This window comes from Henckelia pumila, chromosome 4 (genome assembly GCF_033568475.1).
Source record: "Henckelia pumila isolate YLH828 chromosome 4, ASM3356847v2, whole genome shotgun sequence".
Taxonomy (NCBI): domain Eukaryota; kingdom Viridiplantae; phylum Streptophyta; class Magnoliopsida; order Lamiales; family Gesneriaceae; genus Henckelia; species Henckelia pumila.
This window is the reverse complement of record NC_133123.1, coordinates 56,407,351-56,479,439: the sequence shown is the minus strand read 5'-3', so window position 1 is coordinate 56,479,439 and position 72,089 is coordinate 56,407,351. Positions and strand designations below refer to the sequence as shown.

General features: G+C 38.9%; 1 long non-coding RNA gene across 1 annotated transcript; it reads left to right on the top strand.

Annotated features, from left to right (window-relative positions):
• Nucleotides 1-48,620: 48,620 nt before the first annotated feature.
• LOC140867481 (uncharacterized) lies at nucleotides 48,621-50,958 on the top strand. Its single transcript, XR_012145159.1, has 2 exons — nucleotides 48,621-48,814; nucleotides 50,723-50,958. It is a non-coding gene; the product is annotated as an uncharacterized lncRNA (long non-coding RNA).
• The last annotated feature ends 21,131 nt before the right edge of the window (nucleotides 50,959-72,089 follow it).

Here is a 72,089-nt window from a genome sequence, read left to right as displayed (position 1 = left end):
ACATACGATAAATCTCGATCCACCTTTACCTCGGTCGGATGCAAAATATGCGACTCGTCTGCCACATACTGCCTTAACAAGGATACGTGGAACACATCGTGGATCTCCGAAAGATCGGGTGGCAAGGCCAGACAATAGGCAACATCCCCAACCTTCTCGAGAATCTCGAAAGGACCAATAAATCTAGGTGTCAGCTTACCCTTGCGACCAAACCTCATCACCTTCCGAAAAGGTGACACACACAAGAAAACATATTCCCCTACCTCAAAATGAAGTGGCCTGCGGTGAGTGTTCGCGTAGCTAGCCTGTCGATCCTGGGCTGCCTTAACCTTGCGTCGGATCAATTCTACTGCATCAGTCATCTGCTGAATCATCTGAGGACCCTCCACCTACCGCTCACCAACCTCGTCCCAAAACAAAGGTGTACGACAACGACGTCCATAAAGAGCCTCAAATGGTGCCATGACAATGCTGCGATGAAAACTATTGTTGTAGGCGAACTCCACCAAGGGTAAATGATCATGCCACGCTGGACCAAAATCCATCATCGCCGCGCGAAGCATATCCTCTAGAGTACGGATAGTCCTCTCCGATTGTCCGTCCGTCTCTGGATGATAAGCCGTACTCAAGCTCAAAGTAGTACCAAGGGATCGCTGGAAACTACCCCAAAATCTCGAGGTGAATCTCGGATCTCTATCGCTGACAATTCTCAACGGAATCCCATGCAATCGCACAATCTCTCGCACATACAATTGCGCCATCCTATCAAAGGTGTAATCGCGGTTATAGGGAAGAAAATGCGCTGACTTCGACAACCGATCCACGACAACCCAAATAGCATCACAATTCCTGGAAGACATAGGTAAGTGGGTGAAAAAGTCCATCATCACATACTCCCACTTCCATTCAGGAATCTCTAAGCTGTGAAGTAACCCTCCGGATCGTCTAAACTCTGCCTTGAATTGTTGACACACAAGGCATCGGGATACGAACTGATAAACGCTGCGCTTCATCCCTTTCCACCAAAATCGAGTGCGAAGATCCTTATACATCTTCATGCTGCCGGGATGTACAGAGAATCGACTGCGGTGAGCTTGCGATAAGATCTCATCCCTCAAAGTAGAATCCTCGGGTACCACAACTCGACCAGAAAGACACAACAGACCATCTCCTTGCAGATGAAAACCAGAAGTATTATCACCTTCAGCCAGCCGGGCCAACTTCTGAGTCTTCTGATCAGAATTCTGAGCTTCCCGGATTCGTCTGTATAGCGCTGGCTCTGCAAGCACAGAATAGACACGAATCCCTTGTTGTTCTTTCTTATGATGGAATGTGAATCCTAAAGAACAACACTCCTCCACTGCCTTCGAAATCGAACTGGTACGAAGGGAACTCACATAAACTTTGCGACTAAGCGCATCAGCAACAGGATTTGAAGAACCTGGATGGTAATTGATCTCACAGTCATAATCCTTCAACAGATCCATCCAACAATGCTGCCGCATGTTCAACTCAGCCTGAGTGAACAGATACTTCAAACTCTTATGATCGGTGAAGATCTCAAATCGTTCTTCGTACAAATAGTGACGCCGTATCTTAAGAGAAAAGACAATGGCTGCAAGCTCTAAATCATGTACGGGATAGTTCTCCTCGTGAGTCTTCAGCTGTCTGGAAGCATACGCAATCACGTGGCCATTCTGAGTCAACACACAACCCAAACCCTAGAGAGAAGCATCAGTGAAGACTACAAAACCACCTGATCCAGACGGTAAAGAAAGAACTGGAGCTGTCGTCAGACGACGTCTTAACTCACAAAAACTATCTTCACAAGCATCAGACCAAACGAAAGAAACGTCTTTCTTCGTCAACTGAGTCAAAGGCTTAGCTATCTGAGAGAAATTCTCCACAAAACGACGATAGTATCCTGCTAAACCAAGGAAACTACGAATATCAGAAGCTGTAGTCGGTCGTGACCAATTCAAAATAGTTTCTGTCTTGCTAGGATCAACAGATATGCCATCTTGAGAAATGACATGACCAAGGAACACAACTCGGTCAATCCAGAAGTCACACTTACTCAGCTTCGCGTACAACTGTCTCTCCCTCAAGACCTGCAATACAGTATAGAGATGGTAGGCATGCTCATCCATGCTGCGAGAATACACCAAAATGTCATCGATGAACACCACCACGAACCTATCCAGAAAGTCGCGGAAAACTCTGTTCATCAGATCCATAAAAATAGCTGGAGCATTCGTCAAACCAAACGGCATCACTAGAAACTCATAGTGTCCATACCGCGTACGAAATGCCGTCTTAGGAACGTCCTCTTGTCGAACTCGCAACTGATGATACCCAGACCAAAGATCAATCTTCGAATAGACAGATGTACCCTGCAACTGATCAAAGAGATCATCTATTCGCGGAAGAGGATACTTATTCTTCACTGTCGCTTGATTCAATTGATGGTAGTCGATACACAACCGCATCGAACCATCCTTCTTCTTGACAAACAGTACTGGGGCTCCCCATGGCGAAACACTAGGTCGAATATAACCCTTATCAAGAAGATCTTGCAATTGCTTCTGCAGCTCTTTCATTTCTGACGGTGCCAATCGGTAAGGAGTTCTGGAAATCGGTGCAGTCCCTGGCACTAACTCAATGCCAAACTCAATCTCCCTTACTGGTGGCAAGCCTGGAATCTCCTCCGAAAATACATCTGGAAAGTCTCGAACCACTGGTATCTCTTGGATATCTGGCTCTCCTAAGGATGCGTCAATGGCGTAGATAAGGTAGCCTTCCCCGCCAAACTCTAACGCACGCCGGGCCTTCAAAGCTGAAACCACTGGAATCGGGGGTCACGCTCCCTCACCATAGAAATACCATGACACGTCATCCTCTGGACGAAACTGAACAAACCTCTGATAGCAATCCACTATCGCTCGGTAGGTAGTCAATAGATCTATCCCAATGATGCAATCGAAATCCTCCATCGCTAGAATCATTAGGTTAGCACTAAGCTGATGTCCCTCAAAATCCAAAACACAACCCACAACTAGACGCTTGGATAAAACCTCGCTACCCATAGGAGTAGAAACCATTAATAACACGTCTAGAGGAATATATGGCAACTTATACTTCTTAGCAAAACATGCTGAGACAAAAGAATGCAATGCACCGGTATCAATTAAAACATATGCAGGAAAACCACATAAACTACAAATACCTGCAATCATCCGATCGCTGTCAGCCTCTGCCTGCTCCTGGTTAAGCGCAAAGACCTGACCCTGGGCACGTGGCCTCAAAGAAGAATGACCCCGAGAAGGAGTCCGAGTAGGCTGTCTCTAAGACTGCTGTGGATGCTGGCGCTGCTGCGAAAACTGCTGCTGAAAAGGTGGCTGCTGGTACTGAGGTAGCTGAACAGATGCCTGAGAACCTACAAAACCACTCGCTGCCCCAATCAGCATAGGACAATCTCTCTTCATGTGACCTTCCTGGCCACACTGGAAACATGCAGTGGACGATCGACCACACTGCCTTGGCGGATGTCTGCGTCGACACTGAATACACCGGTTCGATCTCTGTCCACCAAAACGATGCACTCCACCAGATCCAGAGGAAGAAGAAGAAGTACCTCCTGGCTTCTTGAAGGACTGTCCTCTCGGACCCAAAGGACTAGAGCTCGCTGGCCTGGAAGAAGAAGAATAAAGTCCCCTGTTCCTCCGAATACTGTCCTCGGCCTGGCGACAATGGTCCACCAAATCCTCGTAAGTCCCATCTCCCCACACAGCAACCATACGATGAATGTCAGGGTTCAAACCCTGAAGGAAATTATCAAACTTTGCCATAGAACTATCAGCAATATGAGGACAAAAGGGTAGCAGATCAAAGAACTTCTGCTAGTATTCCTCGATCTTCATCGTCCCCTGTCGCAGACTCAACAACTCACTGGCTTTCGCCTGACGAAGAGCTGGAGGAAAATAAAATCTCTGATAAGCAGTACGGAACTCAACCCAAGTAGCTGCACCTCTAGCTGCTATGAACGGTGCGGAAGTTGATCTCCACCACTTCCTCGCTCTGCCCTCAAGCATAAAGGCAAGAATCTCCATCCTATCCTCAGCCGTGCAACGGAACTCCTGGAAGCACTGCTCCATCCTCTCCATCCAATCCTCCGCCTCTTCGGCTGTCTCACCACCCGTCAAAGGCTTCGGGCTAACTTCCTTAAACCTACGCATGCTAACTCGCCTGCGCTCCTCGGGCTGTCCCCGACGTCTACGATCATATGAATCGCCCCAACGACCGCCGTCTACGCTACCGTGACTTTCGTCGTAATCTGCCATCTGTTACATAAGAACAGATAATTACTTAATCCGCTTTACGATATTCCCAGTGCAATGCGTCGCTCTGATACCAAAAATGTAGTGACCCAACCCGGAACCCACTAACGAATCAGAGTTATAGTGAAAGCGCACGCAATAAAAGCTTAAAGCGTAAAGTGCGGATAATTAAAATACAACAAATCCAATCGGCAGAATACAACCGACGTTATCACAATTGTATAAATACTGTTATACAACCAAATCGAAGGTTCAGGGTAAATAAATCCCTACCCTCTACAACCTCGCACTCCCCAAGCTCAATCCTGCTGAGAGCCGCCTGGACCGTCCAGCCTCAAACCTGCCCCGCCACAAGGTACACAATACCCAACCATAGGGGCGTGAGCTAGAACGCTCAATACAAAGCAATGATATAAATACAAATATGCGCACACAGATGATTTAAAACTCAAGTGAAAACACTTGCTCATGGTGCCGAGAATATACAGTACCGGCTAGAGAGCTACTCCGTGGGGTACTCGTATATTCCATATCAGGGCTGAGCCAACCCCATCCTGACCCGAATCCAAAACAGGATACAAGTCCCATATGGAAACTGTCATACCTGACTCGAGTCCAAAATGAGATCATCATTCCCTATGGAGACTGTCAATGACTCACATCTCTCCGGATGCAGTCACACGTAAAATCATGTATGTGCTAAGGCGGTAAAACATGCTAAAATATGATAAAACATATAGCACATACTCATGCAACATATAAGCAAATATATCATGCCGGCTATCTCGGTCAGTACTTACGTACCTCTAACACTGCTGGTCAAACCTAGCTCTGCTGGTCTAGACTCCAAGCCTACTAGTCCAGTCTACTAGCTACTACAATGCAAATATCCATGCATCAACAATTAAGCTCTAAAAGCCTTAACTAAGCTATTGCATACTCCTAAATATTTTTAGGAAGCCAAATTATACCTTCGTCCGTCGTCTGCCCACTGGTGTAGAATCGCCTCAAAACTTTAGGCACACCTCCGCTACGACGCCGGGATCGCTAGGCAACTTCCGGATTCCCAATAGGATGCCTAGAACTCCGTAGATCTAAGTAAGAAGGTTCGAAAACCAGAGAAAAGGAGGGGAAATCGGTGCACAGAATGAGGGCTCTGACCCCTTATTTATAGACGGCGATCGGAGCCTCCGAACCTGGTTCGAAATGTCCGAACTCGATCAGAACTTCCGATCGCCCCTTCGGAACTTCCGATCGCCCGATATTACGTCAGCCATGATGTCACCTTGCTGATGTAATCGATGACATGTACACTGAGTCCGATCGGAGCTTCCGATCTTGCCGACGGAGCTTCCGATCTCGATCGGAGCCTCCGATCCTGGCACGGAGCTTCCGATCCACTTCGGATCGTCCGAACTCCTCATCGGACCGTCTGGTCCTGCTGAACCAATTTCAACTAGTTCGAGTGCTCTGAATCCATTTCTGAAGTCCGTTATCCCAACAGGAACTTACTTAATCATGTTTTACTTAATCTAAACATGATCACGTGATTAATTACTCATTTAATCACTAATCAGAAATGCGGGTTACTACATAGCTCCTCTTGGATCCAACCCGCCTCATCCAATCGCAAACCTGCCCCATGGAATAGGGTGTCCAGATACAAAAAGTACGAGACGTGAGCATAAAACGCTCAGCACGAGAGTATGAGTATACATGAATGCAAGTGTACCGCCTACTGACTAGTGGTCAAGAATCAGATAACAAAGACAGACCGGGCCCTGGTATGTAGCATGCTATTCCGTCGCTTCAGGAGGTGGCTCACATACCGAAATACCAGTGGATATGCCGGACCCAATTCGATAGAAGTCCATCCACTAACAGGATAGGGTAAAACCCTACTAACAGACATCTCAAAAGAGATAGCTCAAGATGCAAATGTATGCAACATAAAATCATGTCATATAAATCATGCAGTCACATAATACATGCATACTCAGTCAGGATATCTCGAACAGTACTTTTGTACCTCACACCAAAGTCTGAACTAAGCTGGAAAAAGATAACCCCTAGCTGCCTTAGGTCCAAGCCCAACCCAACCTGGTATCAAGCCTGACCCGACCTGGCTTCTCCTGTCAAGCCCGACCTGAACTGCTCCTGGTCAAGCCCCAAGCTGAACTGCTCCTTGTCAAGCCCGACCTGAACTGCTCTTTTTCAAGCCCGACCTGAACTGCTCCTGGTCAAGCCCGACCTGAACTGCTCTTGGTCAAGTCCCAAGCTGAACTACTCCTTGTCAAGCCCGACCTGAACTGCTCTTTGTCAAGCCCGACCTCTTCCTTCCCGAACTCCCGAACTACTCCTCGGTCCGAGTAGAACCATGAAGTGAGATGAAATGGTGTGAAAATATCCGAAAACTCGACTCCTATTTATAGAATATGATCCGGGACAGGTGTCAACCGAATGCATGACATCTGGCAGGACACTAATCATGCCTTAGCTCCAGACACGTGTTCATTCCCGACCTGAACACCATGTGCTCTTTCCATGACCGAACACTACCTTGGTTTCCATCATGACCGACCCGAGCTATTCATGACCGACCAGAGCTACTCATGACTGACCCGAGCTACTCATGACTGACCCGAGCTACTCATGGTCAAATCCATCAACCCTTGCTCATTCTCATGCCATGTATTCTTTGATCTTGACTTGTTCTCTTGCTAATAAAATATTTATTAGATCTAAACATAATTAATCATTTAATCTTGTAAAATGGAACTGGGCTACTACAAGATCAATTTCTCAAATTAAACGATTGAACATGAGAGCTAGTGCTTTAGCAGATAGACTGAGTTGTGCATCATTAAATCAGTTGTTTTTGGTGCCAAGTAGTCTCGGGTAAGTAAGAATTATGTACAATACCGTTTTCTATTGAATTTTTGAAAATTACTGAATTTTTTGCAGTACTAATTATGTGTTTGCGCATAGTTGTCATTGGATTCTCACTGTCATTGAACCTTACAAAGACATTATCTATTTGTTGGATTATCTTAGTCATCGCAGCATGACGAGGATAGTAAATATGTGGTGGAAATCTGAGTCCATTTTCCGTTTTTAAGCATTTAATTTAATTGAGATTGTTGGTTCCTTAAGCCATCTCATACATCAATCAACTCTTATCGATGTTTATATTATGGGCGATGAGATTGTTTAATTCAAATAAGGGAAGAAAAGGAAGAAAAAATGTGCAATGGGATGTGATACATGTATGTATATTTCTGTACGAAGTTGATTTTCTAGTATTGATATATTTTCGTTAACAATTTTACATTTTTAATGTAGGTTCGTTGACAACCAGATGCGAAATAATGTGGCTATTATGTAATGAGATTTATGAAACAGATTACTGAAAAAGTTTCAAATATCGAAAGGGATTTACTAAGATCGATAGTATTATTTTCTCTCTTACTTAAATAATTTGAAGTTATCTATATGTTTTAAAAATTTATTAATGTTTTGTTTTTAACAATATAATGTATTTGTGTGTTCCCAGTTCACGAAAGTAGAGTACACTATGGAAGAAATTGATGAGGTGCGCTCGGAGGTGGCTGAATGCATACAAGATCATATCTACATTTAGGTATATGCATGGTTTTGATTGATGTGTTGAAGTTTTGATGTTTCTTGCGTGATCAAATATTGTTGATTACATTTATTGGCTGGGTGTTTAGATATTTTTGTCAATGTCTTATATTATTGGAATATTCCGTCTTTAATTAACTTCATAGTTTTGATGCCGTTATAAATTTATTAATAGCGGCCTATATTTGTTTCTTTTATGTTGTAGACGTGTAATCACTCTTCAAAGGCTCAATCTTTAACCATTTCCTTTGTTGATTTTGGCGGCATATATCCTTTTGTCTGTTTATACGTTCGAAAAAAATGCCTCTGTGCGTGTTCCAATAATTTTTGTTCACATTAATGATTAGTTTTCATCCATCTTTCTGCATTGATAATATTTAATTGATGTACACCCTTGGTAATGCATTAATATTTTGTACACTATCTTCCGTTTGTTTCAATTCCAAATTCTTGAAAAAAAGGAAATACATGGCATAATTTGATGCTCTTGTCTGTGGTGTCTGGGATGCAGGGTTTTAGGTCTGCCATTAGTTGGGTGGAGGGACAGGTTCTGGAATGGGGACCCTTTTTGATTTCAAAGCCACAAGAGGAGTATCCAGATAGGATAGTGCTCACCTTTTCGGTGTTCCCTTCTCCTAAGGTATCAGATACTGTCGTGAAACCTTACAACGCCACATTATCTGTGAGACCTCGGTTTAGTAATCTCAGTCTTAGAGCAATTGATGAATAATCATCATTAAACATGAAAGGGGAAAGATCAAAAGAATATTTTTTTTTATAAGGGGGGGGGGGGGGGGTGCGCCCGGGCGGCACTATTCAGCCGCTTGGGCGCCCACCCTCGGGTTTGAGCACCAAAGGGTGCGCTCGAGCTGCAGTTTTCGGCAGCTCGGGCTCATCCTGAACATCCCCGAGCCCTGTTTTCAGCAGCCAAATAAATGATCTTTCAACCTCTTCAATTCATGTCTTTTCAACCTAGAACATGCACCAACATGTATATCAACTTCTAAGCATGTGTACAAACATTCATAATATTAAACCATGAGTTTAAAGTACATCCAAAACTAGAGTAAACCAATGGTTTCAACATGTACTTTGAAACTAATAATAAGCACAAGTTCTCTAATGCGTTTGATCATGATCTAAGTTCATCACTTCAGCTACAAACTGAGTTCCCACATGTACTCTGATCAACTCCTGCCCCACCTGTTTCCATGCATACATACAAAACAAGACAACAGCCGGATAAACTTCGGTGAGAAATCATCTCAGTATAAGCAACATATAAAGCGTTAAATACATCATATCGACTCTATTTAAACTCGACTCAACAATAGAATAAATAACGCATCTCAAATCTATCCTTCGAATTTCTATAGCGCGCTATCTCAAGAATTGATTCTTATCACTTCGTTGCCATCAAGATTCGTATTCGATCTTGACATGAATATTCATCTATCGAAATCATTCCCGATTCAAAAATAAAGTCGTCCTCCCACCTTGGCATAGAATCAATTCGTATCATTCTCATATCATAATCACATCGACTCAAAATCAAAGATCCACTACCTGGAATGGATCAACAACATCATAATCAAATCAAAACAATAAATACGTATGTGATTTTGGCGGGATAACTCAAGAATAGCCGTTCTTGAGTTTCAAAGTCTCTGACTCGCGATGTCGTCATTATACCTTCGTATTTCTTCTGTTTTGAACGCTTCAAATCTGAAACATAGCATCAAAACATTAATATCAATCGTCATTCTAGTCAATCATTTTAGAAATGAATCAAAACCATCAATAGATCGTCAATCATCTTGCTTCAAACCTCAATGTCTTCGTCTTCGGTTCGGATTCAAAGTTCTTGAGTTGCAGCCTTCAAAACTAATCTGAAATTGAAGAATAAAATTGCTACAACATTAACATCATCCTCAAGAACATCTTGTCTCAATCATAGGCTATCAAAACGGTCCAAAAACATGAATCGACGTCGTAGCGACTAAAAATCGGTAACCGACTTAATATCAAATTCGAACTCAACTTCATATCAGCATGTATCTATCGAAACCAGCCAAACACCATTATATTCAAATGCTAAATAAGTCGACATACATGCTGGAATTCATGAATAAGTTCATATAACATCAAATCGTCGATTCGATTTCAATCTCGGAACACATAAAAGATCAAGAACATGAAACTATACCAAAGTACTGATCTCTGCCAAATTTTGTTCATAAAATCATGCCGAGATGATTAAATACTTACATCAAATCGAATGCCTCGTCGCAAGGATTCCAAAACATTTTTCGGAATCGAAATCGGATAACCGGCGCAAAAGATACGGAGTTTTGAAAATCAAAAAGCAAAAGGAATAAGAAGGGTTCGGCTTCCTCTGTTCCAAATTTCTGATAAGGTGAAGAATTCTGATGATTTCCATGTTTCATACACGTATAACAAACCACTTGCAAGGAAATTGCACTTTAGTCCCTCAAGTCTTTATTAATTGCAATTCAGTCCTCAGCCTTCTTTTTAATTCAATTTTAATCCTAAATAATTTAAGAATATTAGAATTTAAATCGAAACTCTAAATATTTCCAAATTAAATATACTCGGATTAAAATTAAATAAATTCGGATTAGTTAATTAGTCCTGGCCTTTTGCATGTTAACCCTTCAAACCTCGATATTTGCAAATCAGTCCATGATCGAGTTGTATCTTCAAAATTAATCGTCTTTAATTCCCGAAACATGGAATTTAAATCTCAAATTCCATAAATATTCAAATCGAATATATATTCTTTTAATTTAAGAATTCTCGGAATTTAATTCTCAAAATCCGTAAATTCTCAAATTAAATATTTTCGACTCGGAAATGGAATCTATCATTTCCATTACTTCTCAAATCAATATTAGCCCATAATATGGAATTTAATTCTCAAATCCCATAATTAATAATTTAATATTTCTGGGCCTTACAATTCCTCCCTCTAAGAAATGATTTCGTCCTCGAAATCGTATTCAATCGAGCTATTCAATATGATAGAATGAATGATAATCTGAAGTAATTCTCACTTCAATCATTCCACTCTGATCTTCGTATCTTATATCTTCAGTTCTTATCAGATTCTTTCTTCGAATCTGCTTCTATTCTCTTGTATTCGATATCTATTCAGTTGTACTTTAAGTCATTGAAAAGAAATCATTCTGAGCTGTTTCTTTCTTTAATAAAAGAATTTTCGATTAATCGACTTCACTCAGAATCTTTTCGATATCTATCTCATCTATTTACACTACATAGGAAGAATCGACTGCTACTTCCTTTGCAAAAATACGTGAAACAAATCAGATCCATCATATCAAGCTGAAAAGAATAAATCATTTAATCAAATCATCAATTCTATCTGACATCTTAGTCAGTGAAATTCAGCTTCAGTGAAAACTTGTTTCTTTCTCTATATTATTTCCTGCTCTGCACCATTCAGTTCATCGCTTTGAAATCCAGTATTCTCATTCATATTCTGAATCTGTAAAACAACTCTGTTCTTTCTCAATTCTGAATTGAATGATGTTTGAAGAATAACCCTTTCGCTTAACTAATTAGTTTCAGCTTCAAAAGTTATATCTATCCTTCAATTACTAATTCTGTTTCTTCTTCTCTGCTTTCATTTCGTACAGATTTATCTTCAAAATCTTGGTGTGTCTCAAATAAAATCTGATCTGATATAGACAAGTCATGTCCGATTTGATGTCATTTACATCGGTAGTAACATTTCAACACAAAAAAATCGGATTTCTTTTCTTTATATCATCATAGAATTATCTTAAAATTGAATCAATAGCTGTTATAGGAATTATACTCATCAAGTGGCAACAATTCAAGTCAAGTAATACCGATTAGGTATTAAAGTTCAGAGAATATTCTCAACATTTGGAAAATCAACTCAGATAATCCATCAATCGAAGAATAATATAATGCAATCACATATAACCCACTCTCAGAACATCATTCAATCAATCGATGCCACATTCTGTCAAATAAATCTAAAGTCTTAATCCTGACAAGAGATTTTAATTATTCCTATAATTTCATCATATCTCTATCTTCTTCACAGATCTGAATAGATAACTGTTATTCATATCTCATACAGTGTATTCTAAACTTCTGATTAGTCTATTCGGACTATCCATTAATCAGAGTATAATATACTATACTCACAGATTTTAAAGTATTCAGAGCTGTTGATAATCGGTATCATGTCAGGTAAAATTCATTCTCGAAATTCGATTCATCGTCTCTAACTATTCTTCTAATTCAAGGATAACATGTTGTACCTTTACCTCAAAAAGTACTCAAAGTCTTCTGATTATCTGTATTAAAATTGAATAGTAAACTCAATGTTTCAATCTGAAACATTATTTCTTGACTTACTGGTCATCTTGCAATGAATCTAATCACAATTCAGTGATTTGATCATACAGACAGACCATTGTATACAGTAATTGAAAGAGTGGGTGCCCGGTGAGCCAACTTGTGGCTAAGGGCTTTTATGACTCTATGTATAAACAATCTTTTGTTTAATATAATTTACACTTTTATGATGACATTTACTTTATCTTTTATCATATTATTATGTTGTGACATACTATAAGATGTTTAGATGAAGACCTTGAATATACTATAGTGTATGTAAAATGTGGTGGCACATGGGGATGGCTATCATGAAACACATCTTATAGTCACTGTATATTCTAAACAGTTCCTAGTCGATTGAGCCTTCCGTTAATAAGGATAAGGATCGCTCGAGATTGAGACTAGCATTTGCGATGCCGAGTACCACGTTTCATTGGTATGGAACATAGAGATGTTCAAAGCATGCAAATGGATATTCATACAATGAATGATCGAACTACCCTATCCGGACTTTCCAAGTGGTTATCACTTATCGAGTGGATAAAGTCCGCGGTTTTGGTTGTACACCATTAGTCCTTAATACTTGAAATATCATTGAGACTCTATATGCTAGTACTGTACTTTGACTCGTTTACCGACTCTATTGGGGTCATCAGGTGTCGGGATTGGGTACAGTTACGACACATATAGGAGTCGATGCTTTGTTGTCAAGGATTCACCACATACTTGCTAGTGTGGATATCTTATGCAATCTGAGGAGATATTAGTGTGACGAATCTCTGGCCAGAGTACATGATGTGTTTTAAGAAATGGTTTCTTAGTAGCACATGCGATGTCACTATTTGATCTTCAAGATGTATTGCATAGTTATCGAATCTCGAACGACTCTCGATTTACCAATGGTTGTTGATTCGATCGGGATATATGGATAAAAGGACCGTACTGTACGCTAACCAAAATCTATTGGTTCTTGCAGGCACTATCAGTGATACCTAGGGAATCATGGGGCGATGTTGCTAGGCGCTCTTACCATGATTCGATGGGCAAGTCGGAAATTGTTGTTCCGAGTCACAAGGAGTTGTGAGCCCACGGCTAGCTGTATCCCTGAACCATTGAGGGTCACACAAGTAATGGATTTTTAATCCCCGTTGAGATAATTAAATTTAAAGAGTTAAATTTAGTGAATAAAGAAGTGGGACTTCTTATATCAGAGTAGAAGAGTAAGATTTCCTAAAATGACATAGGGATGGGCATTTTTGGAAATCACTGAATTCGGATTCAGAAAATTTATCTTGACTTTAAAAGATGCAGAAATGGTTTCTGTGCACAATGGTGAAATTGGTTTATCAATCTGAGTCACTATGAATTTTATATTAATTTCTAAATATGCAGGCTTTGCTTGTCAGGCTTGAACTTATGACTAATGGGCCCTAAGCTGTTAGCAGCCCACATTATAAATAAATTATTGCAGTACAGAAATTACACAACATAGGTCACAAAATTTTCGAAAACCCTAGTTGTTCTCTCTAGGTGTGGCCGCCCCCTCTCCTCTCTCTGTTCGAAAATTCCAGCCTGTGAATTTCGAATTTGCAGTCTGGTTTAACGGATCAAATTCGTTAATTCTCTTCGTAGAAACTTCTGATAGATTTTCTAGTGCAATCTATCAGAGATATTCGAATTCTGTTCATGGACCTGATTGAAGAATTGTTCGTCCATCAGTTCCTGGGATATACAACAAGAGCAGAGTTATCTGTTGGTGTCCATAATCTCGTTTCGAGATTCAAGGTAAAAATTTAATTGTTATTTAATTTTTACACGCATAATTTAATCGTAAAGTTTTGATACCCGTGATATGGAATCGTTCCATATAAAATTTTAAAACTTCCGCTGCACCGGGTATCAATTCTGATTGATCTGAACACCATTTTCCAACAGTGGTATCAGAGCCAGGTTGCTCAGATCAAGCGATTAAATTAATCGATTGTATAAAAATTTTTAAGCCTCGGTTTTTGAAACAAAACAAATTTTTAAAATTAAATTTTTGACGGGCAAAAACACGGGCAGCGATCGTCGCTGCCCGGCCCGAGCCCCTTTTGGGGCGCGGGCTGCCCGGGAAAATTAATTTTTATTTTTAATTAAAATTCTATTTTTGGTCCGATCGAAAATTATTTTTGATTGGTCCACGAGGCGTCGGATCGAATTGTTCGAGTCCGAAAATTTTAAAATTGATTTTTCGATAAATTTGAATTTTTGGAAAATTTATAGATTTTATCCGTTAAATCAGATTTTATGAAATTAATTATTTTTGGTAAAATTGATGATAAAATATGATCTTATGGAAATATTGAGTAAAATATGATTTTATGTATAAAATTGGATTTTATATGTAAAATATGATTTTATTTGATAAAAAGGTAAAATATGATTTTGTACGTAAAATAAGATTTTATATATGGAATATGATTTTATCCTTTTTAATTTAATTGCCATTGCATGTTATCCAATAAATTAATTTTGAATTAAATATTATTGGATAAGGATGATCGATTACCATGACCAATTTTGTAGGTGTATGTTAGGGAATTTACATTTGTTTTTATTGTTGTTGGATTTATTAATGGGCCTGGTTTATGGCCCAATATGAATTGTCATATGTAATAAAAGTGGGCCTGGTTTATGGCCCGTTCCCACCCCTTAAAATGTATCCCCTACTTGTCATAGTTATTTATTGTAAATACATTATACTTAGTGGGAGATAAAGATTTGAAGACGAAGGTGGGCCCAGCAGACAATAAAGACAGAAGAAATGTAAATTGGAAGCACAATGTAATAGGATTGCATTGCATACTTGCATATAACCTAGGATTGGACTTAGACTCGTGATTGGAAACCACGGGTCGATTAGTAATGGAATCGATCATCCTAAAATATAATATATGATATTATCGTTGTACGCATGTGTAGACTAAATTGTATGAATTCCGCAAGCATACAAATTTTAAATGATGAGACAAATTTTCAAAATTAAAATCCCTCATTTTAAATATGATTTAAAATTGATATCAAGATAAATAAAGGAAATTTAAATATTGTTTAAATGTTCCTACCTTCCATCAACGATCAATGTATGAGATGCTACCCGCGGATACGGTCCGGCTCATATTATTGGGGGGGGGCCATTCGTCGGAAAGCTGTACATTGGATCGACACATGTTGTAAGTTGGGTGAAACTCCCATGAGATTTGCTCATATTATTGGGGATCCACATGGCGACCGTCCATCACAACTTAATATTGATGGGTCATCTTGACATGTCACAATAAACGGCGTCATATTATTGGGCCCTTATTGGACATGAGGTAAAAACATGGAGGTTGCTTTGGAAGCAATTGGGCTCTACCTTTTGAAAATTATGGTTGGCTGATATTATTCGGGACCATAGTTTGTCAATTGGACTCCATGTTCCCACTAAGGAAAACAGTTTTCCGTTTTCACTAGAGGGTAGTGAAATCGTTAAAATAGTGGGAGTGAGATTCATAAAATAAATTTCGCCTATTTTATGTCTTAGTAAATTAATTAAACAATCACTGATTATTGTCTTTTTCATCTCAGTATTTCATTACAATGAATTCGTAATCCACATGTTTCAATTCTCGAACAAAACAAATTTTCTGGCGCAATCTATACAGGATGGTTCCATAAGTTAAGATTGTCCTGAGTTCGGAAACGATTTTCTAAGTGTTAGAAAAGGCTTCTCCGAAAACAGCCTCGGCTGATGTAACTGCCGAAATGTTGGCCGAACTAGAGAAATGGTTGGACCATGATCTCAAGGCCAAATGTTACATGCAAAATTCGACAAGTCTAAACAAGTTTGCCATTACTGCAAGAAACCCGGTCATTGGAAACGTAACTGCAAGGAATACCTCGAACAGTTGAGAACTGCAAAGGGTATGTTTTACATTGAAATAAATGTTTTACTTAATACTACTTCTTGGGTATGGGATACCAGATATAGATCTCACATTTACAATGAGTTGCAAATGATGACAAGAAGTAATAAGCTAAGGATGAGTGAGACCCAGCTAAGGCTCGGGAATGGTTCTAGATTCGAAGCCAAAGCTATAGGAGACATTTATTTAGTTTTGCAGAACAATTTTAAGTTATTTTTGAGAGATGTTTTATTTGTTCCAGACTTGATTAAAAACATTATTTCTGTTTCTATGCTTGATAGAGATGGTTTTTCTTGCAATTTTGTGAATGGGATTTGCAATATTTACAAGAATGAATGTTTGATTGGAAATGGACAACTTGAAAACGATCTATATAACTTAAAATTAAAAGACGTTCCAATAAATTATGTTGATAAACCGGTAACAACGAATAAAAGGAAAATCGATAGTCAAAACCCGGCAAACCTTTGGCATGCTAGGCAAGGTCATATTTCCTCAAGGAGGATGAACAAGCTAGTGGGAGAGGGCATGTATATGTCTGATATTAATTCTCTACCTACTTGTGAGTCCTGCCTGAAAGGAAAAATGACTAAATCTCCTTTCAAAGGAAAACCTGAGCGTAGTCAAAATCTATTGGATTTGATCCATACGGATGTTTGCGGACCATTTAGTATTGGTACAAAATTTGATCACACCTACTTCATTTCCTTTACTGATGATTATTCTAGGTATGGGTACTTATATTTGATGAAATATAAGTCTGAATCATTTTAAAAGTTCAAAGAATTCAAGGCTGAAGTAGAAAACAAACTAGGTAAGAAGATTAAAGCACTTCGATCAGATCGAGGTGGAGAATACTTGAGTACCGAGTTTTTGAGCTATCTAAAAGAGAATGGGATTCTCTCTCAGTAGACTCCTCCTATGACACCTCATCTTAATGGTGTTTCGGAGCATCGCAATCGAACTTTGTTGGACATGGTTCGATCCATGATGAGCTTCACTGAGCTCCCACCTTCGTTTTGAGGCTATGCTCTTGAAACGGCGGTATTGTTGTTGAACAACGTTCACACTAAAGCAGTGAACAAAGCACCATACGAGTTATGGAATGGCAAAGCTCCTAAGTATTCGTACTTGAGGATTTGGGGATGTCCTGCTTACGTGAAGCAGACAGTGGGAGATAAGTTGGATAGTCAATCCACCTTATGTTATTTTTTAGGGTATCCGAAGAATTCAATCGGATATTAAGTGTTTTTTTTCAAGGAATGCCACCTTCTTGGAGAAGGAATTCTTATTGGATAAGAAAGGCAAGATGATGGAACTCGAAGAAATTCGAGAAGAACCCGAGATACAAAATAATGATCCTACACCTCAGGAACCATTGATTGACATGCCTATTACTAGAAGATCCGAGAGGACTTCTAGACCTCCTATTCGATATGGTCTTCTTCTTGAAGGGGATCAAAGTGAACCCGACATTGGATGTTATCCAAGAAACTTCAAGGAAGCAATTTCTGATGCAGATTCAAATTTATGGCTTGAAGCTATGCAGTCGGAAATAGATTCGATGCATACAAACCAAGTTTGGACTTTAGTAGATCCTCCCGATGGAATTGTTCCAATAGGGTGTAAATGGATCTATAAGAGAAAACTTGGGCCTGATGGAAAGGTACTGACCTACAAGGAACGATTGGTGGCAAAAGGTTATCTCAAAGACAAGGAGTTGACTATGATGAAACTTTTTCACCAGTCGCAATGTTCAAGTCCATAAGAATTCTTATTGCCATAGCAGCATGGTATGACTATGAGATATGGCAAATGGATGTGAAGACTGCATTTCTTAATGGAAACATTAAGGAAGAAATCTATATGATGCAGCCCGAGGGATTCACATCCATGGGAAGCGAGCATAAGGTATGCAAGCTTCAGAGATCGATCTATGGTCTCAAACAAGCATCAAGAAGTTGGAACCAGAAATTTGATGAAACAATAAAGGATTTTGGTTTCATCAAGAACCCGGAGGAACCATGCAAGAAAGTAGTTAAGGATGCGGTAGCATTCTTAGTACTTTATGTTGATGACATCCTACTCATTGGGAATGACGTAAGGATGTTGCAGTCAACAAAGATATGGTTATCAGGTAGATTCTCGATGAAGGATTTGGGTGAGGCATCCTATATTCTAGGGATACAGATCTATAGAGATAGATCTAAGAGAATGATAGGACTCACTCAAGCAACCTACATCGACACTATATTGAAAAGCTTTTCAATGGATGAGTCCAAGAGAGGACATCTACCTATGTGTCATGGAGTTTCTCTATCCAAGTCTATGTGTCCCAAGACTGACGAAGAGAAAGAGAAAATGACGCATATACCATATGCGTCAGCCATAGGTAGTATCATGTATGGGATGATATCTACTAGACCGGATGTGGCCTATGCTCTGAGCGTCACGAGCAGATATCAAGCCAATCCAGGTCAAATGCATTGGAAAGCCGTGAAGGATATTCTTAAGTATTTGAGAAGAACTAAGAATATATTCATGGTTTATGGTGGAAGAGAATTGAAGTTGGAAGGCTACACCGACTCTAGCTTCCAAAGTGACGTGGATGACTCGAATTCAACCTCTGTGGCGGTGCTGTCTCTTGGAAGAGTTCCAAGCAGGACACCACAGCGGATTTCACCACTGAGGCAGAATACATTGCGGCATCAGCTGCTGCTAAAGAGGCCGTTTGGATGAGGAATTTTGTCCAAGAGTTGGGCGTTATTCCTGAAGTTGTTGGTCCAGTCCCGATGTACTGTGACAACACGGGTGCCGTTGCTCAGGCAAAGGAACCAAGGTCTCATCAAAGATCCAAACACGTACTGAGGAAATACCACATCATCCGGGAGATCGTGGAAAGAGGAGACATCACTGTCGAGAGAGTGGCCTCTGCAGACAATATCACTGATCCACTTACTAAGCCCTTGCCAGGACCATTATTTGACAAATATCGCGAAGCAATGGGACTACGTAGTATGACTAGTTGGCTTTAGGGCAAGTGGGAGATTGAAAGAGTGGGTGCCCGGTGAGCCAACTTGTGGCTAAGGGCTTTTATGACTCTATGTATAAACAATCTTTTGTTTAATATAATTTACACTTTTATGATGGCATTTACTTTATCTTTTATCATATTATTATGTTGTGACATACTATAAGATGTTTAGATGAAGACCTTGAATATACTATAGTGTATGTAAGATGTGGTGGCACATGGGGATGGCTATCATGAAACACATCTTATATTCACTGTATATTCTAAATAATTCCTAGTCGATTGAGCCGTCCGTTAATAAGGATAAGGATCGCTCGAGATTGAGACTAGCATTTGCGATGCCGAGTACCACGTTTCATTGGTATGGAACATAGAGATGTTCAAAGCATGCAAATGGATATTCATACGATGAATGATCGAACTACCCTATCCGGACTTTCCAAGTGGTTATCACTTATCGAGTGGATAAAGTCCGCGGTTTTGGTTGTACACCATTAGTCCTTACTACTTGAAACATCATTGAGACTCTATATGCTAGTACTGTACTTTGACTTATTTACCGACTCTATTGGGGTCATCAGGTGTCGGGATTGGGTACAGTTACGACACATATAGGAGTCGATGCTTTGTTGTCAAGGATTCACCACATACTTGCTAGTGTGGATATCCTATGCAATCTGAGGAGATATTAGTGTGACAAATCTCTGGCCAGAGTACATGATGTGTTTTAAAAAATGGTTTCTTAGTAGCACATGCGATGTCACTATTTGATCTTCAAGATGTATTGCATAGTTATCGAATCTCGAACAACTCTCGATTTACCAATGGTTGTTGATTCGATTGGGATATATGGATGAAGGGATCGTACTGTACGCTAACCAAAATATATTGGTTCTTGCAGGCACTATCAGTGATACCTAGGGAATCATGGGGCGATGTTGCTAGCCGCTCTTACCATGATTCGATGGGCAAGTCGGAAATTAATGTTCCGAGTCACAAGGAGTTGTGAGCCCACGGCTAGCTGTATCTCTGAACCATTGAGGGTCACACAAGTAATGGATTTTTAATCCCCGTTGAGATAATTAAATTTAAAGAGTTAAATTTAGTGAATAAAGAAGTGGAACTTCTTATATCAGAGTAGAAGAGTAAGATTTCCTAAAATGACATAGGGATGAGCATTTTTGGAAATCACTGAATTCGGATTCAGAAAATTTATCTTGACTTTAAAAGATGCAGAAATGGTTTCTGTGCACAATGGTGAAATTGGTTTATCAATCTGAGTCACGATGAATTTTATATTAATTTCTGAATATGCAGGCTTTGCTTGTCAGGCTTGAACTTATGACTAATGGGCCCTAAGCTGTTAGCAGCCCACATTATAAATAAGTTATTGCAGTACAGAAATTACACAACATAGGTCACAAAATTTTTGAAAACCCTAGTTGTTCTCTCTAGGTGTGGCCGCCCCCTCTCCTCTCTCTGTTCGAAAATTCTAGCCTGTGAATTTCGAATTTGCAGTCTGGTTTAACGGATCAAATTCGTTAATTCTCTTCGTAGAAACTTCTGATAGATTTTCTAGTGCAATCTATCAGAGGGATTCGAATTCTGTTCGTGGACCTGATTGAAGAATTGTTCGTCCATCAGTTCCTGGGATATACAACAAGAGCAGAGTTATCTGTTGGTGTCCATAATCTCGTTTCGAGATTCAAGGTAAAAATTTAATTATTATTTAATTTTTACACGCACAATTTAATCGTAAAGTTTTGATACCCATGATATGGAATCGTTCCATATAAAATTTTAAAACTTCCGCTGCACCGGGTATCAATTCTGATTGATCTGAACACCGTTTTCCAACAGTAATTTCAATCAATCTATTCATAACTACCATATGTTTATATCATATCAACTGCTTCATCTTGGTATTTTCACAAATATTCTTTCAAATCATAATCTCGTAGCAATTCTGGAGTTTCTAAACTGTCATTGACTAATCTCGTCAATGATTTTCAACTTCATCCAAAACTCTCTGTACGTTTAAATTCGAAACATACTAATTTTGTTACCTCTATTTGCTTTATCCTCTTATAAAATAAGTATTGGATGAATCTTCACTTTATTGTTGTGCATTTTCTTCATAAATTGATATTTTTTTTAGAAATATCAAGCACAATCAGATAAGCAATCACAAACTAATTCATCCATTATGATCGAAGGCTTAAACTCATATCTCAATCTGGCATTCTTTACTGAATTCTCATCGCTTCAGTTTATTTTCTGTGTTTCTTTCATCTTCTGAACAGTTCTGGCTCATTTTCAATCGAAAATTATTCTGATATGTGATATATTCATCTAAATATTCAAACCAAAATATATAGAAATCTGAAATCAAGTTATCGAATGCCTATTTCATTCCTCATTTCTATCTCCAAAATACTAACAAGTCATATCATCGAACCCAAAAATCATGGATCATATTCAAATTTTTCTATCAGTTACGAGCCAACAATCTTAAAATACGCTGAAATATCATCAAAGGATCAATAATTCTCACAATTAAAAGAAATAAATCAAGATTGAGAAAATCCCCCAATCAAGGTCATCCAAAATCAAATCTTCTGGATAACAAACTCTGCACAGTGAAAACAACTCACTTGCATCACATAACTCAGAATGAGTAAATCACTCAGGCTCTATGAACAAAACAAGGAGAGCCACTCAAAATCAAACATTTCAAGAATTATATGTCCAATTGATGTATTTGATTCAGCATAATCAAAGAAAAGACTCATCTGTAACTGATTTTCATGTCATCGTCTATCTTCTAAACCTCAAAATCAAAATTCAATTCATAATCTCATCACGTCGGTAAATCATAAATTCATCAATTCGCTATTGAATTCCAGTTCACAACTTAAACTAAAGTTAAAATCGTACTGGACCATATCTATAATCTCTATTCATCGGTATATCTATCAATGCTGATTTAGATCTTGAACATATCTAATGCATTGAATATACTGATTTCGGAATATTTCTGTAATCAAACATCAATTATTACACCGAAATCATAGAATCTTAATTCGAGATTCTATATCATATCATCATATTCATATGCACATTATGTTCTTGCTGATCTAATTTTATCGCTTCTTATCATCAATTCTTCTGTTAATCTGTATTCGATGATTGCATCATCATCTATCATGAAACATAAACAGATATTTCAATATGAACACAATCATATTCAGTTTCAGTTCATCGAAGCGAAATCATGTTCAGTCTCATTTCATCAATTCAGTAGTTCCATTCTTCAGTTCAATTCCTAAAATCTCTTCTCTGATACAGAGGTAATCATATAATAAGCTTTCAGCTATCATGTATCTATTGCACCAATAATAAACAGATCAAAGCAAAATAAATCTGTTACCTGAAATTTCATTCTCAGGTGCAACTTCATTCTAATCCTCTGTATACTTCTAGAATTTATTCTTCATTCAAATCATCTCAGAATCCGATTAACTTAGGGCATCGCCTAATACATCTACCTGAACTGTTCTTACACTGGTCGTTAGGATATTTCCTCCCACAATGAGTGTAATAATCATTAACATACTCTACATTCAGAACCAGACTAATCTGTCTCAGTTCGCTAGAATTAAAGAACTACTTCTAGACCGTTCATCTCATATCTGCTCTAGAATAAAAAGTGTACATAAAATTGTGAATATCTCACATACTCTTTCATGTCTACAATTTCATTCTTCTACCTCCTCATTCCGCTTCGATTCTCTTAGACAAGACTATGTCTTTCATAAAATGTTTCAGTCGTAAACATTTATTCAAACATCATCTTCGCATTTAAGCCATTAATCAACACTCAATCTTGAGCTTTTTCATCATTTACAATTCAACGAACCGTGATAAGCTTGAAAATCTAACAATGCATTCTTCAATATTCACATTACTCTACTTCTAGATGGTATATTTTTCTTTCTCCTAATTTTCTGTTGTGGCAAAGAATCGTTAATCAAAATCTTATTCTAAGCACTTACCAAAAAATAAATATACCTCAATTCTGTCAGAATTGAATTTCTTCATCAAAATTTATCAGCCGGTTGATAGGTCTTGAAGTTGGTAGACAGTCAATCTGATACATCATTCACATGTATCTTTCAGGTATCTGAACAACTGATCAAGTTCTTCAGGCCAGCTTCTACCTGCAATAACATCTATTTATTCGCTGATAATCTATTCTGTTCAATCGGAAATTCTTCGTTCAGCTGAGCAATACCGATCTGTTCAGTCTGACCATACCATCTTGTCAGTCTGGCCATACTATTCTGTCAGTCTGGGGTGCTTACGTCACCCAAAGAACATTGTTCTCTTCGATTCTGGATGCTTACATCACCCGGGAAAAATCTTATAACAAAATCAGTAAGAAATTCAAAAATTTACAATTCAGTAAATCAGGCAGTTGAATTTCAACAGTAGATCATGCTCACATGCAATTCATCATATCATCGAATCATCAAATCGAGTAATGCATAATCATGCAATACTATAAATGCATGTGACTCAATCTACCCTGCTCAACTTCTATCTCAGTCCTTGAAACTTACGCTTTGATACCACCTGTTGTGAGACCTCGGTTTAGTAATCTCAGTCTTAGAGCAATTGATGAATAATCATCATTAAACATGAAAGGGGAAAGATCAAAAGAATTTTTTTTTTTTAATAAGAGGGGGGGGGGGGGGGGGGGGGGTGCACCCTGGCGGCACTATTCAGCCGCTCGGGCGCCCAGCTGCAGTTTTCGGCAGCTCGGGCTCATCCTGAACAGCCCCGAGCCCTATTTTTCAGCAGCCAAATAAATGATCTTTCAACCTCTTCAATTCATGTCTTTTCAACCTAGAACATGCACCAACATGTATATCAACTTCTAAGCATGTGTACAAACATTCATAATATTAAACCATGAGTTTAAAGTACATCCAAAACTAGAGTAAACCAATGGTTTCAACATGTACTTTGAAACTAATAATAAGCACAAGTTCTCTAATGCGTTTGATCATGATCTAAGTTCATCACTTCAGCTACAAACCGAGTTCCCACATCTACTTTGATCATCTCCTGCCCCACCTGTTGCCATGCACACATACAAAACAAGAAAACAGCCGGATAAACTCCAGTGAGAAATCATCTTAGTATAAGCAACATATAAAGCGTTAAATACATCATATCGACTCTATTTAAACTCGACTCAACAAATAGAGTAAATAACACATCTCAAATCTATCCTTCGAATTTCTATAGCACGCTATGTCAAGAATTGATTCTTATCACTTCATTGCCATCAAGATTCGTATCCGATCTTGACATGAATATTCATATATTGAAATCATTCCCGATTCGAAAATAAAGTGTACTCCGACCTTGGCATAGAATCAATTCGTATCATTCTCGTATCATAATCACATCGACTCAAAATCAAAGATCCATTACCTGGGATGGATCAACAACATCATAATCAAATCAAAACAATAAATACGTATGTGATTTTGGCGGGATAACTCAAGAATAGTCGTTCTTGAGTTTCAAAGTCCCTGACTCGCGATGTCGTCATTATACCTTCGTATTTATTCTGTTTTGAACGCTTCAAATCTGAAACATAGCATCAAAACATTCATATCAATCGTCATTCTAGTCAATAATTTTAGAAATGAATCAAAACCATCAATAGATCGTCAATCATCTCGCTTCAAACCTCAACATCTTCGTCTTCGGTTCGGATTCAAAGTTCTTGAGTTGCAGCCTTCAAAACTAATCTGAAATTGAAGAATAAAATTGCTAAAACATTAACATCATCCTCAAAAACATCTTGTCTCAATAATAGGCTATCAAAACGGTCCAAAAACACGAATCGACGTCGTAGCGACTAAAAATTGGTAACCGACTCAATATCGAATTCGAACTCAACTTCATATCAGCATGTATCTATCGAAACCAGCCAAATACCATTATATTCAAATGCTAAATAAGTCTACATACATGCTGGAATTCATGAATAAGTTCATATAACATCAAATCGTTGATTCGGTTTCAATCTCGGAACACATAAAAGATCAAGAACATGAAACTATACCAAAATACTGATCTCTGCCAAATTTCGTTCATAAAATCATGCCGAGATGATTACATACTTACATCAAATCTAAGGCCTCGTCGCAAGGATTCCAAAACATTTTTCGGAATCGAAATCGGATAACCGGCGCAAAAGATACGGGGTTTTGAAAATCAAAAAGCAAAAGGAATAAGAATGGTTCGGCTTCCTCTCTTCAAAATTTCTGATAAGGTGAAGAATTCTGATGATTTCCATGCTTCATACACGTATAACAAACCAATTGCAAGGAAATTGCACTTTAGTCCCTCAAGTCTTTATTAATTACAATTCAGTCCTCAACCTTCTTTTTAATTCAATTTTAATCCAAAATAATTTAAGAATATTAGAATTTAAATCGAAACTCTAAATATTCCCAAATTAAATATACTCGGATTAAAATTAAATAAATTCGGATTAGTTAATTAGTCCTGGCCTTTTGCATGTTAACCCTTCAAACCTCGATATTTGCAAATCAGTCCATGATCGAGTTGTATCTTCAAAATTAATCGTCTTTAATTCCCGAAAAATGGAATTTAAATCTCAAATTCCATAAATATTCAAATCGAATATTTATTCTTTTAATTTAAGAATTCTCGGAATTTAATTCTCAAAATCCGTAAATTCTCAAATTAAATATTTTCGACTCGGAAATGAAATCTATCATTTCCATTACTTCTCAAATCAATATTAGCCCATAATATGGAATTTAATTCTCAAATTCTATAATTAATAATTTAATATTTCTGGGCCTTACATTATCATTCATCAGCTAGTTGAGAATGGAGATTAGTGCATGGTTCTTGCTACGTATGCCCCAAAGAGAAAAGTCTTTTGTGCTGTCTTGATATAGGAGAGGAGTTGTTGTCTCTGTAATGTTGTGGCATAATCATTTTGTCTAAACAGATGTTTTAAACTTAATGTACTCGAACGTTTGTGGTTTATGACTAGTGTTTTTGTTGTTGGTACGTACGTAGATAATGACCAATTTGTAGAAATTGTACATAGTTTTGATCAACTCATTGCACATTTTATGATGTTTTAACTATTATGGACAACATAGTTTTTGTAAATTGATCCTTAACTGTGTTGGATTCTCATATAGACATTGTCTTTGACGACAAAAGACAACGGTTTTATTTTTGAAATGATAACGGTTGAAAAATTTTGTCTTTAATATTAAAAGACTACGGTTTTATTATAAAAGACTACGGCTTAAAACTGTTGTTTTTTCCAACAAAAGACTACGGTTTAAAAATGTAGTCGTTTGGCTCAAACGACTACAGTTTTATTATAAACAACTACGGTTTAACACCGTTGTATTTTATGTCAAAATACTACGGTTTAAAACTGTAGTGTTTTATGACAAAAGACTACGGTTTAAAACCGTAGTCTTTTAACATGGTTTTTCACTGTAGTCTATGACCGCACTTTTAACTACATGACTTTTAACATTGGTTTTACAATTCCAATTAACTACGTTTTTCAACCGTAGTCTTTTAGCTATTTTGTTGTAGTGAGATTTCATTATCAAACTATTAAAAAAAAACTAAATTCAATACAATAAAATCTATATTGAAAATCATACATTCATTCATATAATTTATGACACACAAAAAACCATTACACAGTAACAAATTCAAGTAATGTTTCGAAATTAAATCGTTATAATCGAGAAAAACAAGAAATTTCAGCTACTCTATCTCAAAATTGCAGTAAATGAGATTCATTCACACTCATAGACGCGAAAACTAGAGATTGACAAAAAATCTATACAATTCACACGATGACACAAAAATTTAATACAATCACTAAAACCATAACACAAATCAAAGAATCGCTCAAACATATTTAAAAAAAAAACAACAATAAGATAAACAATCAAGATCATGACTTTATTCATAACATATACCACAACAACAAAAATCACAAAATCACACTTTTAGGCAGCAGATTTGAATACTATAAAGATCATTCATATAATATTTATAATCTAGTACTAAACTATAAAAATTGACAATAATATCGTTATAATCGAAAACAATTACGAATTTTAAATAATAAAGACCTTGAATATTGTTATATTGTGATATACTATTATTGTTTTGATAAAGAACTTGAATATACTATAGTGTATGTAAGATGTGGTAGAACATGGGGATGTCTATCATGAAACACATCTTATAGTCACTGTATATTCTAAACTGTTCCTAGTCGATTGAGCCGTCCGATAATAAGGATAAGGATCGCTCGAGTTTGAGACTAGCATTTGCGATGCAGAGTACCACGTTTCATTGGTAGGGAACATAGAGATGTTCGAAGCATGCAAATGGATATTCATATGATGAATGATCGAACTACCCTATCCGGACTTTCCAAGTGGTTATCACTTATCGAGTGGATAAAGTCCGCGGTTTTGGTTGTACACCATTAGTCCTTACTACTTGAAACATCATTGAGACTCTATATGCTAGTACTGTGCTTTGACTCGTTTACCGACTCTATTAGGGTCATCAGGTGTCGGGATTGGGTACAGTTACAACACATATAGGAGTCGATGCTTTGTTGTCAAGGATTCACCACATACTTGCGAGTGTGGATATCCTATGCGATCTGAGGAGATATTAGTGTGACGAATCTCTGGCCAGAGTACATGATGTGTTTTAAGAAATGGTTTCTTAGTAACACATGCGATGTCACTATTTGATCTTCAAGATGTATTGCATAGTTATCGAATCTCGAACGACTCTCGATATACCAATGGTTGTTGATTAGATCGGGATATATGGATGAAGGGACCGTACTGTACGCTAACCAAAATCTATTGGTTCTTGCAGGCACTATCAGTGATACCTAGGGAATCATGGGGCGATGTTGCTAGGCGCTCTTACCATGATTCGATGGGCAAGTCGGAAATTGTTGTTCCGAGTCACAAGGAGTTGTGAGCCCACGGCTAGCTGTATTCCTGAACCATTGAGGGTCACACAGAGTAATGGATTTTTAATCCCCGTTGAGATAGTTAAATTTAAAGAGTTAAATTTAATGAACAAATAAGTTGGACTTCTTAATTAAGAGTAGAGGAGTAAGATTTCCTAAAATGACATAGGGATGAGCATTTTTGGAAATCACTGAATTCAGATTCAGAAAAATTTATCTTGACTTTAAAAGGTGCAGAAATGGTTTCTGTGCACATTGGTGAAATCGGTTTATCAATCGGAGTCATGATGAATTTTATATTAATTTCTGAACATGCGGGCTTTGCTTGTCGGGCTTGAACTTATGACTAATGGGCCCTAAGCTGTTAGTGGCCTACATTATAAATAAGTTATTGCAGTACAGAAATTATACACAACAGGTCACAAATTTTCGAAAACCTAGTTATTTTCTCTCAATAGTGGCCGCCCCCCTTCCCCTCTGCTCGGTAAAATCCAGTCTGTGAATTTTGAATTACAGTCTGGTTTAACGGATCAAATTCGTTAATTCTCTTCGTAGAAACTTCTGATAGATTTTCTAGTGCAATCTATCAGAGGGATTAATTATCCGTTCGTGGACCTGATTGAAGAACAGTTCGTCCATCAGTTCCAGGGATATACAACAAGAGCAGAGCAATCTGTTGGTGTCCATAATCTCGCTTCGAGATTGGAGGTAAAAATTTATAATTGTTATTTAATTTTTACACACACAATTTAATCGTAAGGTTTTGATACCCATTATGGAATCGTTCCATATAAAATTTTAAACTTCCGCTGCACCGGGTATCAATTCTGATTGATCTGATCGCCGCGTTCTTCAACAGTGGTATCAGAGCCAGGTTGCTCAGATCAAGCGATTAAATTAATTGATTGTACAAAAAATTTTTAAGCCTCGGTTTTTGAAACAAAATAAATATTTTAAAAAAAAATAAAAAATTTTTTTCGGGCAAAACCCGGGCAGCGATTGGATCGCTGCCTGGGGGGGGCAGCGATGGTCGCTGCCCAGCGCAGCGCTAGGCGCTGCCCAGGGCAGCGATGTGAGGCAGCGCACGGCGCTGCGCAGGGCAGCGCACGGCGCTGCCCTAGGGGCAGCCGGGCTACCCGATTTGAGCCCTTTGGGGCGCGGGCAGCCCGGGAATGTCCCGGGCGGCCCGCGAAAATTTAATTTTTTAATTTTAAAATTAAATTTTAATATGTTAAAATTCTATTTTTGGTCCGATCGAAAACTGTTTTTGATTGGTCCACGAGGCGTCGGATCGAATTGTTCGAGTCCAAAAATTTTAAAATTGATTTTTGGATAAATTTGAATTTTTGGAAAATTTTAATATTTTATCCGTTAAATTGAATTTTGAAATTAATTATTTTTGGTACAATTGATGATAAGATATGATCTTATGAATATATTGAGTAAAATATGATTTTATGTATAAAATTGGATTTTATAGATAAAATATGATTTTATTTGATAAAAAGATAAAATATGATTTTGTATGTAAAATAAGATTTTACATATGGAATATGATTTTATCCTTTTAAATTTAAATTGCCATTGCATGTTATCCAATAAATTAATTTTGAATTAAATGTTATTGGATAAGGATGATCGATTGCCATGACCAATTTTGTAGGTGTATGTTAGGAATTTACATTTGTTTTTATTGTTGTTGGATTTATTAATGGGCCTGGTTTATGGCCCAATATGAATTGTCATATGTAATAAAAGTGGGCTTGGTTTATGGCCCGTTCCCACCCCTTAAAAATGTATCCCCTACTTGTCATTGTTATTTATTGTAAATACATTAGATTTAGTGGGAGATGAAGATTTGAAGATGAAGGTAGGCCCAGCAGACAATAAAGACAGAAGAAATGTAAATTGGAAGCACAATGTAATAGGATTGCATTGCATACTGCATATTACCTAGGATTGGACTAAGACTCGTGATTGGCAACCACGGGTCGATTAGAAATGGAATCGATCATCCTATATAATATGTGATATTATTGTTGTATGCATGTTTTAGACAAAATTGTGTGAATCCGGCAAGCATACAAAATTTTAAAAATGATGAGACAAATTTTCAAAATTAAAATCCCTCATTTTAAATATGATTTAAAATTGATATCAAGATAAATAAAAGAAATTTAAATTTGTTTAAATGTTCCTACCTTCTATCAACGATCAATGTATGAGATGCTACCCGCGGATATGGTCCGGCTCATATTATTGGGGGGGGGCCGTTCGTCGAAAAGCTGTACATTGGATCGACACATGTTGTAAGTTGGGTGGAACTCCCATGGGATCGGCTCATATTATTGGGGGATCCACATGGCGACCGTCCATCACAACTTAATATTGATGGGTCATCTTGATATGTCACAATAAACGGCGTCATATTATTGGGCCCTTATTGGACATGAGGTAAAAACGTGGAGGTTGCTTTGGAAGCAATTGGGCTCTACCTTTTGAAAATTATGGTTGGCTGATATTATTCGGGACCATAGTTTGTCAATTGAACTCCATGTTCTCACTAAGGAAAACAGTTTCCCGTTTTCACTAGAGGGTAGTGAAATCGTTAAAATAGTGGGAGTGAGATTCATAAAATAAATTTCGCCTATTTTATGTCTTAGTAAATTGCTTAAACAATCACTGATATTTGTCTGTTTCTTTTCAGTATTTCATAAAGATGAATTCGCGTAATCCACTTTTCTCGATCCTCGAACAAAATAAATTGACTGGCGCAAACTATACGGAATGGTTCCGTAAGTTGAAGATTGTCTTGACTTCGGAGAAGATGCTCTACGTGTTAGAAAAATCTCCTCCGAAGGAAGCACCAGCTGACATAAGTCCGGAAGAGTTAGCCAAACTTGATACATGGTGGGACCATGATATCAAGGCCAAATTCTATATGCAAGCCTCGATGTCTGATGAACTCCAGAGGCGATTTGAGGACACCGTGAATGCTGCTGACATTCACGTACAACTCAAGGAACTTTTTGGGGCTCAATCGAGGGATGAAAGGTTCGCTACTGTAAAGGAGCTAATGACGTGTCGCATGCGTGAAGGGACTTCGGTCCGTGATCATGGGGTACAAGTGATTTGGCTCATACAGAAGTTGGTAACCCTTGATTTGGTGTTGGAGCATGAACTCAACGTGGACTTAATACTTCTATCTCTTCCTTCTTCGTTTGACGGATTTGTGGTGAATTTCAATATGAACAAGATAGAGGCCTCCCTTGAAGAGATGGTCAATATGCTTGTGACATATGAATCCACATTAAAGAAGGATAAACCGGCTTTCTTGGTGGGCTCCTCTTCTTCTGCTAAGAAGGGGCCAAGTACAAAGGGTAAGAAACGTTCTGCCCCACTCAAGAAAATCGAACCCGAGAAGAAGTACAAGACAAAGGCTTCAAACATGGAAAAATCCAAGGATGTTTGCCATTACTGCAAGAAGCCCGGTCATTGGAAGCGTAACTGCAAGGAATATCTAGAGCAGTTGTGGATCTCACATTTGCAATGATTTGCAGGTGATGACAAGAAGTCGCAGGCTTAGAATGGGTGAGACCCAGCTGAGGCTCGGAAATGGTTCCAGAGTTGAAGCTAAAGCTGTGGGAGATATTTATTTAATTTTGCAGAACGGTTTTAAGTTACTTTTGAGAGATGTTTTATTTGTTCCGGATTTGATTAAAAATATTATTTCTGTTTCTATGCTTGATAGAGATGGTTATTCTTGCAATTTTGTGAATGAGATTTGCAATATTTACAAGAATGAATGTTTGATTGGAAATGGACAACTTGAAAATGATCTGTATAACTTAAAACTAAAAGACGTTCCAATAAATTATGTTGATAAACCGGCAACAACAAACAAAAGGAAAATCGATAGCCAAAACCCGGCAAACCTTTGGCATGCTAGGCTAGGTCATATTTCCTCAAGGAGGATGAACAAGCTAGTGGGAGAGGGCATGTTTGATATGTCTGATATTAACTCTCTACCTACTTGTGAATCCTGCCTGAAAGGAAAAATGACTAAATCTCCTTTTAAGGGGAAACCTGAGCGTAGTCAAAATCTGTTGGATTTGATCCATACAGATGTTTGTGGTCCATTTAGAGTTGGTACTCAATATGTCCACACCTACTTCATTACCTTTACTGATGATTATTCTAGGTATGGGTATTTATATTTAATGAAATATAAGTCTGAAGCATTTGAAAAGTTCAAAGAATTCAAGGCTGAAGTAGAAAACAAGCTAGGTAAAAGTATTAAAGCACTTCGATCGGATCGAGGTGGAGAATACTTAAGTACCGAGTTTTTGAACTATCTAAAAGAGAATGGGATTCTCTCTCAGCGGGCTCCTCCTATGACACCACAGCTGAATGGTGTATCGGAGCGTCGTAATCGAACTTTGTTGGACATGGTTCGATCCATGATGAGCTTCACTGAGCTTCCACCTTCGTTTTGGGGCTATGCGCTTGAAACGGCGGTATTGTTGTTGAACAACGTCCACACTAAAATAGTGGACAAAACACCATACGAGTTATGGAATGGCAAAGCTCCTAAGTATTCGTACTTGAGGATTTGGGGATGTCCTGCTTACGTGAAGCAGACAGTGGGAGATAAGTTGGATAGTCGATCCACCTTATGTTATTTTGTAGGGTATCCGAAGAATTCAATCGGATATTATTTCTATTATCCTGCTGAAACAAAGGTGTTTGTTTCAAGGAATGCCACCTTCTTGGAGAAGGAGTTCTTATTGGATAAGAAAGGCGAGATGATGGAACTCGAAGAAATTCGAGAAGAACCCGAAATACAAAATAACGATCCTACACCTCAGGAACCATTGATAGACACGCCTGTACCAATAGGGTGTAAATGGATCTACAAGAGAAAGCTTGGGCCTGATGGTAAGGTATTGACCTACAAGGCGCGATTGGTGGCGAAAGGTTATACTCAAAGACAAGGAGTTGACTATGATGAAACCTTTTCACCAGTTGCAATGTTCAAGTCCATAAGAATCCTTATTGCCATAGCTGCTTGGTATGACTATGAGATATGGCAAATGGATGTGAAGACTGCTTTTCTTAATGGAGACATTAAGGAAGAAATCTATATGAAGCAGCCTGAGGGGTACACATCCATGGGAAGCGAGCATAAGGTATGCAAGCTTCGAGATCAATTTATGGTCTAAAACAAGCATCAAGAAGTTGGAACCAGAAATTTGATGAAACAATAAAGGATTTTGGTTTCATCAAGAACCCGGAGGAACCATGCGTGTACAAGAAAGTAGTTAAGGATGCTGTGACATTATTAGTACTTTATGTTGATGACATCCTACTCATTGGGAATGATGTAGGGATGTTGCAGTCAACAAAGATATGGTTATCAGGTAGATTCTCGATGAAGGATTTGGGTGAGGCATCCTATATTCTAGGGATATAGATCTATAGAGATAGATCTAAGAGAATGATAGGACTCACTCAATCAACCTACATCGACACCATATTGAAACGGTTTTCAATGGATGGGTCCAAGAGAGGACATCTACCCATGTGTCATGGAGTTTCTCTATCCAAGTCTATGTGTCCCAAGACGGATGAAGAGATAGAGAAAATGACACATGTACCATATGCGTCAGCCATGGGTAGTATCATGTATGGGATGATATCTACCAGACCGGATGTAGCATTTGCTCTGAGTGTCACGAGCAGATATCAAGCTAATCCCGGTCAAATGCATTGGAAAGCCGTGAAGGACATTCTTAAGTACTTACGAAGGACTAAGAATATGTTCATGGTATATGGAGGAAGAGAACTAAAATTGGAAGGCTATACCGACTCTAGCTTCCAAAGTGACGTGGATGACTCGAAGTCAACCTCTGGATTTGTGTTCATGCTCAATGGCGGTGCTGTCTCTTGGAAGAGTTCCAAGCAGGACACCACAACGGATTCCACCACTGAGGCAGAATACATTGCAGCATCAGCTGCTGCTAAAGAGGCCGTTTGGATGAGGAATTTCGTCCAAGAGTTGGGCGTCATTCCTGAAGTTGTTGGTCCAGTCCCGGTGTACTGTGACAACACAGGTGCCGTTGCTCAGGCAAAGGAACCAAGGTCTCATCAAAGATCCAAACACGTACTGAGGAAATACCACATCATCCGGGAGATTGTGGAAAGAGGAGACATCAGTGTCGAAAGAGTGGCCTCTGCAGACAATATCGCTGATCCACTTACTAAGCCCTTGCCAGGACCATTATTTGACAAACATCGCGAAGCAATGGGTCTACGTAGTATGACTAGTTGGCTTTAGGGCAAGTGGGAGATTGAAAGAGTAGGTGCCCGGTGAGCCAACTTGTGGCTAAGGGCTTTGATGACTCTTTGTATAAACAATCTTTTGTTTTATATAATTTACACTTTTATTAATGGCAATGACTTTATCTTTCTTCATATTGTTATATTGTGATATACTATTGTTGTTTTGATAAAGACCTTGAATATACTATAGTGTATGTAAGATGTGGTAGAACATGGGGATGTCTATCATGAAACACATCTTATAGTCACTGTATATTCTAAACTGTTCCTAGTCGATTGAGCCGTCCGATAATAAGGATAAGGATCGCTCGAGTTTGAGACTAGCATTTGCGATGCAGAGTACCACGTTTCATTGGTAGGGAACATAGAGATGTTCGAAGCATGCAAATGGATATTCATATGATGAATGATCGAACTACCCTATCCAGACTTTCCAAGTGGTTATCACTTATCGAGTGGATAAAGTCCGCGGTTTTGGTTGTACACCATTAGTCCTTACTACTTGAAACATCATTGAGACTCTATATGCTAGTACTGTGCTTTGACTCGTTTACCGACTCTATTAGGGTCATCAGGTGTCGGGATTGGGTACAGTTACAACACATATAGGAGTCGATTCTTTGTTGTCAAGGATTCACCACATACTTGCGAGTGTGGATATCCTATGCGATCTGAGGAGATATTAGTGTGACGAATCTCTGGCCAGAGTACATGATGTGTTTTAAGAAATGGTTTCTTAGTAACACATGCGATGTCACTATTTGATCTTCAAGATGTATTGCATAGTTATCGAATCTCGAACGACTCTCGATATACCAATGGTTGTTGATTCGATCGGGATATATGGATGAAGGGACCGTACTGTACGCTAACCAAAATCTATTGGTTCTTGCAGGCACTATCAGTGATACCTAGGGAATCATGGGGCGATGTTGCTAGGCGCTCTTACCATGATTCGATGGGCAAGTCGGAAATTGTTGTTCCGAGTCACAAGGAGTTGTGAGCTGAAGCGACCCTAACCTCTAAGCTTAAAATTAAATAATAAAGAAAATACTGATTTAAAAAAAATTTGCCATGACTTGTTTGAAAAGTAAACAAGCCACCTTGACCCAGTCAGCATTTCAAATAAAGGAAAGAGACGATGACTGAAAGTCTCAAATGCAAAAATCATAAACGTGCGAAGACAAGTAACCACCTCCCGGTTACAAAATAAAGTGCGCTAATCATAAACATGCAAAGACAAGTAACCACCTCCCGGTTACAAAATAAAGTGCGCTAATCATAAACATGCAAAGACAAGTAACCACCTCCCGGTTACAAAATAAGCGTTAATCATAAACATGCAAAGACAAGTAACCACCTCCCGGTTACAAAATAAAGTGCGCTAAGGAATAAACTTCAACAAGCACAGGGAAAACACATCCTGGCTATAAACTACCATTCTCATAATCATTCTACACATCAGAGTTAATACGCGGAAAATTTAAACATTCAACAGCGACGGTCATTGGGCTTCGCACTACCAGTGGCCTCAACCCAGTGGATCCTGCCCCTCAATCACCTCAACATATAACTCATCACCTGCAATCAAACAAGCGTAGTGAGTCTAAAGACTCAACAAGCATAAACAGTTGGTAACAAGGTTTAAAATACATGATGCTGTACTCAAACTATGATACATAGTATACTTTGAACTTTAACTGTAAATATGCATGAAACTAGAAAGTATAGTAACATGCATTGATGAACTCACGCTATGGGAGACCTTCAACTTTCATAACATTCAACTTACATAACTTTCAATTTTTCATAACATCTAACTGAACTTCATGCATTACTGGCTGACTGACATAAACGTAAGACAAGTCAACTGAAACTTGAAACTTTAACTTTTCTTTTCTTTTACTTTTTCCTCTAGAAATCAGATCCTTGATTTGTGACCCTCTGTTTCGATCATGATCATGGCTGCAGTGCACTATGCCGGTAAGACGACGAGATTTCTCCCGACGAACTTAACCCCTCTGTGGCAAGGAGACCGAGATAACTCCCGATCCCACATTGCCCCTCTGTGGCAAGGAGACCGAGATTACTCCCGATCTCACATTGCCCTCTGTGGCAAGGATAAACAAGATGTCTCTTGCTCCCTACCTAAACCTCTATAACCTCTTGGTGAGTAGTCCGAGGCATCCCCCGGCCTAGCAACACCCCTCTTTGTCACAAACAAATCACTTCATTCAAAAACATTTACTTTCTTTTCCTTTTCATTCATTAAGACTCGACTCACACCTCTTTATAGCATGCAAAACAAGAAAACTTCCTTTCACTTTATGAAACTCAAGAACATGTCATATGCACACGAATAGGCAACCTTTAAGACATGAGACTCAACTCAATTATACTTTGGCATGCAAGACTCAAAGAGACTTTCTTTAAATTTTTCTTTGGCATCAAGAATGAGACTCACACACACGAACGTGCAATTTCAAGAATGAGACTCGACTCCATTGCATGTGAAAACGATGAGCGAGTGGCTGCCCCTAACCCTCAAGACTTTACTCTTTTGACAAAGTCCTCACTTTTCAACTTAGACCGAGCAAGAAAACTGAAAAACCCTTTTTCTCACTCATGCCTTAACCAAAACCCGTCCCGCTTGAACCGACACTTTCCTAACTCTTAAAATTAACCATATGACCAGTTTCAACTTCATTTGACCTCTTATACAAAATGCCAAACAACCATCCCGGACAGCCCACTTTTGACTATAAATTTCTGCACCGACACTTAAACTTCAAAAATTCATAACTTATTGAATACTTATCCGAATTAAGCCTATTTTATACCGACACGACCGCAACGTCATGAACTAAACTTAGGACAAAACAGAATCGACACAGACCTCGACCAGGAAACTGCCCTGCCCCGAATTCAGACTGCCCTGTCCAAACTAGACACCTCAAATGCCCTACTAGTTTGTGAAACCTTCACCAATCATGCACCCTTGCTTCTAAGACCACTCCAATCCATCAAACACACTTAAAACCATCTCTTAGGACTTACATCAAACACTTGGGCAGCCCACTTCTTCACTTCGACACCACATATCAAAATCATCAAGATAAAGCAACCAAACGTGCCTTGACTTGTTAAATCAATGCAGCAAATAGCAAACAACATAATGCAATAATCATACATTCAAAACAGCCCTAATACAATGCAAGTTTCGAAATATAAATGGGGCATACTTCTGAAAATTTCAAAAATCATATTAGAAAGCAAAACACCCCATTCTTTCCATCACAATACATAATGCAACTCCTTAAAACCTATGGCACTTCCAAATTTCGAAAATCCCCCAAGAACCCTGCTGAAAATTGTCAAAATTTCGAACCCTATATGCATACATTAACAAGCATTTCGAAAATATTAAAGGGAATATGAACAAGAGCATAACTAGCTTGAATGAGAGCCCAAGAAAAGCCTACACTTGCCTTCAACCTTTAATACCCACAAAATTCAAAATGCAAAGAGGAGAGTGAGCTGGAAGGGGGCTGGAAATGGAGCTAACTCACGCTCGAGACTCCGACCAGCTGCTGGGGAAGATGCTCCGCCGGAGAAGAAGAAGAAGAGACGGCTGAGGCGGCGAGAAATGGTTAAAGGAGCTGAAGCCGACGGGTTGCAGCTTTGAGAGGATATGAGAAATGTCGTGAAGGGGTGTGTGAGGGAAATGAGATTTGAGTGTGAATTTTAGGGTATAAATTGGAGATTTCTTGTGTTGGAAATTTTATTTTTTAAAAACAAGTGTATAATAATATATAATAATATGTAGTATTTTAATTGGTGTGTGTGAGAGGGTTTAATAAATAAAAATAAAATACTACACACCTCTAAAAATACTACCTAAACTTAGGAACTAGGATTTAGGAAATTTAAATTTCACTAATTAAAATACAAGCTTAAAAATCCAAGAATTTAAGCACTTTAAATATTTCGATTTCACGGCAACGAGAAAAATATTTAAATGTCAAACAAAGCGATTTAAAATAATTTAAACAAACTAGACTAACGTTTAAAAGTAACTTAAATAAATACACGAGCGGAAATAAAAACCTTAAAATGATTTGGACATATAAAATCTTTTAAATAAAATAAACTAAGCAATAAAATAATTTAAAATAACTAACCACTAAATTTAAGTCATTTAAAATAAATAAATTGGGCAATCAAAAGTATTTAAATAAATAAGCTAAACAATTAAAATAATTTTAATGAGTAAACTAAACAATTAAAAATCATTTAAATATTCAAGCTTAAGCCTTTAAAATATTTAAGCAATTTAAATTGCACAATAAAATCATTTGGACAGATAAACCTAAACAATTAAAAATATTAATTAAATAGCTAGTAAAATAAAATCTTTTGAATAAATAATAAAAATATTTATTAACACATAATTCACATAAAGAATTTAAATCAATTAAACTAAAAATAATAATAATCCTAATATTTATTAAATTAATTCATGCGATTTAGTATATTGGATTTTAGGCGTCATATGAGCCCACGGCTAGCTGTATCCCTGAACCATTGAGGGTCACACAGAGTAATGGATTTTTAATCCCCGTTGAGATAGTTAAATTTAAAGAGTTAAATTTAATGAACAAAGAAGTTGGACTTCTTAATTAAGAGTAGAGGAGTAAGATTTCCTAAAATGACATAGGGATGGGCATTTTTGGAAATCACTGAATTCGGATTCAGAAAAATTTATCTTGACTTTAAAAGGTGCAGAAATGGTTTCTGTGCACATTGGTGAAATCGGTTTATCAATCGGAGTCATGATGAATTTTATATTAATTTTTGAACATGCGGGCTTTGCTTGTCGGGTTTGAACTTATGACTAATGGGCCCTAAGCTGTTAGCGGCCTACATTATAAATAAGTTATTGCAGTACAGAAATTATACACAACAGGTCACAAATTTTCGAAAAGCTAGTTATTTTCTCTCAATAGTGGCCGCCCCCCTTCCCCTCTGCTCGGTAAAATCCAGTCTGTGAATTTTGAATTACAGTCTGGTTTAACGGATCAAATTCGTTAATTCTCTTCGTAGAAACTTCTGATAGATTTTCTAGTGCAATCTATCAGAGGGATTAATTATCCGTTCGTGGACCTGATTGAAGAACAGTTCGTCCATCAGTTCCAGGGATATACAACAAGAGCAGAACAATCTGTTGGTGTCCATAATCTCGCTTCGAGATTGGAGGTAAAAATTTATAATTGTTATTTAATTTTTACACACACACAATTTAATCGCAAGGTTTTGATACCCATTATGGAATCGTTCCATATAAAATTTTAAACTTCCGCTGCACCGGGTATCAATTCTGATTGATCTGATCGCCGCGTTCTTCAACAGGGTAGTGCCCAGGTGGGGTACGGACAGCCCGGATCTCTTTGCAGGTCAAATAATTTGACCTGCAATGATGATCCGAGCCGTCCGATCTGGCTTCAGGGCAGCATCGACAGATCCGATACTCACATATGTAGTTTAATATAAGCACTTCAAATGGGAAAAAAAAAGACTAAACATGCTAAAAATTAGAAAATATACTACTAGCATTATAATTTGATAATATCATAATACACAGAACCAAAGTTGCAAAAATGCAAACATAAAAAACTAATAACACAAAAACTCATATGAGATGTCTCACGTATCCATTAATGAGACGGATCTCATATTTGTGTCATATATCCATGAAAAAATATTATTCTTTATACTAAAAGTACCACTTTCTATTGTAAATATAAGTAGGATTAATCCACTTCACATATAAAAATCCGTGAAACCGTCTCATAAAAAACTTACTCAACCAATAATACAAATTTTCCGTAATACAAATTTTCCCAAATCCTTATATAGATAATATTATTATTCATTAAATTTTATTTTTTTCCAACGGAAAACCAAGATCCGAAATAAGATATATATATATATATGTCTAAAAAAAAGATATATATATATATATTTATTGAGAATAAGATTTATATTATTATTTCAAAAAAAGAATAAGATTTATATTTTTTTTTGAAAGGAAGAATAAGATTTATACTAGTTGACGGCCAAGTACTGTGAGATGTGGACGTGGACGTGGGGGGAAAATCCTAGGGCGGCGCGTTTATTAATTTGGTAGCGCCGCCGTCCGCGGCCTTTTTGGCCCACCTCTGTGGCTCAAATACTTTGCCCTATTCGAGTATTGTTTGCATTGAATGCGCCCATACATCCCAAAACATGATATGCTAATTGTGCCCATGCATATATGGCTAGCTCCTCCCGGCCAATTTAATCAGCCCATGTGGAACCCTCACTTGTTCAATTTTGTGCCATTAAATTTAATGCATTCACAGCACTTCTCAGTGATTCCATGAGAATGTTAGCTCAACGGAGAATTCTTTGTTGCAATACTTAATTGGGTGGATGAATTTGAAATCTCTCAGTTCTTGTCCAGAACCATTGTTTTGATCAATGCATGAAACAATGGCGTTTAGATTTCGCGTTGTTTTAGTTACAAACAAAAATAAATTAAATTGGAATCCTAACTTGTTCATTTGAGTGGACCTGATCATTATAATATAAACCATGGTATATATGTGTCTCCAAGGTAGTCTTAAGTAAAATGAAGCCTAAAATGAAGTCTAAAATAAGAGCTTTTTCATTAATTTGAACTCGATTTTTTGAGGCAAAGTAATCGTTAATTTTTTTGACATTTTAATTTACGATGAATAATCGTGCAAGAATGAAACTATTTAACTAATTTTATAAACAATATAAAATAGTACTAAATAATGAATGCAACAACGAACAAAAACACACATATATAGGAGAAAAATAATAAATTAGTTTAAAATAAATTAAAGTAGTAAAATAATGTGCAACAATCAATTTACCAAAAAAAAAGATTTTTTTTAAATTACTCAATTTCATGACTTTTTTTTATGAGATATCGACATCTTTGTTTAATCACACAATAGTCAAAAAGTAAGAAAAACTTGATGATATATGTCTATCTACGAACCAAGGGAAGTATGCGAAAAATAAACTTTAAATTTTTAGATTAAATCATCTGTAGAGCCGCGAGAAAAAAGGAGATGAAACTTGAAAAGAGTTAGTGGAATATAAGAATTTGTTGTGATTTAACTCAATATTTTCATAATCGGACCGATGGTCAAATTGGTTTATCTTAAAAAAATGGTCCAACCGATCGGACCGTTTTAACCTGTAAGACCCGAGATTATTTAATTTAATCCGAACTTATTTAATTTTAATCCGAGTATATTTAATTTGGGAATATTTAGAGTTTCGATTTAAATTCTAATATTCTTAAATTATTTAGGATTGAAATTGAATTAAAAAGAGGGTCGAGGACTGAACTGCAATTTATGAAGTTTCAGGGGCTAGATTGCAATTTTACCCGAAGTTATCCGATTTTATTAGATTATCAGCATGTAGAAGTGGATATTTCATATTGCAATTCAGAATTCTGCAGAAGCCGAGACTCTTCCTCATTTTTCTTTGATATTTTGATTTTTAAATCGCCGTAACTTTTGATCCGATCGTTCGATTTCGATTCCGAAAATAGTTCTGGAATCTTTGCAACAAGGGCTTTGATCTAGTGTAAGTTTGTATTTATTTCGGCATGGTTTGAAGATTGAAATGTTGCAGAGATCAGATTTTATGCTCTATGTATGTTCTTGAGGTTTATATGCGCGATATATTCGAAATCGGATCGAATAGTTTATCTTATTTGTATATAATCATGAATTCCAGCTTATAGTTGATGATTATAGCTGCTGATATGAGGATATATGATGTTATCTTGCTGCTACATGTTGATTTGAAGTATATGAGATTGATATTGATTTCGATATTTTGTCGGTTACCGATTTTCAATCGCTACGCCGTCGATTCGTGTTTTGAGACTATTTTGATAGCCTATGACTAAGCTGAGATCTTCTTTGAGATGTTATTGATGTTGTAGAAATTTTATTCTTCAGTTTCAAACTAGTTTTGAAGGCTAACGACTCAAGACTCTGATTCGAACCAAAGAAGAAGAAGTTGATGTTTGAAGTGAATTTGATTGAAGATTAATGATGATTTTGAATCGATTCTGCAATGATAAGATTGAATGAAGTTTGATATGAATGTTTTGATATTATGTTTTAGATTTGAAGCGTTCAAAACAGAGAAAATACGAAGGTATAAGACGATATCGCGAGTCAGGGATTTGAAACTCAAGAATGAAGCTTCTTGAGTTGTCCCGCCAAAATCACATACTTGTTTATCTTTTTGATTTGATTTTGATATTGTCGATCCATCCCAGGTAGTGGATCTTTGAGTTTGAGTCAATATGATTATGATATGATATGATATTGAATTGATTCTATGGCGAGGTCGGAGGCGATCGTATTTTCTAGTCCAGAATGACTACGATAGATGGATATTCATGTCAAGATCGTTTACGAATCATGATGGCAATGACGAGATATGAATCAATTATTGATCGATATATGCGTTATTTACTCTATTGTTGAGTCGATTACGATTAGAGTTGATATGATTTATTTAACGCTTTATATGTCTATTATACTAAGAATGATTTCTCATCGGATTTTATCCAGCTATTGCTTTGTTTTGTATGTGTGCATGGCAACAGAGGGGGCATGAGCTAGTCAAGGACGTCATTGACAGCTTGGGAGAGAGATGTAGCAAGTGTGGACTCGAGTTGATAGTGTCGTTTTGTTTGCATATTTTAGGGTCATTTTGTTAGTGTTTTGCATACATTCATATGTTTTTGTTTATGTTTTATCTTAGTTTTGTTTTATGCATGCATTTAGCAACATAATATATTCTCGGGTTTAATGTGTAGGAATTATCAAGTTTTCAGAAGAAATTGGAATTTTATGCTTCATGCGCTCGATCGGACGTACTCACAGGATCGAGCGCGACATCTGAAGATTCAAGGCAGTAGGCAACTCACTTTTCACGCGCTCGATCCAAGAAACTCATAGGATCGAGCGCGACCGAGGAATTTCAAAACAGTAGATTCACTATTTTTCATGCGCTCGATACTGCATACTCATGCGATTGAGCGCTAGTCTTTTCGGAAAAAAAGACTTTGTAATTTTGGAAACTCTTTTATTTTGAACTCTATTTTTATTAGGCTTTTATTCCGTTTTTGGGAGAGATTTATCAGGCTTGGAATATCTCGAAGGCGGCTAGGTTTTTTATTACAATTCTTTCTCAAGTTTTCTTCCTTTCTTTTGAATTTTTCTTGAGTTTTTGATGAATCGTTGTAGCTAAACTTTTATACTTGGTTGAGGGAGACGAAACCTTGATATAATTTATTCATGAGATTCGATTTTAAGTGTTTAATTCTTATTGAGTATCAATAGTTGATCTGTTTTATTTCATGTTTGTATGAAAAAAAAATTTCAGATTGGCCATCTTAGGATTTTGTTATGCAAACTACAGCTAAATTAGAATTCAAATCCGTAATTATTTGAATCAACTAATTTGAGATGCAACTACGTTTGATATTTTCTGCTGTTGAATTTATTAAATCGTAGGAACAACTCTTGACTAGACTAAATATATCCGCTGGTGCATGTGTTGTCTAGGTTCATTAGTTTTAATTGTTTGAATGCTACCTTAAATTTAAATATAGTTCGTTGGAATCCGGGTTAATTTATTGGTAAGGGTTAATCTAGAACGCTGGTTTCTATTTAACTAAGCTTAAGGTGAAACAGGAATTTGATTTTCAATGATGAATATTTGATAGGATTAATTATTTTTAGGGAATCGATAATTGAATGAATAAATATCAAGGATGTAGTCGACCGATACCAAGGCTTGTCTCTTATTGATTTCTCCAGTTTAATTTTCAATCTTGCATGATAGTGATAATATTACTTTTTAATTGCTTTAATTTTTAGTAGTTAATTCCAAAACTCAAAATGTAGTGACTCTGCATGGAATCACCTACTAACTGGCAACTAATAGCATGCATTAAACTTAATAAAGCAAAATGCTTAACAGAGTAAAACGTGCGGAAACAAACCCCATAATTTACATATCAGCTTAGTAAAACAAGTTCAAGCTTGATACTGTAGTAATACAACCATATCGAAAAGCTTAAAGTAAACTGTCTAAAACATATATACAGCTAAACAAATCCTGCTGTATAAAATCCCTTGAAAATCTCTGGCTCCCTAGTCCTGCCTCGAACTACCGGCTTCGTCCATCCTACGACCTTCCTCGTGGAATAGGGTGTCCAAGATAACAACTAGGACGTGAGCGCTAACGCCCATTACATAGACATGAGTAAACATATGTATATAATGCATGCAACATGATGACTAGTAAAGGGTAATCTGAAAAGTCATGCTCAGTACCGGCGCCACATGAGTGCTGCCACCGCACGGATCATCCTCTGGGTGCAACCACACTCGTCTAGTACACCAGAGTAGTCAGACTTACATGTCCCCGCCGTCGGGGTACTCTCAGTGATAGACTATCGAGTATAGAGCTGAGTGGCTCTATAATCAGGTATAACAAGGTATAGGCTCAACGTGTATATGCACATGACATATGAATATAGAATGCAGTAAATCATATATCATGCCATATAATAATACCAAATAAATGCAACATATAAACATGTATACTCGCTGGCAATCTCAGTCAATATGTACGTACCTCTAGGCTAATTCAAGTAAAGTAGGATCCTATGTTCCAAGCCTATATACAAAAGTTCATCGTATCACTACACAAGTTCTATAAGCCTTAACTAAGCTAATAAATACTCACAAAACTTAAATAGATTCCCAGACCATACCTTCGTCCGTAGTAAGCCCTTTGATGTTGCTGTCTCTAGATGAATATAACAACTTCTTTTTTATTCCAGAATCTCTCACTATTACCGATAGGGCCCTCAAGTGTATAACTCACACTATATAACTGATCGAGGAAGGAAACTCGGAATTCGTTTTCAAAATGAACTCCGGAGACCCCTATTTATAGGAAAAATTCCCGGACACGATCGGAACTACCGATATTGGATCGGAGCTTCCGATCCATGCATGCGTGGCACATGGCGATCGGAACTTCCGATCCGACGATCGGAGCTTCCGATTTGCTCTTCGTTCAACACTTGTCAAAACTCGTGGCTGAGTCATCGAACATTGCTCGCAGCTGGAGATCGGAACTTCCGTTCCTGGATCGGAGCTTCCGATCTCCGTGCTTCCGATTGGCTTCCAAAGTGGCTGGGATCGGAGCTTCCGATCCGGCCCAAAATTCAAAAGCCCAAATTTTGCTTCTAAAGTCCAATTATACTCCGGGATTGGTCAATTACTAACCTTTAATCCTGTTTAACATATTATTATCTTAAAATGGTTCTGGGTTACTACATTCTCCTCTCCTTTAAGCATTTCATCCGCGAAATAAAATCTAAAGATATATTAAGATAACAATATAAAACATCAAACCATGTTTTATTACAACAACTGTAATTACATCTTACATGGAAATCAAAAGTACAAAGCAAACAACTCAGGATATTCCGCTCGCATACGGCTCTCAGTTTCCCAAGTTGCTTCTTCAACGCCTCAACGTTGCCACTGTACCATCACAAGTGGTATAGTTTTGTTCCGAATAACTTTCTCCTTCCTTTCTAGAATACGAAGTGGTCGTTTAACATACGACAGATCTGGCTGTAGCTGAACATCAGTAGACTGAATCACATGTGATTCATCAGCTATGTACTGTCGAAGTAACGACACATGAAAAACATTATGTATACTGGAAAGAGATGGCGGTAACGCCAAATGATAAGAAACATCTCCAATCTTCTCCAGTATCTGGAAAGGTCCAATAAAACGAGGTGACAACTTTCCTTTCACACCAAATATCATCACCTTTCTGAAAGGTAATACTCGCAGAAAAACATATTCACCAGGCTCGAATTGCAATGGCCTATGGTGAATATTCGCATAACTGGCTTGTCGATCTTGAGCAGCTTTGATCCTCCGTTTGATCAAATCTACCTTGTCTACAATCTGCTGCACCAACTCAGGACCTTCGACTTGTCGTTCCCCGACTTCATTCCAGAATAACGGAGTACGACATCGTCGACCATACAATGCCTAGAAAGGTGCCATATCAATACTACGATGATAACTGTTATTGTAGGGAAATTCGATCAAAGGTAACTGATCCTGCCAAGATAAGCCAAAGTCCATGACAGAAGAACGTAACATATCCTCCAATGTACGAATCGTCCGCTCTGACTGTCCGTCAATATCCGGATGATATGCAGTGCTCAAACTCAGAGTGGTACCCAACGCTTGTTGAAAACTACCCCAGAAACGTGAGGTAAATCGCGGGTCTCTATCACTAACTATGCTCACTGGAATCCCATGTAATCGCACTATCTCCTGGATGTATAGTCATGCCATGCGATCATAAGAATATTCCCGGTTGTAAGGAATGAAATGTGCTGATTTCGTCAAACGGTCAACAACGACCCAGATAGCATCACACTGACATGAAGTCATAGGCAAGTGGGTGACAAAATCCATAGTCACGTGCTCCCACTTCCATTCGGGAATCTCAAGATTTTGCAGTAATCCACCTGGTCATCGGTGTTCAGCCTTGACATGTTAACAAACCAAAAATCTTGAAACAAAATGATATACACTCCGGTTCATCCCTTTCCACCACAATCTAGTTCGCAAGTCCTTATACATTTTCATACTTCCACGATGAACTGACAATCGACTCCTGTGAGCTTGAGAAAGAATATTGTAGTACCTGGAATCCAATCCACTAAATCGCATTCATTAATTTAATAAATATTAGGATTTATTATCTTTTAGTTTAATTTATTTAAATTATTTATGTGAGTTATGTTTTAATTGTTTAAGTTTATTTATCCAAATGATTTTTATTGTGCAGCTTATTTGTTTTAAGTATTTTAAAGGTTTAAGCTTTCTTATTTAAATTATTTTAATTGCTTAGTTTATTCATTTAAATGATTTTAAATTTTTAGCTTAATTATTTTTAAGTCGTTATCTGCCTAAATCATTTTAAAGGTTTTTATGCCGTTAGTGTAATTATTTAAATGGCTTTTAATCGCTCTATCTTTTAGGTAAATATTTCACTTATTGTTGTGACATCAAAATATTTAAAGTGTTAATTTTAATTGATTGATGCGACTGCTTAATGTTCCTTTAAAGTTATGAATGCTCAGTTATTTCAAGAATGTTTATGATAAAGTTTTAAGTTCAGGGTTCTCCGGTTCCGACCTCGGCAGTGACGGATTATGGCGGTTATTCCCAGACTGTATTTCTAAAAATGTTAAGTGTGAGTTTGGAGGAAAATGATGAAGTTTGGATTTTTAGAATTTTCGGGTAACAAGAATCGCATTTATCGCATTCTTGAGTTTATTTTAAAAATTCTTTGAAAAACAGTATTTTAGACCCGGAATACTAAATTCCAACTTTGATTATTTTGTTAGAGATTTTAAATGTAGGAGAGTGTTAGTGCTAGCTTTTATTTTGAAAAGAAAAGAGAAAGTTGTTTTTTTTTAGATAGCTCTTTTTCTAGTCAAAGTTACCCATTGACTCACACACATTCACACTACTTTATACACACAATACACACAAAATAAAACTACTTTATACTACTTTATACACACAATTCACTCTACTAATATTTTACAAACCCTATCCCCTTTCTTTTGATGAAGAGCCGCCCCCTCCACTATCTTTTCTCCCATTTCCCTCCAAGCATTTCGGCCTCTCCTCCCTCAAGCCTTAGCTGCCGCCGCCGCCCTCCACCGCCGATGACGTCGCCGTAGGACCTCCATAGGAGTAGTAGCTTGGTGTTTGAGCAAAAGTCCAGCCCCTCTCCTCTTTGCATTTCGAAATTTTGTGGGTATTAAAGGTTGAAGGCAAGTGTAGACTTTTCTTGGGCTTTCAATCAAGCTATTATGTATTTGCTCCTAGCTTCTTTTTAAATTTCGAAATGACTATGATTTTTAGCATGTATGACTTGATACATTTCTGGAATTTTAGATTTTTATGTGGGATTTTCGAATTTATGCATTAGATTGAGTTTTAAGTTGATAAATGGTGAGTTGTGTTGGAAAGCTTAAGTCATTTTGCATGCATGAAGTAAATTTCGAATTTCCAGAAATTGGTGTGCCCTATTTTCGAAAATTTACATGTGTAAGGGATGGAAATGAAGTGTGTTTGAAGCATTTTGATGTATTGCATTGGTCTTGATTGTTTGCTCTTGAGGTTGCCACTTTTTGGTGCAAAATCATGTAAATTTTGATATGTGATGTCGAAGTGAAGAAGTGGGCTGCCCAAGTATTTGATGTAAGTCCTAAGAGATGGTTTTAAGTGTGTTTGATGGATTGGAGTGGTCTTAGAAGCAAGGGTGCATGATTGGTGAAGGTTTCACAAACTAGTAGGGCATTTGAGGTGTCTAGTTTGGACAGGGCAGTCTGAATTCGGGGCAGGGCAGTTTCCTGGTCGAGGTCTGTGTCGATTCTGTTTTGTCCTAAGTTTAGTTCATGACGTTGCGGTCGTGTCGGTATAAAATGGGCTTAATTCGGATAAGTATTCAATAAGTTATGAATTTTTGAAGTTTAAGTGTCGGTGCAGAAATTTATAGTCAAAAGTGGGCTGTCCGGGATGGGTTGTTTGGAATTTTGTATAAGAGGTCAAAGGAAGTTGAAACCTGGTCATATGGTAAATTTTAAGAGTTAGGAATGTGTCGGTTCAAGCGGGACGGGTTTTGGTTAAGGCATGAGTGAGAAAAAGGGTTTTTCAGTTTTCTTGCTCGGTCTAAGTTGAAAAGTTAGGACTTTGGCAAAAGAGTAAAGTCTTGAGGGTTAGGGGCAGCCACTCGCTCATCGTTCTCACATGCAATGGAGTCGAGTCTCATTCTTGAAGTTGCACGTTCGGGTGTGTGAGTCTTATTCTTGATGCCAAAGAAAAATTTAAAGAAAGTCTCTTTGAGTCTTGCATGCCAAAGCATAATTGAGTTGAGTCTCACATCTTAAAGGTTGCATGTTCGTGTGCATATGGCATGTTCTTGAGAAAAATAATGTGAAAGGAGGTCTTTTCATGTATGCATGATTAAAAAGGTGTGAGTCGAGTCTTAATGAATGAAAAGGAAAAGAAAGTAAATGTTTTTGAATGAAGTGATTTGTTTGTGACAAAGAGGGGTGTTGTTAGGCCGGGGGATGCCTCGGTCTACTCACCAAGAGGTTACAGAGGTTTAGGTAGGGAGCAAGAGACATCTTGTTTACCCTACCCACAGAGGGGCAATGTGGGATCGGGAGCAATCTCGGTCTCCTTGTCATAGAGGGGCAATGTGGGATCGGGAGCAATCTCGGTCTCCTTGCCACAGAGGGGTTAAGTTCGTCGGGAGAAATCTCGTCGTCTTGCCGGCATAGTGCACTGCAGCCATGATCATGATCGAAACAGAGGGTCACAAATCAAGGAACTGATTTCTAAGAGGAAAAAGAAAAGAGAAGTTTAAAAGTTAAAGTTTAAAGTTTCAGTTTGACTCGTCTTACGTTGATGTCAGTCAGTCATGCATGAGGTTAAGAAAAGTATGAGGTTAAGTAAAGCATGAGGTTTATGTCAAGAAAGTTGAAAGTCTTCTATAGCGTGAGTTCATCAATGCATGTTTCCTATACACTCTAGTTTCATGCATATTTACAGTTAAAGTTCAAAAGTATACTAAGTATCATAGTTTGAGTAAAGCATCATCTATTTTTAAACCTTGATATTCAACTGTTTATGCTTGTTGAGTCTTTAGACTCACTACGCTTGTTTGATTGCAGGTGATGAGTTTTATGTTGAGGCGATGGAGGGGCAGGATCCACTGGGTTGAGGCCACTGGTAGTGCGAAGCCCAATGACCGTCGCTATTGCATGTTTATGTTTTCCGCATATTTACTCTGTTATGTAATAATGAAGAGTTATTTGAGTACTTACAGTGTTTTTAGCCAGGATGTGTATTCCCTGTGCTACAGTTGAAGATTTGTAGTATGCCATCACCTATGCATGTTTATGTTTAACGCACTCTTTTAAATTCCTTAGTTTACTTTATGCTGTAACCGGGAGGTGGTTACTAGGATTGCATGTTTATGTTTAACGCACTCTTTTAAATTCCTTAGTTTACTTTATGCTGTAACCGGGAGGTGGTTACTAGGATTGCATGTTTATGTTTAACGCACTTAAGTTTTACGTCAATTGCTTTTCCTTACTTGAACTGCTGACTGGGTTAAGATGGCTTGTTTGCTTTGCAAACAAGTCATGGCAAAATTTTTATAAATCCGTAATTTCCTTTAAATTAAATAAAGCATAGAGGTTAGGGTCGTTTCAAATATCATTCTTGAGTTCCGCAACATCAGGTACAACCACTCGATTCGATAAGCACAATAAACCATCTGCCTGGTAATGGAATCCAGATGTATTAACTCCAATGGCTAGACGTGCCAAACGCTGAGTCTTAACATTAGATATCTGAGCATCTCTGATCCAAGAATACAATGCTGGCTCAGATAGAATAGTATACAAAAGAATTCCATTTCTTCCTTTCTTGTGCTTGAGTGTAAAACTCAATGAACAATACTCCTGAATCATATGAGATATTTCCCTAGTCTGAAGTGCAGAAAGTCTCAACTGCCGACTCAAGGCATCAGCAGTAAGATTCGCAGAACCTGGATGATATTTAATTTCACAATCATAATCCTTCAGAAGATACAACCAACGTCTCTGTCGCATATTCAACTCCGCCTGAGTAAATAAATACTTCAAACTCTTGTGATCCGTGAATATCTCAAATTTCTCGCCATAAAGATAATGTCTCCAAATCTTGTGCGCAAATACAATGGCGGCTAACTCGAGATCATGTACTGGATAATTATTCTCATGCGTCTTCAACTGTCGAGAATCATAGGCAATAACATGTCCATGCTGTGTCGGAACACAACCTAACCCCTGACCAAAGGCATCAGTATAGACAACATAACCTCCTGATCCAGAAGGTAGAGCTAGCACAAGTGCAGTAGTAAGATGTCTACGCAGCTCGTGAAATGACTCCTCACAATCCGAGGACCATATTAAGGCAACATCTTTCCGAGTAAGCTGAGTCAAAGGCCTGGCCAACTGTGCAAAATTCTCGATGAACCGTTGGTAATAACCGGCTAGACCCAAGAAACTTTGAATCTCAGCAACCGCCGTCGGACGAGACCAGTTCAGCACTGCCTCTATCTTACTAGGATCAACAGATATCCCTTCACTAGAAATCACATGATCGAGAAACACTATCCGATCAAGCCAAAATTCACACTTGCTCAATTTCGCATACAGCTGCTTCTCTCGTATTGTCTGCAACATAATTCTCAGATGCTGTGCATGCTCATCCTTGTCATGAGAATAGACAAGAATATCATCAATGAAAACGATGACAAATCTATCCAGATATTCTCGAAATACCTGATTCATCAAATTTATAAAAACTGCCGGTGCATTCTTCAAACCGAATGACATCACCAGAAATTCATAATGCCCGTATCTGGTTCTAAAAGCAGTCGTAGAAATATCCGAGTCTCGTACCCGCATCTGTTGGTATCCCGATCTCAGATATATCTTAGAGTAAACAGAAGTACCCTGTAATTGATAGAACAGATCATCAATCCACGGCAAAGGATACTTATTCTTGATGGTGACACGATTCAGCTGCCTGTAATCAATACATAATCGCATCGATCCATCCTTCTTCTTGACAAACAAAACAGGTGATCCCCATGGAGAAACACTCAGACGAATATATCCCTTATCAAGCAGATCCTAAAACTGCTGTTTCAATTCCATCATCTCTAACGGCGCCAGACGATAAGGTGCTCGGGATATTGGCGTAGTTCCTGGTACTAGATCAATACCAAATTCAATCTCTCGAACCGGAGGAAAACCAGGAATCTCATCAGGGAATACATCAGGAAACTCACTTACTATCGGTAGCTAATCAATAATCGAACTACTCATGGACATATCAACTGCATAAATGAGGTAGCCCTCCCCACCTGACTCCAGGACATGACATGCCTTCAGAGCCGATACAAGTGGCATTGGAGGTCGCGCACCCTCACCATAAAAGTACCAGCTATCACCCTCATCCGGATGAAACTGTACCAGAAGTTGATAACAATCCACAGTAGCGTGATACAAAGTCAGCATATCTATTCCCAAAATACAATCAAAATCTGCCATCGCTAATATCATCAAATTAGCCAATAACACATGACCCTCAAACTCTAGAAGGCAACCCATCACTAGAAGCGTAGTTACTATCTCCTGCTCCAGCGGAGTAGATACAACTAAATCCAAATCTAATGATACATATGGTAATCTATGTCTCTTAACAAAGCGACTAGAAATAAAGGAATGCGATGCTCCAGTATCAATTAAGACAAGTGCAGGAATACCACATAACAAAAAGGTACCTGCCAACATGCGATCGCTTCCCTCAGTAGCCTGCTCCTGAGACATGTAAGAGTGGGTGCCCAGTGAGCCAACTGTGTGGCTATGGGCTTTGTTGACTCTTTGTATAAACAATCTTTTGTTTAATATTATTTACACTTTTATGGCAATGACTTTATATTACTTCATATTGTTATATTGTGATATACTATTGTTGTTTTGATAAAGACCTTGAATATACTATAGTGTATGTAAGATGTGGTAGAACATGGAGATGTCTATCATGAAATACATCTTATAGTCACTGTATATTCTAAAACCGTTCCTAGTCGATTGAGCCGTCCGATAATAAGGATAAGGATCGCTCGAGTTTGAGACTAGCATTTGCGATGCGGAGTACCACGTTTCATTGGTAGGGAACATGGAGATGTTCGAAGCATGCAAATGGATATTCATAGGATGAATAGTCGAACTACCCTATCCGGACTTTCCAAGTGGTTATCACTTATCGAGTGGATAAAGTCCGCGGTTTTGGTTGTACACCATTAGTCCTTACGACTTGAAACATCATGGAGACTCTATATGCTAGTACTGTGCTTTGACTCGTTTACCGACTCTGAGGGGGTCATCAGGTGTCGAGATTGGGTACAGTTACGACACATATAGGAGTCAATGCATTGTTGTCAAGGATTCACCACATACTTGCGAGTGTGGATATCCTATGCGATCTGAGGAGATATTAGTGTGACAAATCTCTGGCCAGAGTACTTGATGTGATTTAAGAAATGGTTTCTTAGTAGCACATGCGATGTCACTAATTTGATCTTCAAGATGTATTGCATAGTTATCGAATCTTGAGCGACTCTCGATATACCAATGGTTGTTGATTCGATCGGGATATATGGATGAAGGGACCGTACTGTACGCTAACCAAAATCTACTGGTTCTTGTAGGCACTATCAGTGATACCTAGGGAATCATGGGGCGATGTTGCTAGGCGCTTTACCATGATTCGTTGGGCAAGTCGGAAAGTGTAGTTCCGAGTCACAAGGAGTTGTGAGCCCACGGCTAGCTGTATCCCTGAACCATTGAGGGTCACACAGTGTAATGGAGTTTTAATCCCCGTTGAGATAGTTAAATTTAAAGAGTTAAATTTAATGAACTAAGGAGTTGGACTTCTTAAATAAGAGTAAGGGAGTAGGATTTCCTAAAATGACATAGGGATGGACATTTTTGGAAACCACTGAATTCGGATTCAGGAAAATTTATTTTGACTTTAAAACGTGCAGAAATGGTTTCTGTGCACATTGGTGAAATCGTTTCATCAATCGGAGTCACGATGAATTTTATATTAATTTCTGAACGAGCGGGCTTTGCTTGTCGGGCCCCAGCTTATGACTAATGGGCCCTAAGGTGTTAGTGGCCTGCATTATAAATAAGTTATTTCAGTACAGAAATTACACACGATAGCTCATAATTTTGAGAGAAAAAAATCGAAACCCTAGCCCCTCTCTCAAGCTTGGCCGTCGCCCCCCCCTCCCTCTCTGTCTGAGAAATTCCGGTCTGTGATTTTGAATTGCAGTCTGGAATAGCGAATCAAATTCGTGTATTCTCTTCGCAGAAAACTTCTGATAGATTTTCTAGTGCAATCTATCAGAGGGATTAAACCTCTGTTCGTGGACCTGATTGAAGGCGTTCATCGGTTCCAGGGAGAGACAACAAGAGCAGAATTGTTCTGTTGGTGTCCATTAATCTCGTTGCGAGATTTGAGGTAAAATTTATTTAATTGTTATTTAAATTTTACACACACGTAATTCAATCGATGAACGGTTGATACCCATACCATGGAAACGTTCCATGAAAAAAAATTTTAAACTTCCGCTGCACCGGGTATCAATCGTAATTGGTCTGGGAACTCGCCAGTTTTCCAACAGTGGTATCAGAGCCAGGTTGCTCAGATCAATCGATTGAATTAATCAATTGTAAAAAATTTTTGAGTCTCGGTTTTTGAAACAAAATAAATATTTTAAATAAAAAAATTTTTTTTCGGGGCAAAACCCGGGCAGCGATTGGATCGCTGCCCGGTGGGGCAGCAATTGTTGCTGCCCCGGGCGGCGCACGGCGCCGCCCAAAGGGGGCGCACGGCGCCACCCAAGGCGGCGACCGTCGCCGCCCAGGGCGGCGCACGGCGCCGCCCAGGGCAGCGCTGTGCGCTGCCCAGCGCAGCGCTGGGCGCTGCGCAGGGCAGCGCTCGGCGCTGCGCAGGGCAGCGCTCGGCGCTGCGCAGGGCAGCGCTCGGCGCTGCCCAGGGGCGGCGCTCGGCGCCGCCCAGGGGCGGCGCCAGGCGCTGCCCTAAGGGGGCAGCCGGGCTGCCCCCGGCCCGCGCCCCGGGTGCGGGCCAACCCGGGAGTGTCCCGGGTGGCCCGCGAGAAAAATTAATTTTTAATATTTTTATTAATTTTAATATTTAAAATTTTATTTTTGGTCCGGTCAAAAATTGTTTTTGATTGGTTCACGAGATTTCGGATCGAATTGTTCGAGTCCGTAAATTTTAAAATTGATTTTGGATAAATTTGAATTTTTGGAAAATTTAATATTTTATCCGTAAATTGAATTTTGAAATCAATTATTTTGGTACAATTGATGATAAGATATGATCTTATGATATATTAGATAAAATATGATTTTATTTGTAAAATTGGATTTTATAGATAAAATATGATTTTATTTGATATGGAGATAAAATATGATTTTATATGTGAAATGTGATTTTATATATAAAATATGATTTTATCTTGTTTAAATTTGAATTGCCACAGCATGTTATCCAATAAATTAATTTTGAATTAAATGTTATTGGATAAGGATGATCGATTGCCATGACCAATTGTAGGTGTATGTTAGGAATTTACATTTTGTCTTTATTGTTGTTGGTTTTATTAATGGGCCTGGTTTATGGCCCGATATGAATGTCATATGTAATAAAAGTGGGCTTGGTTTATAGCCCGTTCCCACCCCCTAAAAATGTATCCCCTACTTGTCATTGTTATTTAATTGTAAATACATTAGATTTAGTGGGAGATCAAGATTTGAAGATGGTGGGCCCAGCAGACAATGAAGACTGAAGAAATGTAAATTGGAAGCATATGTAATAGGATTGCATTTGCATACTGCATATTACCTAGGATTGGACTAAGACCCGTGATTGGCAACCACGGGTCAATTAGAAATGGAATCGATCATCCTATATAATATGTGATATTATGATTGTATGCATGTTTAGACATAAATTGCGTGAATCCGGCAATGCATGCAATAAATTAAATATGATGAGACAAATATTTTTATAAATAAAATCCCTCATTTTAAATATGATTTAAAATTTATATCAAGATAAATAAAGGAAATTTAAATATTGTTTAAATGTTCCCACCTTCCATCAACGGTCAATGTATGTGATGCTACCCGCGGATACGGTCCGGCTCATATTATTGGGGGGGCCCGTCCGTCGGAAAGCTATACATTGGATCGACAAATGTTGTAAGTTGGGTGGAACTCCCATGGGATCGGCTCATATTATTGGGGGATCCACATGGCGACCGTCTATCACAACTTAATATTGATGGGTCATCTTGACATGTCACTTTAAACGGCGTCATATTATTGGGCCCTTATTGGACATGAGGTAAACACATGGGGGTTGCTTTGGAAGCAATTGGACTCTACCTTTTGAGAATTATGGTTGGCTGATATTATTCGGGACCATAAGTTTGTCAATTGGACTCCATGTTCTCACTAAGGAAAAAGTTTCCCGTTTTCACTAGAGGGTGGTGAAATCGTTAAAATAGTGGGAGTGAGATTCATAAAATTAAATTCGCCTATTTTATGTCTTAGTAAATTGTTAAACAATCATTGATATATGTCTGTTTTTCCTTTTCAGTATTTCATACAATGAATTCGCGAAATCCTTTATTCTCGATCCTCGAACAAAACAAGCTGACTGGCGCCAACTATACGGAATGGTTCCGGAAGTTGAAGATTGTCTTAACTTCGGAGAAAATGCTCTACGTGTTAGAGAAAGCACCTCCGAAGGAAGCACCAGCTGACATAAGTCCGGAGGAATTGGCCAAACTTGATGCATGGTGCGACCATGACATCAAGACCAAATGCTATATGCAAGCCTCGATGTCTGATGAACTCCAGAGGCGATTTGAGGACACGGTGAATGCTGCTGACATTCACACGCAACTCAAGGAACTTTTTGGGGCTCAGTCGAGGGCTGAAAGGTTCTCTACTGTTAAGGAGTTGATGACGTGCCGCATGCGTGAAGGGACTTCGGTCCGTGATCATGGGGTACGAGTGATTTGGCTCATACAGAAGTTAGCGACCCTTGATTTGGTGTTGGAGCATGAACTCAATGTGGACTTGTTGCTTCTATCTCTTCCTTCTTCATTTGATGGATTCGTGATAAATTTTAATATGAACAAGATAGAGGCCACCCTTGAAGAGATGGTCAATATGCTCGTTACATATGAATCCACACTTAAGAAGGATAAGCCAGCTTTCTTGGTGGGCTCCTCATCTTCTGCTAAGAAGGGGCCAAGTATGAAGGGCAAGAAACGTTCTGCCCCACCCAAGAAAGTGGAACCCGAGAAGAAGCAAAAGACAAAGGCTTCAAACGATGGAAAATCCAAGGATGTTTGCCATTACTGCAAGAAGCCGGGTCATTGGAAGCGCAACTGCAAGGAGTATCTTGAGCAGTTGGGAACTGCAAAGGGTATGTTCTATATCGAAATAAACATGTCACTTAATACAACTTCTTGGGTATTGGATACCGGATGTGGATCTCACATTTGCAATGATTTGCAGGTGATGACAAGAAGTCGCAGGCTTAGAATGGGTGAGACCCAGCTGAGGCTCGGGAATGGTTCCAGAGTTGAAGCTACGGCCATTGGAGATGTTTGTTTGATTTTGCATAATGGTTTTAAATTATTGTTGAGAGATGTTTTATTTGTGCCAGATTTAATTAAAAACATTATTTCTATTTCTATGCTTGATAGAGATGGTTATTCTTGTAATTTTGTGAATGGGATTTGCAATATTTACAAGAATGAATGTTTAATTGGAAATGGACAACTTGAAAACGATCTATATAATTTAAAACTAAAAGACGTTCCAGTGAATTGTATTGACAAACCGGCGACAACAAACAAAAGGAAAATCGATAGTCAAAACCCGGCAAACCTTTGGCACGCTAGACTAGGTCATATTTCCTCAAGGAGGATGAACAAGCTAGTGGGAGAGGGCATGTTTGATATGTCTGATATTAACTCTCTACCTACTTGTGAATCCTGCCTAAAAGGGAAAATGACTAAATCTCCTTTTAAGGGGAAGCCTGAGCGTAGTCAAAATCTGTTGGATTTGATCCATACAGATGTTTGTGGTCCATTTAGAGTAGGGACTCAACATGGCCACACCTACTTCATTACCTTTACTGATGATTATTCAAGGTATGGGTATTTATATTTAATGAAATATAAGTCTGAAGCATTTGAAAAGTTCAAAGAATTCAAGGCTGAAGTAGAAAACAAGCTAGGTAAAAGTATTAAAGCACTTCGATCGGATCGAGGTGGAGAATACTTGAGTACCGAGTTTTTGGACTATCTGAAAGAGAATGGGATTCTCTCTCAGTGGACTCCTCCTATGACACCACAGCTTAATGGTGTATCGGAGCGTCGTAATCGAACTTTGTTGGACATGGTTCGATCTATGATGAGCTTCACTGAGCTTCCACCTTCGTTTTGGGGCTATGCGCTTGAAACGGCGGTATTGTTGTTGAACAACGTCCACACTAAAGCAGTGGACAAAACACCATACGAGTTATGGAATGGCAAAGCTCCTAAGTATTCGTACTTGAGGATTTGGGGATGTCCTGCTTACGTGAAGCGGACAGTGGGAGATAAGTTGGATAGTCGATCCAGCTTGTGTTATTTTGTGGGGTATCCGAAGAATTCAATCGGATATTATTTCTATTATCCTGCTGAAACAAAGGTGTTTGTTTCTAGGAATGCCACCTTCTTGGAGAAGGAATTCTTATTGGATAAGAAAGGCGAGATGATGGAACTCGAAGAAGTTCGAGAAGAACCCGAAATACAAAATAACGATCCCACACCTCAGGAACCATTGCTGGACACGCCTGCACCTAGAAGATCCGAGAGGACTTCTAGACCTCCAGTTCGATATGGTCTTCTTCTTGAAGAGGGTCAAGATGAACCCGACATTGGATGTGATCCAAGAAGCTTCAAGGAAGCAATTTCTGATGCGGATTCGAATTTATGGCTTGAAGCTATGCAATCAGAATTGGATTCGATGCATACTAACCAAGTCTGGACTTTAGTGGATCCTCCCGATGGAATTGTTCCAATAGGGTGTAAATGGATCTACAAAAGAAAGCTTGGGCCTGATGGTAAGGTATTGACCTACAAGGCGCGATTGGTGGCTAAAGGTTATACTCAAAGGCAAGGAGTTGACTATGACGAAACCTTTTCACCAGTTGCAATGTTCAAGTCCATAAGAATCCTTATTGCCATAGCTGCATGGTATGACTATGAGATATGGCAAATGGATGTGAAGACTGCTTTTCTTAATGGAGACATTAAGGAAGAAATCTATATGAAGCAGCCTGAGGGGTACACATCCATGGGAAGCGAGCATAAGGTATGCAAGCTTCAAAGATCAATTTATGGTCTAAAACAAGCATCAAGAAGTTGGAACCAGAAATTTGATGAAACAATTAAAGACTTTGGTTTCATCAAGAACCCGGAGGAACCTTGCGTGTACAAGAAAGTAGTTAAGGATGCGGTGACATTCTTAGTACTTTATGTTGATGACATCCTACTCATTGGGAATGATGTAGGGATGTTGCAGTCAACAAAGATATGGTTATCAGGTAGATTTTCGATGAAGGATTTGGGTGAGGCATCCTACATTCTTGGGATACAGATCTATAGGGATAGATCTAAGAGAATGATAGGACTCACTCAATCAACCTACATCGATACCATATTGAAACGGTTTTCAATGGATGGGTCCAAGAGAGGACATCTACCCATGTGTCATGGAGTTTCTCTATCCAAGTCTATGTGTCCCAAGACTGATGAAGAGATAGAGAATATGACACATGTACCATATGCGTCAGCTATAGGTAGTATCATGTATGGGATGATATCTACCAGACCGGATGTAGCATTTGCTCTGAGTGTCACGAGCAGATATCAGTCTAATCCTGGTCAGATGCATTGGAAAGCCGTGAAGGACATTCTTAAGTACTTGCGAAGGACTAAGAATATGTTCATGGTTTATGGAGGACGAGAACTCAAACTGGAAGGCTATACCGACTCTAGCTTCCAAAGTGATGTGGATGACTCGAAGTCAACCTCTGGATTTGTGTTCATGCTCAATGGTGGTGCTGTCTCTTGGAAGAGTTCCAAGCAGGACACCACAGCGGATTCCACCACTGAGGCTGAATACATTGCAGCATCAGCTGCTGCTAAAGAGGCCGTTTGGATGAGGAATTTCGTCCAAGAGTTGGGCGTCATTCCTGAATTTGTTGGTCCAGTCCCGGTGTACTGCGACAACACGGGTGCCGTTGCTCAAGCAAAGGAACCAAGGTCTCATCAAAGATCCAAACACGTACTGAGGAAATACCACATAATCCGGGAGATTGTGGAAAGAGGAGACATCAGTGTCGAACGAGTGGCCTCTGCAGACAATATCGCTGATCCACTTACTAAGCCTTTGCCAGGACCATTGTTTGACAAACATCGCGAAGCAATGGGTCTACGTAGTATGACTAGTTGGCTATAGGGCAAGTGGGAGATTGTAAGAGTGGGTGCCCAGTGAGCCAACTGTGTGGCTATGGGCTTTGTTGACTCTTTGTATAAACAATCTTTTGTTTAATATTATTTACACTTTTATGGCAATGACTTTATATTACTTCATATTGTTATATTGTGATATACTATTGTTGTTTTGATAAAGACCTTGAATATACTATAGTGTATGTAAGATGTGGTAGAACATGGAGATGTCTATCATGAAATACATCTTATAGTCACTGTATATTCTAAAACCGTTCCTAGTCGATTGAGCCGTCCGATAATAAGGATAAGGATCGCTCGAGTTTGAGACTAGCATTTGCGATGCGGAGTACCACGTTTCATTGGTAGGGAACATGGAGATGTTCGAAGCATGCAAATGGATATTCATAGGATGAATAGTCGAACTACCCTATCCGGACTTTCCAAGTGGTTATCACTTATCGAGTGGATAAAGTCCGCGGTTTTGGTTGTACACCATTAGTCCTTACGACTTGAAACATCATGGAGACTCTATATGCTAGTACTGTGCTTTGACTCGTTTACCGACTCTGAGGGGGTCATCAGGTGTCGAGATTGGGTACAGTTACGACACATATAGGAGTCAATGCATTGTTGTCAAGGATTCACCACATACTTGCGAGTGTGGATATCCTATGCGATCTGAGGAGATATTAGTGTGACAAATCTCTGGCCAGAGTACTTGATGTGATTTAAGAAATGGTTTCTTAGTAGCACATGCGATGTCACTAATTTGATCTTCAAGATGTATTGCATAGTTATCGAATCTTGAGCGACTCTCGATATACCAATGGTTGTTGATTCGATCGGGATATATGGATGAAGGGACCGTACTGTACGCTAACCAAAATCTACTGGTTCTTGTAGGCACTATCAGTGATACCTAGGGAATCATGGGGCGATGTTGCTAGGCGCTTTACCATGATTCGTTGGGCAAGTCGGAAAGTGTTGTTCCGAGTCACAAGGAGTTGTGAGCCCACGGCTAGCTGTATCCCTGAACCATTGAGGGTCACACAGTGTAATGGAGTTTTAATCCCCGTTGAGATAGTTAAATTTAAAGAGTTAAATTTAATGAACTAAGGAGTTGGACTTCTTAAATAAGAGTAAGGGAGTAGGATTTCCTAAAATGACATAGGGATGGACATTTTTGGAAACCACTGAATTCGGATTCAGGAAAATTTATTTTGACTTTAAAACGTGCAGAAATGGTTTCTGTGCACATTGGTGAAATCGTTTCATCAATCGGAGTCACGATGAATTTTATATTAATTTCTGAACGAGCGGGCTTTGCTTGTCGGGCCCCAGCTTATGACTAATGGGCCCTAAGGTGTTAGTGGCCTGCATTATAAATAAGTTATTTCAGTACAGAAATTACACACGATAGCTCATAATTTTGAGAGAAAAAAATCGAAACCCTAGCCCCTCTCTCAAGCTTGGCCGTCGCCCCCCCCTCCCTCTCTGTCTGAGAAATTCCGGTCTGTGATTTTGAATTGCAGTCTGGAATAGCGAATCAAATTCGTGTATTCTCTTCGCAGAAAACTTCTGATAGATTTTCTAGTGCAATCTATCAGAGGGATTAAACCTCTGTTCGTGGACCTGATTGAAGGCGTTCATCGGTTCCAGGGAGAGACAACAAGAGCAGAATTGTTCTGTTGGTGTCCATTAATCTCGTTGCGAGATTTGAGGTAAAATTTATTTAATTGTTATTTAAATTTTACACACACGTAATTCAATCGATGAACGGTTGATACCCATACCATGGAAACGTTCCATGAAAAAAAATTTTAAACTTCCGCTGCACCGGGTATCAATCGTAATTGGTCTGGGAACTCGCCTGTTTTCCAACAAGACAGAGCAAACACCTTCCCTTGAGTCTGTGGATGATAACCAGAAGAACTCTGTGGTGCTGGCTGCTGACATGGAAAAGTAGAAGCCTGAGATCCAATCTGTGATCCCGATCCACTAGCAGAACCCATACCTGAGGACAATCTTTCCGCAGATGTCCCTGCTCACCACAAATATAACAAGCACCAGTAGCCTTCCGACATGAAGCTGCAGGATGCTTCCCACCACAGTGGCTGCAAAATTCCTCCTTCTTAGCTTTGGCATCCCACCATAAGCGTGCTCGATCCTCTAGAACAAATTCTAAAACTTCCAATTTCTGCTCCTCAGTGCACTCGAAAGCTCGAAAAGTACTCTCGAGTTTATACATCCATCCTCTCGCTTGTTCAGGATTCTCGCCTCCCACCAAGGGTTTCGGTCCTACTTGTATAAACTTATTGATAGTGTAGCGACGTCTATCCTCATGAGGACGATATCGATCATCATGATGGCGATGATGACGATGATGATTACCACCTCCCTGGCCAACACTACCGTGACTTTCGTCAGCCATATCCTGAAAAGAATTGCACATTAAAATCCCAAATGCGCAATAATTAATCAAGACTAAACTAAATCCCGAGTACTAATCCCAAAATCTAAGCATTCTCTGATACCAAAAATGTAGTGACCCTGCATGGAATCACCTACTAACTGAAAACTAATAGCATGCATTAAACTTAATAAAGCAAAATGCTTAACAGAGTACAACGTGCGGAAACAAACCCTATAATTTACATATCAGCTTAGTAAAACAAGTTCAGGCTTGATACTATAACGATACAACCATATCAAAAAGTTTAAAGTAAACTGTCTAAAACATGTATACAGCTAAACAAATCCTGCTGTATAAAATCCCTTGAAAAGGCTCCGGCTCCCTAGTCCTGCCTTGAACTACCGACTCCGTCCATCCTGCGACCTGCTCCGTGGAATAGGGTGTCCAAGATAACAACTAGTACGTGAGCGCTAACGCCCAGTACATAGACATGAGTAAAGATATATATAATGCATGCAACATGATGACTGGTAAAGGGTCATCTGAAAAGTCATGCTCAGTACCGGCGCCACATGAGTGCTGCCACCGCACGGATCATCCTCTGGGTGCAACCACACTCGTCTAGTACACCAGAGTAGTCAGACATACATGTCCCCGCCGTCGCGGTACTCTCAGTGATAGACTATCGAGTATAGAGTTGAGCGGCTCTATAATCAGGTATAACAAGGTATAGACTCAACGTGTATATGCACATGACATATGAATATAGAAAGCGGTAAATCATATATCATGCCATATAATAATGCCAAATAAATGCAACATATAAACATGTATACTCGCTGGAAATCGCAGTCAATGTGTACGTACCTCTAGGCTAGTTCAAGTAAAGTAGGATCCTAGGTTCTAAGCCTATATTCAAAAGTTCATCGTATCACTACACAAGTTCTATAAGCCTTAACTAAGCTAATAAATACTCCCAAAACTTAAATAGATTCCCGGACCATACCTTCGTCCGTAGTAAGCCCTTTGATGTCGCTGACTCTGGATGACTATAACAACTTCTTTATTATTCTAGAATCTCTCACTATTATCGATAGGGCCCTCAAGTGTATAACTCGCACTATATAACTGATCGAAGAAGGAAACTAGGAATTCGTATTCAAAATGAACTTCGAAGACCCCTATTTATAGGCAAAATTCCCGGACATGATCGGAACAACCAATATTGGATCGGAGCTTCCGATCCGTGCATGCATGACACATGGCGATCGGAACTTCCGATCCGACGATCGGAGATTCCGATCTGCTCTTCGTTCGACACTTGTCAAAACTCTTGGCTGAGTCATCGAACATTGCTCGCAGCTGGAGATCGGAACTTCTGTTCCTGGATCGGAGCTTCCGATCTCTGTGCTTCCGATTGGCTTCCGAAGCGGCTGGGATCGGAGCTTCCGATCCAGCCCAAAATTCAAAAGCCCAAATTTTGCTTCTGAATTCCAATTATACTCCGGGATTGGTCAATTACTAACCCTTAATCCTGTTTAAAATATTATTATCTTAAAATGGTTCTGGGTTACTACACAAAAACCCCTTCTTTGTTTTATTTAGAACACATTAAATTTCCCTTTCCTCGTGGGAACGATCCCTACTCACACTACTACATATTCTTATTTATCTACTGAGTTGGGTAATTTGGGCGTGACGCGACTTAGCGACACCAAATTTTGGCGCCGTTGCCGGGGATCGGTGTTTAATTTATTGTGTTTTTTTATTTTTGTTTTGTTTTGTTTAATCTCACTCTTCTCTCTTTTCTTTGTTTTTAGTTCTCTCGTTCATGCTTTCAAGTGATTTTGCTGAAGAAGACTTTCTCTACGACCCGTAAATCGAAAGGACTTTGCACAGGCGAAGGAGAGAAATTCGTAGGCAACAACAAGGGAAAGCTGCTCGAGCTGCATTTCCAGAAGAAGAGATGGCTGCTAATGCTAACCTGAGTCTTAGACAATTGGGCACTCCTGACCCCAATCAACAACCTCTATTCATTACTTTTCTTACTTTAGAAAATCATGCAACTTTCGAGCTTAAATCTGGATTGATTCACTTATTACCTTCCTTTCATGGTTCTGCAGGTGAGGACCCGAATAAACACTTGATGGAATTCCACATTGTTTGCACGAGTATGAAACCCCATGGAGAGACAGAGGAGCAGATTCAGCTGAGAGCTTTTCCATTCTCTTTGAAGAGTGCTGCGAAGGATTGTCTATATTACTTGCCCTCTGGTTCTATCACAACTTGGACGGAGATGAAACGAATCTTTTTGGAAAAATATTTCCCAGCCTCTAGAGCTGCGAACATCCGGAAGGAAATTTATGGAATCAAGCAATACTCAGGGGAATCACTGCATGAATACTGGGAGTGGTTCAAGAAGCTTTGTGCTAGCTGTCCGCAGCACCAGATAAGTGAAAATCAATTGATTCAATTATGATATGAAGGTTTGTTGCCTCATGACAGGAGTATGCTAGATGCAGCAAGTGGAGGCGTTTTTATGGATAAAACGCCGGTACAAGCGAGGAATTTAATTGAGAATATGGTTGCCAATTCTCAACAATTTGGCACCAACAGGAATGAGCATGTACCAAAGAAGAACAGCGAGGTAAATGTCTCTTCCCTTGAGCAACAATTAATTAAATTGACGTCTCTTGTGCGTCAGATGGCTGTAGGGAATGGACAAACTACAAAGGCATGTGGGATTTGTGCTGCAGTGGGACATGCTACTGATATGTGTCCCACACTTCAAGAAGAATCAGTTGAACATGTCAATGCTACTGGAGGATTTCCTGGACCACCACAGCGGAAATACGATCCCTATTCCAACACATACAATCCTGATTGGAAGTATCATCTAAATCTGAGATATGGGAACCCTCAGGCAAATCAATCTGGGCCTCAAGCACCACCCCACAATCAAGCTTATAGGCCACCGTATCCTCCTCAACAACAACAGCGCCCTCAAATTCCAACTCCTGGTGAGTTTCTAGAAAATATTGTTAAGGATTTTGCTACTAATACTGTAACTTTCCAACAGGAAACAAGAGCAAGTATCCAAAACTTGAATACTTAGATGGGACAGCTCGCCACTGCAATCAATAAGTTGGAAGCACAACATTCCAGTGCTTTACCATCTCAAACAATTCCAAATCCAAGAGAGAACGCAAGTGCTATTACTCTAAGGAATGGAAATGAGTTAAAGATTAAGGAGAAAGAAGTTGAGGCTTCATCTAAGGAAAAGCCACAAGAAGAACCGAAAGAGACTAATGGAGAAGCATCCAAGAAAGAAGCGCCAAGAGGTAAGTTTCCTCCACTTTCTGAATATAAGCCTGTTGCCCCTTTTCCCTTTGCACTTAAGGAGTCTAGAAAAGATGAAGGGATAAAGTAACTTTATGAGACTTTTCGTAGATGTGAGGTAAATATTTCGTTGCTAGATGCTATTAAGCAGGTACCTCGATACGCGAAGTTTTTGAAGGAATTATGCACAACATAGAGGAAACAGACACTGAAGGGTTGTCAAAAAGTGAAGCTTGGTGAGAACGTATCTGATGTGATACAAAGAAAATTGCCCGAAAAATGCAAAGATCCAGGTATGTTTTTTATCCCATGCACTATATGGAATGTTAGACTTGAAAAGTTCATGTTAGATCTAGGAGCATCAATCAATGTTATGCCATATTCTATCTATGCATCCTTGAAACTTGGTCCATTGAATAAAACTGAAATTGTTATTCAGTTAGCTGATAGGTCTAATGCATACCCTAGGAAAATAGTAGAAGATGTGTTAGTGCAAGTAAATGACTTGATATTTCCTGCAGATTTTTATGTGCTCGATATGGAAAATGGTGATAACAATAGCCCTATTTTGTTAGGCAGACCATTCTTGAAAACTTTCATGAATAAAATTGATGTTCACAGTGACACACTCACTATGGAATTTGATGGAGAAGTTGTGAAATTCAATATTTATGATGCCATGAAATTTCCTGACATTGATGATTGTGTATTTTTTGTTGATATTATGGATTACTTGGCACAAGATTATTATGAGCATGCAGGAAAAATGAGCTTGAGGTGGCTATTGTTGCACCCATTCAGTAGGATGATGGAATTGGATTCAGCGAAGAAGTGAAAGAGATGGAGAAAATTCTGAACAGTTCTCCTGAGCTACCTCAGTCAGGTAATGTCTCTTATATATCATTTTTGATCTCTAATACTCGGCGCCTTCCATCTGTTTTGCAGGCGCCAGTGGTTGAACTAAAGACGCTTCCCAAACATCTTAAGTATGTTTTCCTTGGAGAAGGAGAAACATTACCAGTCATCATCTCCAATAGTTTGAAAGCCGAACAAGAGGAACAATTAGTCAAAGTACTACAAGAGCACAAGACTTCTATTGGGTAGACCATAGCAGACATCAAGGGAATTAGCCCTTCCACATGCATGCACAGAATTTTGATGGAGGAAGGAGCGAATTCCTCACGTCAGCCGCAAAGAAAGTTGAACCCACTAATGATGGAGGTGGTGAAGGCTGAAATTCTGAAACTCCTTGAAGTTGGAGTCATCTACCCGATTTCTGACAGCCAGTGGGTCAGTCCAGTTCAAGTGGTGCCCAAGAAAACCGGGATAACTCTGGTGAAGAACAAGGATGATGAATTGGTTCCCACCCGAATTCAAAATGAGTGGATAGATTATAGGAAATTAAATGCTGGAACCCAAAAGGACCATTTCCCTTTACCCTTTATTGATCAAATGATTGAACATTTGGCATGTCATCCTTATTATTGTTTTCTTGATGGGTATTCTGGTTATTTTCAGATTTCTATTATGCCGGAAGATCAGGAGAAGACGACATTCACTTGCCTGTTTGGGACCTTTGCATATCGACGGATGCCTTTTGGACTTTGCAATGCACCGGCCACTTTCCAACGGTGTATGGTTAGTATCTTTTCGGATTTCATTGAGCATATATTAGAAGTTTTTATGGATGATTTCACTGTCTATGGTGATTCATTCGAAAACTGTCTGTCTAACCTTGCTCTTGTCCTTAAGAGGTGTGTCGAAACCAACCTAGTCCTAAATTCTGAAAAGTGTCATTTTATGGTTGGGTAAGGTGTTGTGTTGGGTCATGTCGTTTCATCTAAGGTAATAGAGGTAGACAAAGCTAAAATTGATATTATTCAATCTCTCCCTTATCCCACATGTGTGCGGGAAGTGCGCTCTTTTCTTGGCCATGCAGGTTTCTACAGGAGATACATTCAGGACTTCGCCAAGATCGCATCCCCTATGTGCAAACTGTTGCAAAAAGATGTCCCGTTTGAGTTTGATGTACCATGCAAAACATCATTTGACAAACTCAAAGACTCATTGACATCTGCACCAATAATCCAACCACCGGACTAGAGCAAACCATTTGAGATCATGTGTGATGCCAGCGACTATGCTGTGGGAGCGGTTTTGGTCCAAAAAGTTGGAAAAGCATCGCATGCTATCTACTATGCTTCGCGTATCCTGAACGATGACCAACGGAACTACTCCACCACTGAAAAGGATCTCTTGGCTGTAGTTTTTGCATTAGAAAAATTTCTCTCTTATTTACTTGGTGCTAAAGTCATTGTTTATTCTGATCATGCAGCTCTTCGTTTTTTATGGCAAAGAAGGAGGCGAAACCAAGGCTAATAAGATGAATACTACTCCTGAGCGAATTTGACGTGGAAATCAAGGACAAAAGAGGGACAAAAAATCAAGTCGCTGACCACTTGAGCAGCCTAGTTCATATCGACGAGGAGCTGAGCTTGCGTGAAGAATTTCCTGATGAGCAGCTGTTTTCAGCAAGCATAGAATTACCCTGGTACGCAAATATTGTCAATTATTTAGTTACTAAAGGGTTTCCCTCTGAATTCTCCAAGGCACAAAAGGACAAGGTGAGAAGCGATGACAAGTATTATGTGTGGAATGATCCATACTTGTGGAAACACTGTTCTGATCAAGTTATACATCGATGTGTACCTGCGAGCGAGGTAATTCCTATTCTCACGTTTTGTCATTCTCATGCACGTGGTGGCCATTTTGGAGAAAAAATGATAGTGAGAAAGGTGTTAGATTGCAGATTTTTCTGGCCATCCTTATTTCGAGACGCTTACGGTTTTTGTAACTCGTGCACTCAATACCAGAAGACAGGTAATATCTCCCAGCATAAGGAGATGCCTCAACAACCTATTTTAGTTTGTGAAATATTTGATGTGTGAAGCATAGACTTCATGGGACCTTTTCCAAGTTCATATGGATATATATATATATATATATATATATATATATATATATATATATATATATATATATATTACTTGCTGTCGACTATGTCTCGAAATGGGTGGAAGCAAAGGCCACCCGTACTGATGATTCTAAAATTGTTGCAGAGTTTATCAAGCACAATCTTTTCTCCAGGTTTGGGATCCAACGAGCCATCATCAGTGATAGAGGAACGCACTTATGCAATCTAACTGTGGCCAGTTTGCTAAAAAAGTACCATGTGACGCACAGGATATCCACCGCATAACACCCACAATCCAATGGTCAGGCTGAAGTTTCGAATAGAGAGATTAAGTCCATCCTAGAAAAGACCGTGAATCCTACAAGGAAGTACTGGAGCTTGTGTTTGGATGATGCTCTATGTGCCTATAGAACCGCATTCAAGACGCCGATTGGAATGTCCCCATATAAGCTGATTTTTGGAAAACCATGTCATCTGCCAGTAGAATTGGAGCATAGAGCCTATTGGGCGATCCAAAACTTTAACATGCGGATGGATGAGAGCGGCGAACAACGAAAGCTGCAGTTGCAAGAATTAGAAGAGATCCGCAATGATGCTTATGCCAGTTCAAATATCTACAAAGACAAGACAAAGGCATTCCACGACAAAATGATTTCTAGATGGGAATTCGAAGTCGTTCAGAAAGTTTTACTCTATCACTCACGACTTCGGTTATTTCCAGGTAAGTTGCGTTCACATTGGAATGGTCCGTTTGTTGTAACTAATGTCTTTCCCCATGGTGCAGTCGAAATTAAAAGCTTGGACACATCCAAAACATTCAAGGTCTATGGCCACCGGCTTAAACACTACTATGAAGAAGTCCAAGCAAATTTAGGAGGGGACAAGCATGATATCACGCTAGATGCTCCGCCAAATGTCGAGTAAATCGCAACATTCAGTCGAGCCAACGACCGTAAACAAAGGCGCTGACTGGGATGCAACCCAGTATCTCTATTCCTTTTGTTTGTTTTTTTTAAATTTCATCTTAGTCGTCTGTTTGTTTGATTTGTGTTTACTTGGTTTTCAGGAATTTTTTAAAAATCACAAAAAGTATCACTGAAGGAATTCCGCGCTCGATCCTGCGAACTCATAAGATCGAGCGCGCGGAAATCCTATAAACTCATGGGATCGAGCGCGCGGAAATCCCAAACTCACTGTCTCGGACTTTTAAGTGGCGCGCTCGATCCTGCATACTCATGGGATCGAGCGCGCCCCCTTTTACGCGTATTTATTTTTTCTTTTCTCTTCTTTTCCTCCTCTCTCCTCTCACTTTTTCTCTCGGCCTCCCTAAAACCCTAAACCCCCAAATTTCGAATCCTCTCAATATTCACAAATTATTCTTCATCTCTTGCAGGCATCATTCTACGGCTTGGAATCATCATCCCTTCTCTCATCTCCACTTCTCCATCGCCATATTTTGCTAGGAACGCCGCAATTTTTGGTGCACACCACGTGTTCGACAAATTGCCCCTGTCAATTTTTCTTGCAATTCTTGCGACATCATGGCTCCGAAACGCAATAGAGAGATAGGCAAATCTTCTCGCCAGGGCACAAATGCTTCAAACACTTCACTAAACCTCGCCGGCCGATTCGTCAACCAAACGGCTCGGGATAGGTATGATAATGCAAAACTCCATCGCTCCCCTATTACTGAGAGGGGTTTTGATTTTGATGTTCACGAAAGCGATGTGACTGTCCAAGTATTGAACCGTGGGTGGGGCACATTTTGCAAGCAGCTTCCTCCGGCCATTGTCCCTATTGTTAGGGAATTTTATGCTAACGCTGCGGAACGAGTGGATAGCAAGGCCTTCATTAGAGGCACTTTGGTTTCTTATGCACCTAACGAGTTGAATAGTCTGCTGGTGACGCCGGATGTCGATGATAGCCTATACCAAAGCAACGCCCTCGCCCCGGATTTACACGAGGTTCTTCAGCAATTGTGCTTTGTTGGGGCTGCCTGGCTGGACCCTGTTACTTTGAAATGCTTTAAGGATAAATACCTACAAATGGGTCCGGCCACTTGGTACACCTTCGTTGCCCGTCGTCTGATGCCCATATCCCACACGAGTGAAGTCCATGTTGAGCGTGCCGTGCTAA